The following is a 71552-nucleotide window of genomic DNA, read 5'->3' as shown; positions in this document are numbered from 1 at the left end:
TCCATACAGCTCAACATATACATGGCACCAGGATAGGCTTAACAGAGCCCAAGATCATGCTTTATGCTGCTGATGCTTGTTCTTGTAGGTAAATCTGAAGATTCTGTTCCTAACCAATTAAATCTAATTAATGCATTTGGCCCTCTTGCAGGATACAAAATAAATTGGGAAAAGTCAGTTTTCTTTAAGTAGAGCTGATTGAAACAAAATTTGTCAAAATCGTTTTGTCAGATTTATTTGAAAATCTCAACTTCTTTTTTCAGGAAGGAAAACCTATTTTCGGACAAGCTCTAACTTTAAGACAGGGAAAGGGAGAGAGAATTTTGAGCTGACATACCTCAGGAGTTGAGAGTAAAGAGTTCAGGATGATCAAGGCCAGGAAGATGATAGGGGGAAAATGACCATTTTTATTTCTACCATTCAAGTGCTGCATATTTCAGCTTGATTGGGCCTTTTTGGAAGGCCTCCCAGTCAAGCTGATCACTGAGATCTAACTAGTTTAAAAATCAGCTGCTAGGCAGATAAGGAAATCTGAAAAGCATCATCATCACAGCTCCAGACTCAGCCTTCTCTGACTTGATTCCATTAGGGACCAACTTTAAAAAGGGACTAATAACATTAAAAGCTCTTACACAGCCCGGCCCCCAATTGTTTTATCAAGTTCATCAGCATGTCACTCTCTGCTCACATGCCACAATGAAATGATGTAAACTGGCTCTTTGTTCCAAGATGGAGGAGCCAAGCCTCAGGTGACAGAGTCTTCTTACACTATGCCCTGGGCTACTCTCCTCCTTCCTCTATGTTATGCAGATTCTGTGCAATCATTCAGTTCCAGCCTTATCTATTCCCAATTACATGTGGATTAAATGCTGTGTAGCCGTTTTATTACAAGTGCAAATTCACTGCTGTTTAATCTTGCCAATGCTCTATTTCATTTTGATATATTCTGACTGGCTTGCCTGTTAACAGTAGGCTGAAGAATATTAACCAGCTGCACACTTGGTTACTAACTGAGACTTTTCTATATGTTAGTTATTTATATTACAGAACCATTAGCGGATATATTCACATCTTTATGTTTATTTTTAGGAAATCAGTTCAGGAAAGATGGTACAGGGAAGTGTAAATTCTACTTTGTACGACCAGCAAAAGCACAGATCCTCAAAGGGATAAACACAACAACAGGCTATAGTGGGTAGCAGTGGGGAATGAGACAACATTAAACAAGAGAAAAAATTACACCTGTAAGGGAAGAAATACAGATTGTTTGCTTCATGTATTTCTTGTTACAGTTTGTATTTGGGTATTTTATATTTTTAAATGGGCTAGGGACAGTGGGAGAAGACTAAAGCTGGCTGATAGAAGTAAGCTTCGAACTTTGTTGAACTTACACAGATAGGTCTGAACAACAGTCTTGGTAAATGAAACGTTAACTGAGTTAAGTTTTCCCCAGTTGGAACTTTAGAAAGAACACCCATAAAACTGCACATCAAAACATTCACCACCAAGCTTTGTCTTTGGTCATTTCTTATCTACAAGGTCAAAATCAGTATAGTAGCTCAGGATTTAAATTTCAGTGACAAGGTACAAAGGAGCAGAATGTGCCAATGTTCTCACAGGATTATGCTGAAGGGGTTCATATGGAAATAGGACAATAATGGAGAGTCTTATCATGAGGCTGATTTAATACAATGGCACAGCAACCTTTATGTATGCCAAGAATGAAAGTAAATTATAGTAAATTTCTTCCCTGTTGTTTCTTAAATATCTATTTATCTTATAGTGTAGTGTCACTCTTATCTCCCATAATCATCTGCTTAAATTTACCTAATAATATTTTATACATGGCCCATCTAAGACTCTCAGACCCTTAGTGAGCTAATGGGCCAGATCCTCAGCTGGTGCAAACGAGCATCACTCCATTACCTTCAGTGGAACTATGACAATTTCACCAGCTGTAGACCTGGCCTTTTATTTCTCAGAGCTATTACAAGATAAACATACGTTCTTCCCAACCTGCTCTACAAAAACAATCCACACAGCATGGAGGGTCCAAACCCTCTCCTTTTGTGGGGTTTGATTGTATTAATAAAATAAAGAAAGCAGAAATGTAACAAAGATCAGTTCAAACCTCTCCAGGTTTGACTGCTTATGAATTTCTTCTCTCAGGATGACTCCCCCAAAGAGCTGCTTCCGCCACTCCTATATCCATGTGGGATAATGGATCCCCTTCATCAGTGTGTCAGCAGAATGTATTTAACCCTTTCCCAGCAGAATGAACATCTGCTAACAGGGTAGAGAAACCTGTAACAGTAACTTATATATAATCCCCTCTTTTGTGCCCAATTAATTTTATAATGAAATACTGAACATAACCCCTTGTGTATTTCAGTATGACTACAGAAGAGACTCCCTCTCTGTGAGGTTATGTCTGCGTTTCAGCTGGGAGGTGTGGTTCCCAGCTCACATAGATGTACCTGCATTGGCTCTGTTTGAACTAGAGCAAATAAATAGCAGTATAGCACAAGTGGCAGCTTGGACTAGCCACCCACATAGCTACCCAGAGTGTCTGAGTGGGTACGTACCCCAGCAGGTAGTTCTGCTAACGATAGCAGTATAGCCCAGGTAGCATGGACTGCAGCTCGGGCTAGCTGCCTGAGTACCTACCTGCCCAGAGCGTCTGAATGCATACTTGGGTGGCTTGCCCAAGCTGCCACCTGTGCTACATTGGGCAAGATAAGCGTTCATGCACCTATCTCATGTGCAGGGGCCAATGCAGTAGGTGGTCTCTGAGCATTCAAAATCTGGCTGGAGGAGGAGGGTGGTGCAGGGCTTGACATTTGGTTTGAGTTCAAGAAGAGGGCTCTCACCTACTATTACTTCAAGGGGTTTTCTTTTGGAGAAGGTGGGGGTAGGAATTATTCCAACCAACACAATGCCGAAAAGCAGGAAATCCGTCGGAACAACTGCATTCTCTTTTTCTCAAATTGGGTACTTCAATATCTTATAATAATACTCATCACTTCTATGGTGCTCTATAAGTAAGGCTGTATGTCTGTCACAGAGGTCAGTGGGGGCCTTGGGCAGCTAAGATTTAGTCAGGTATTTATAGTAAAGGTTATGGACAGCTCACAGGCCCGTGATTTTTTTGTTTTTTGCCCATGACCTGTCCATGACTTTTACTAAAAATACCCATGACTAAATCACAGCCTTATCCATAAGCCAGGGGTGGGGAACCTTTTTCCTATCAGCAGCCACTGGACCCCAGAAAAAAATCAGTCGTGGGCCACCCACAGGCTTGGGGCTTCCACCACAGTGGGGCGAGCCAGCGCTTGTGGTTCCAGCCCTGTGGGGTGGGGGAAGGGTGTGGAGGCTTGGGGCTTCCCCTAGGCTCTGGGGTGGGGCTAGGGATGAGGAGTTTGGAGAGGACTCTGGGATGGGGCCAAGGGGTTTGGAGTGAGGGAGGGGGCTCAGGACTGGGGTGCGGGTGGGGATGTGGGGTCTGGGAGGGAGTTAGGGTGTGGCAGGTTCTGACCTGGGGCAGGAGGTTCGGGATGCGGGCTCTGACAAGGTGTCACTTATCTGAGGTGGCTCCCGGTTGGTGGCACAGCAGGGTTAAGGCAGGCGCCCTGCCTGCCCTGGCTCTGCACTGCTCCCAGAAGCGGACGGCACGTCCGGCCCGTAGGTGGAGGGTCGGCCGGGGGGTTCTGCGTGTTGCATGGCATCTGCAGGCGCTGCCCCCACATCTCCCATTGGTTCCCGGCCAATGAGAACGGTGGAGCTGGCGCTGGGGCCGGGAGCAGCACATGGAGCTTCCCTAATCGCCCCTCCTCCTGGGAGCTGTGTGGGGGTGGGGCGGGAGCTGAGGCTCGGGACTTCTGGCCCACGGTGTGGAGACTTGCCACGGGCCAGATTAAATTAAGCAGCAGCCTGGATCTGGCCCATGGGCCAGAGGTCCCCATCCCTGCTATAAGCCAAACGCCACCCCTTACAAATAGTTAGAGTAACTGGAGAAGGATGACTGGCCCATCGGCTGCTCAGGTGGGTGTAACCACCAGGCTACAGAATCATTCTCGCTCATGCTCTTTTTCTACCCCAATGACTCTTGAAATATTTATCCACAGAAGAACAGCTTCAATAGGAGAGATTGAGGGAGCACCACATCAGGTATCAGAGCCATCCCTTGGGTATGGCGAATTGGGGCGACTGCTCTGAGCCCCGCGCTTTGTGGTGCCCTGCAGACTGGTGCAATTGGCCAGCATGGTCAGTCCCAGAAGTGATGGGTTTGTCACTTCTGCCCTGGCCCCCAGGCCCTGCACCCCCCTAGGGACAGCCCTGTACATCCTATAGCTCAGTAGTTAGAGCACTGCCCCTGAGAGGTTGGAGATCTCTGTTCAATTCCTTTCTTCTGCCTGAGGGTGAATCTGAACCTGGGTCTCCTACATTGCAGGTGAATGCTCTAAGCACTGGGTTAAAAATTATAAGGTGCCCAGCACAACCACTCCTCCTTCTCCAGTCAAATTTTGAATGGAACTTGATCCAGTAGACGTGCTCAGAGGCTGCCTACTACATTGGGCCCGGCAGGTGAGATAGGCAGGAAATAGGTGTCTGGACGCCTAGACTGATGCACCAGTATACATGCCCAGAGGCAGAAATATAGGCTCCTAGGGAATTTTTACCCTGAAAACTTAGGCTCTACGTGATTTTAGGCACCTACAGGGTTTGGCAGGAGTTTTGTGAATTGCGATGGAGTCTAAATCTGGACTTAAGCACCTAAGTACCTTTCTGAAGCCTATCCATTGTTGCCAAAGATATCAACTGAAAGACAAAAGAAAAACAGATAACTCTAATGAAGAGGAAGAGCGAGTTGAAGAGTGAATCTACATTCACAACTTTAAGAAACATTTAGGCAAAAAATCAAGTCATTTTAAACAGCTTGAGATTTGCCTTGAAAACATTAAATACTGACTTGGCATGAATTATTTTGATTTAAACAGAGTTGATTTTATTTTATTTCATTTAAAATCATATCAGATGTTACTAAAATATCCAAACAGACTGGCTATATCTTCTCTGTGATACTACGGTACTGTATATTAATAGCATAGTGGGCTGAAATATTAACAATGCCTTTCTCTCAGCATGACTTCATTTAGTTTTGTTCTAAATTGATTTTGATTTGAAACCAAAACCTAAAGGTTTGATTTAACTTAAGTCAAACTTTTTTTATCCTGCTGTTTTTGCCATCTGTTTTTGAAGCAATTTTTTCGCTGTTCTTTATCATTCATTTGGTTGCATCCTCACTCCTCCATAGTACCAATTTTTAGATTTATGTCCCAGCCTGCTAGGACTGACAACAGGTGCTTCGGGATGAAGGCCCTAGAACTATTTCATTATGAAGAAGACTAAGCGAAAGTGATTCTCCTCCATTCCCCTTAGGATTCTAGCAGTGTGCAACCAGCCCCAGTGGCCATATTTGGACAATGGACTTCATAGTACTCTGATATAATAGTTATATCCTAGTTAACAAATTCCAGGGCCTGCTGTCCTCTAATAAACACTTGTCTTCTGTCTTTGAACCAGGATACATTCACAATTTCCATGTTCACAAGCAAACCAAATAAAAATCATTACTATTCATAAACGTGTGTACAGTTGTAGCAACAAAATCTGAAATGTAATTAATTACAACAGCTTTTTAAACTCTTGGGACTATATGCAAAATTGAGGGGAGGAAAACTGGAAGTCAGCCCGGTGATGAGGACAGGAGAAGCAGCTGCTCTACAGTATGGTCCTTTCTCCCCCTAATCCCATGGAAGTGGCTCCAAACACTAGGGGACGCATGCAGAATCACAAAGGCAGGGCTGGGTGATTGCTTCTGTCTGTGGCCTTATTCCCTTTTAAACCTGTGGGGATTTCCCAATAAGGTAATTCTGAGCCACCATCTTTCCTTCATGGGTTTCCTTCCAAACATTGAAATGTTCTGAAGGGAGTTTTAGGGCAATGCTTGGGATGGAGCCAATCAGAGCATGACCTCTGGAGAAGGGGCCATCAGGAGCAGGGAGGAGGAAAAGTCCTCTGCCCTTTATGTGTCTCCCAAGGTCAGTTCAAATCTACTGGTGGTGCCTTCCATGGGGGACAGAATCATACAAATGTAGGGCTGGAAAGCACTTCATGGGGTCATATAGTTCAGCCCTCTGCGTAGAGGCAGGACCAAGTAAACCTAGACCATCTCTGACACATGTTTGTCTCACCTGTTCTTAAAAACCTCCAGTGACAGGGATTCCACACTCTCCCTTGGAAGCCTATTCCAATGCTTAACTATCCATATAGTTAAAGTTTTCCCAATATCTCTGAGTTTAGTATGGCTCACCCCTTCCCCATCCAGATGGAAGGGTGGGGGCAAACTCTGCCTCGCAACAAAATGATGTGAAATAAACTGTTTCCTGGCCCCTGTGAATTCCTTTTCTCAATCTCAACCCTGATATGGTCTTTATCTTTTTATTTTTACCGGATCTATTGCAACACAACATCTGTTTTCTCTACTGAAAAATGACCCTCTCCTCATATGAATTCATTGAATTCAACATTTGGACCACACACGTTTATGATACCAGTGGCATGCAAGTAGCACATCCCATCCTTTGGCTTTAATTCTAGCCTTTGTCCTCCAACCTGACTGGTTGCATCCCTGCTGATCACCACCATCATCAGCTATCTCTGGGATCCTGTCTGCCTTCTGGTTCCTGACCTAATTTATCAGCTTCTGGAAGGACATTCTGACCTCTAAGTGTAAACTCCTTCTACAATAAGCTACCAAGGGCAGTTTATTCAAGTTTTCCTGATGAATGATGAAAGACACACTGCTCTCGGATGCACAAACAGATGTTGGTGAAATATTCGGTGTAGCACAGCCACCTCATCTCTCAACCATCTGTACTTTCCTGGGCAGTCTGGGCAGAAACAGTGGTCAGTGCAGGCTCAGTTGTCCCACCGTCTAATATGACTGTCCAGGAGGACTGCATTGGAAAGATATCTTTTAAGCAAAATACTGCTTTAATGAGCTTTAAGAAGGCAAGACCTTAAGTAGGAAGGCAGTTTCTGTCTTAATTACACCATTATTCTCAAATGGTTTTTAAACTGCAGATTGGAATCAGTGGTGGATTAGCCACTGGGCCAACAGTGCCCATGCCCAGGGGCACCGGCCAATTGGGAGACCTCCGGAAAAATGGGAGCTCCCGCTCGCCGCCCCGCCCTCCTGCCTGGTGTGGGGTGCCAGGGCTTGCCTTGCTCTGCCTGCTCAGCGCTCGTGCTGGGGAGCTGGAGAAGCCCCTGCACCTCAACCCTGTTCCCCAGCAGGAGCGCTGCGGGGGGACTGCAGGCGGACGGGGTGGGGAGGGGCCACACTTGCTCTGGCCCAGGGCCCCACAAACCCCTAATCCACCTTTGAATGGAATGCATATAAAATTTGGCAAGGTTGCCAGGGGCAGCACAGGCTTTGTTCAGTCCATGTGCAACAAAGGCACAGTCCCAACTCCCAATGATTTTAATGGAAATTGGATCATACCCCATTTTCTCTACCCTCCCCTCAAAGAAGAAATCTGTATTTCCACAATAAACTTCAGTTTGCTTCAGAACGGGTTTTGAGAAGCACAGAGAAAATTTGAGCAACTCTTTTTCAGTGGAAAAAAGAAAAAGACATTTAATCTGTGACCTACAGTAAAATGCTGGCTGTAATTCTGACCAAAGGAGATCAGAGAGACTCTGTTTTGCCAAGCTGCAGACTGTTAGAAACCAGCATCTGTGTCAGGTTTATTACTAGAGCTGATCTTATACTAGAAAAAATAATTAATTGAATAATTTATTGAATCAAAAAAGTAGAGTTTGTCAATACATTCATTTAATAATATTCAATCAGAGCCAGTAAACACCAGTGCTTTTGCACTCTGGAAAATGAACAATTCCTTGCCATAATGCTGTCAACAGAAAATATGAATTACATACATTATTCACAGGCAACTTGATTAACCTCATACAGATGAAATGTTTCTGGTATACCTTAGAATTAAAGAACAAAAAATGCCAACAAAACAAAAAAGTAATTTGCACTTAAGTAATCTAAATCAGAAATTACATCCAATATCACCGGTAATATATGTCAGAACTAAATTATGTTGGAAGATATTTATACTAATAACAAATATATATGAAATTGAAAAACACATTATTTTGCATATCCTAATAGTCTCCTTCATCTTGACAATTTGCATGTAAATAAGGGTTCTTTAAGTGTATTTTAATTGCTACACTACCTCCAGAAATACAGAGAGAATTTAAAAGACATATTTATTATTGTGCAGGGAACAAAAAGGTTAATATTCACCAAATAATTACTTAATTTGCATAGTGATTAGACTTATTTGCAATAAAACCATCTTATAAATATATAGAGGGAACACTAAACATTGGGAAGACTGACAAGCAGAATAACAGAAAATGTCATAAAGAAAAGGTGAATTTTCAGGTGAAAGACTTTAAATATGTGCTTTTTAAATATAGCTTTACTGCTAATCTCAGAGTAATAAGCCACATCTTTAAAATATTCAGTGTGTGCTGTGTTTGTTAGGCAAAATGCAAATGCAGATGGTAAAAAACCTCTGAAACACCTGAACATGATGAGCTCCTTGGGGCCTTTAATTTTTGCAATTACACAATTTAAAATAGCCTCTGAAGCCATTTTTTTTAATTTGTCAAAAATAAATATTGCTTTCTCCGTGCGACCTTGTATGTTAAGCTTTAGCCCTGAAGGAGTATTGATAACCTGTGAAGGAACACTCTTGAATCTCACTATTGCACTGCAAGTTCCCTCTTACCATTTTCCAAGAAATAAATACCCAGTGCTCACTGAAATTCTTGTCCTGCAAGTCTGCCAGAACAGTTAGAACCTTTGCAACTTAAAGAGCCTGGGGCAGATTCTCATTTACACTGCTGCTGCTTTACATTGCTGCAGAAGTGCAAAGGGGCCCTAAAAGGGGCATAAATTACATTTACGGCCATTTTCAGGACCCTTTACACAGCCAGAGCAGTGTAGAGCAGAAAATGAGAATGAGAACCCATATCTGAATAAAGAAAAGGAGTACTTGTGGCACCTTAGAGCCTAACCAATTTATTTGAGCATAAGCTTTCGTGAGCTACTGCGCACTTCATCGGATGCATACTGTGGAAACTGCAGAAGACATTGGAACTAAGGGTTAGATTCAGCCTTTAGGCACCACCCTGTGGATGGGGTGATGTCTAGCTGCCTCATGATAGGAGGAACTCTGTGAGCCACACTTCCTCAGCAGCTGCCCTTTATATCAGCCCAGCTGGGGCCATGACTCTGCCTACTCTCTACCCCTCACCACTTTTTTGCACATAGCCCATGCTCTCCTCCACTCCTGTCCATAGAGAGAACCACAATCCAGTGAAGTCCTACCGAGCCACATCACCGGCACAGCCATGTAGGAAAAGGGCGGAGTCTAGCCCTATGTGATTAAACTATGTTTACCTCAAGTAGCAGCAAGGAGCAAATGGGGCAGTTAGAGCAGAAACTGTCTCTCACATTCCTGCATGTACCTTTTCTACAGCTGAACTGGGCTCCCACCTTGACATGTCATTTGAATTAATTTTCCTTACTTAGTCTGAAAGTTTCGGATAGCTGTTTCAGTCAAAAAATTGAAGTAATATTTTGAGCTGTGTGAGCAACACAAATGGGCTACAACACTGCTCCCAAACATGGATATACAACTATCCACTCTGCTGTTACACAAAATGTTAAACTATGGATGCCTTTTACCACATCAGACAACAATGATAGCAAATGGTTATATACACTAGATGTGATCTTAGTTTGCCTCTGTCCTTCTTAATTTCCTCTTAGGAATTATGAAGCAAATTATTGTAAGTGGGCCTGGTTCTTTGCACTTATTCAGGATAATTCCTCCCATGCACTGCTGCATCACTTACAAGTGGTTGAAATGTTCTCATTGCCTGTGCTTTGGATTTAAATTAAGAGACAGGTAAAATGGGGGATGGTTTTGGTTTGGCAAAATCAAACCATAAACAGGATGGTTAGGATTCAGGTCCCATTTTTACTGATCATTTCCAGTTTGGCAGTGCTAGTGATGATGAAGGATACGATAATTTTTGTTGCTGTTCTGGCCAAAGTATCGTTTAGCTTTTGGAGATGAGTGGCAGTACATTATGATTGAAATTCTCGGGTCTGAGCTTCTCTCCCTCTTCTGGTACACACTAGAAGGGTGTGAGAGATGCATATGTGTCATTTTTCTTTTAGTTTTAGCGTCACTAGCTAATAGGATATTTATCATCAATGTATTGAGGTGGTAAAGGCAGGAGGATGTGTCTTTCTTAAACCCATTGGTTGCCAGTGTTGTGTTTTTAATGGTAAGCTTTTGAAAAGTTACGTCATCTGATAAATTGGGTACAGGTCTCGGGCGAGGAATTCCGATGTTCTGCTCTGTGTTGTGCCCCTGAGTCACTGTGGGCAAGTCAACCTACCTGTTTCCTCACTTCCTCATAAGTGGGGGCTGATATAACAGTATTATCTAAAAGGCTTCAGGGGACACCCAAAGCAACAGATTTTGAAGACTGCATTCAGGTTCATAAATACAAATATCTCACATTCTGAATGGCACATTTAAAGCTCAGGACTGACGCAGCAGGACTTGACCAACTTAGAACTGCAGATACTTCTAGTGGTGACAGAACATTTACAAGCAAGCAATAATCATCTACAGTAATCATTTCAAAACCATGATGTATGATTTCTAAGTCATTGGGGGTAGGGGGACAACACCCAACATGACAAGCCCGCTCTTCTTCTTGAAAACACACTACCAGACAGTTTGCTTTTTCTCCCTAATACTTTGCTTTCTATAGTTGATGCTTCATAAGGAGATTTGGTTTTAAACTGTTCCTGTGTCTTTAAAACTCTTACTAAACCAGAAGAATGCAGTGTGTCTATTTGTGTAGAAATGTTCAGTAACTGTGATGGAAAAAAATACCCAACCTCCCCTGTCCCCCCCCAGGAACCAGCTGTAGCCAAGCATATATAGCAACATGTACAATTTTCCATGACTTTAAGCAAGAATTCTATGCATAGAAAAATTCATATGGAGTCAGAGTAACCAGAAAAGCATTAAAAAGTAGATAATTAGAGGCTGATTATGAAGACTTACCAGATGGATATGAAATTAAAGTTTAGAAATGTTTTTGTAGTTTTACAAAAGCAAAATTTAGCTGCAGTCAGCAATTTTGCTGTCTATAACTGTTACTCCGTATGATCAATCACACAGTTACTCAAGTCAGCTGTGGATGCTGGGACTGCAGCAAACTCACTATGTGCCTGATCCAATTTAAAACGTTTCACTGGGCATTGGATCAGGCCCTTTATCCACAAAGCAATCAACGGGATAAAAAGGAATCAGGAAATAAAGTAAACAAGAAACAACATACTTCTAATTTAGAATATGTAAGCAACAAGCACTTTAATAAAAAAGCAATTCCTTTTATAATTAAGAACAATGTTTTCTGGCTTCCTTTCAATACTTTCTTTGAGACAGGAATGTCTATAAGGTATAACAAAAAATTACATTATTGAAGCAGTAATGTTAAGATTTTATTACAAAAATGTCAAGAAATGCAATGTTAAGATTCCCATAGTAATGTTCACTTTGACCTCATTTGTATGCAGTACAAAGGTGTCTTTTGCTACATGAAAGTACTAAGCAACACATCATACTAAGAAAATAATAATTATTGTGAAAGAACTGCACTATGTGACTTTTTATGATTGTATGTCCATTAGATCAGCAAGGAAGAGTAATAACTCACTGAAAAGCTGAGGCTACTTTCAGAGAACATGGGAATTGAGAAACTCTCTCTGTTTCATTGCAACAAGACAGGTGCATTGTTTTTTTACCGTACTTTGCAAAGCACAGAGTGCACTAGAGACAAAAGTTCTCTATTTATTAATGGAACAAATGCTGTATAAACAAGACAATGGCAGTGCTGTTCCCCAGACTGTCTTGCCACTGTGCCTCAAATCAGATCCAACAGGACTACTTCTATGGATGAGATGTCTATTCAGGCCATTGCCTCTGTGTTGAGATTGCCAGTGGGAATAACTATTTGCACTTTAACTGATATGGACATCTCCCCACTAAACAATGAATTCATTTCACATAAGTCACTAAACTGATGGTAACAACTTTTGATCACTACCACTGGATATGAACTAGTACCCTAGATTTGAAATCTCCATATCCCATTTCCTGCAAGTTCCTTTGAAGGTCCATTTCAGATATAAGCATGTCATGCATAAGCTTTTGTGACTGTATTATGGGGCAGTGATCTTGATGTACAGTGCTCATGAACTTCTGCTGCTAAGAAGCCCCTTTCCCCAGTGGGGTGTACAAAGAAATATACTGAACTCATGGAAAAGGTGTTATGAATTTTAATTTTGTATCTTCCAAGAATAATGTCCTTTTTGCTGCCAAATTCTCAGGCTCAGGACTCTTGAGATTCCTCCAGACTTGATTGTCAAGTGCGGCCATGGTGGCCACCAGGGACTTCATGTACAGCCAGAACAATTTTCGGAATAAAAAAAAGTTCATGGATATTTACAACTACTTTGCTACCAAAAAAAGCTATGAAAAAGTATTTTTACAACAAACTTTTAAATCGATATAGTTAGTAATAACTGTGTAACGTTCGTAGTATTAGTACAGTAAATATTCTTTCCACTGAAAAGATTCATTTTATTTACATGACACTTACAAATAACCATGCAACTAGACTGTCACTTGTATAATATTTTAAAGGTCAAAACTGCAGCCACTCTGAATTTGGTGTGGCTGCACATGCGGCCACAACAAACATTTATTTGCGATCCACTGCTCTGCTTAGTCCTCACACTGAATTCCCATCAAGGGACACAGGCAAAGAAGATTTCAGAAGCGAACAAAGAATGCAATATGCTTTTCAATGGCCAGGCTAAACATCTGACAAGGAATAGGGTGGAGAAATATAATATGCCTACCTATTACTGAAGGAAAATCGATTTGGTTATATTACAATGAAGAAACTGATGAAGAACAGTCCATCTGTGTACAAATATGACCCCTGCAATGCCGCCAACATCAGGGTGATCTGCCAAATGAGTACCATCTGCACAAGTGAAAGCTCTTCTATGGGCAGATTTAACTCACAATTTTTATAGGATTTTAAAGGGACACCATTAGCTTGAAATCTGGGCAGTCCTAAATGCAACTGCAGGCAGTGTACCTGCTCCTGAGTCCCTCTGCCAATTTCTCTGGTTTGACAATCACATTTTCCAGTTTTTAAAGTGTTTTTTCTCCCCTGTTGCTTTGTAAAAGACTCACAGAAAAAAAGAAAAAACCAACTGGCTGAATGGGAAAACTGACGACACGAAGTACTGCCAAATGAAAAAAGTAAAATAAAAAATAGAAAAATATATTTCCTCTCTCTACTTTTCTTTCAGTAATAGTAATTTTAGGCGTTACTTGTAACAAAAATGGGTAAAAATTTTCAGACGTAACTGTGATTTATGTCAATGGTGTCCCTTTAAAAGAAAAGATGCAAAGGGAAATTTTTCTCATAACAAAACCTTAACTGCTTTCTATCTCTGATACTTATGTGCTCCCACCCCATTATCCTAGTATCTGTGCACCTGCTGATCGTTCATGTAGTTGTCCTCACAACACCCACTGTGAGGTAGAGAAGTGTTATTATCCCCATTTTACATATAATGAAGCACAGAGAGGCTAAATAACTTGACCAAAGTTACCCAGGAAGCCTGTGGTAGAGCAGGAACTAGAACCTAGATTTCTGAAGTTCTAGGCTAGTGTCCTTCCTTCCTTCCTTTCTCAGGACTCCTGTAGGCCAAAGGAGGTAATTACATTGGCAGCCATATACATGTGAGAGATCAACAAGCTGATAGGAGGAACTAAGCATTCAAAATGGTGGTAGTGGCCTGCCTCTTCTACAACATATTTTGTTCAAAAGAAGTGTGACACTATTCATTTTTTAAAATTATATATAAACTTTAAAAGATAATTGATACATGCTGTCAATAGGGTTGCTAACTTTCTAATTACACAAAACTGAAGACCCTGATCCTGTCCCTTCCCTGAGGCCCTGCTCCTGCTCACTGCATTCCCCCTCCCTCGGTGGCTCGCTCTACCCCACCCTCACTCACTTTCACTTAGCTGGGGCAGGGGGTTGGGGTGTGGGAGGGAGCGAGGGCTCCAGCTGGGGGTGCAGGCTCTGGGGTGGGGCCAGGGATGAGGGGTTTGGGGTGCATGAGGAGGGTTTGGGGGGGCTCAGGGTTGGGGGGCAGGAGGTTGGGATCGGGGTTGCGGTGTGGGCTTACCTTGGGCAGCTCCCAGTCAGTGGCGCAGGGGGGCTAAGGCAGGCTCCCTGCCTGTCCTGGCTCTGAGCTGCACCCCAGAAGCAGCCAGCAGATCCGGCTTCTAGGTAGGGGGTCCAGGAGGCTCCGCATGCTGCTCTGACCCCCCAGGCACCACCCCTCAGCTCCCATTGGCCGCGGTTCCTGGCCAACGGGAGTGAGGAGTCAGAACTCAGGGTGGGGGCAGCGCGCAGAGCCCCGTGGCCCCCTCCCACCCCCCCGTTTAGGAGCCGGACCTGCTGGCCACCTCCAGGGCGCATTGCGGTGCCAGGACAGGTAGGGACTAGCCTGCCTTAGCTCCGCAGCACCGCCGACCAGACTTTTAACAGCTCGGTCGGTGGTGCTGACCGGAGCCACCAGGGTCCCTTTTCGACTGGATGTTCCGGTCAAAAACCGGACACCTGGTCACCCTAGCTGACAATGGACCGGGTTCCAACTTGACAGTGACAGCTCTTCCAATCAGCAACGTTAAAAAAAATCCTCCATTTTGAGGGGAGACATGATGTATCAGTATAGGCAATACAGAGTGCTTTCTGTTCAAGATGATTTTTCCCCTTCCAAGAAATGTTTTAAATGTCGACAACTAGGCTGTATCAGAAAACTAAATACATCAACATCTCAGAGTCTAAAACAGAATGCACACTCCATTTAATTTGAATGAGAGCCACTTACTGACACTTGTCTATTGGAAGAAAAGATGGTCTCATGATTACGGCAGGATATGAACCAAACCACCTGTTCTCACTATACCTCAGTTTCCCCCTCAGTAAAGTGAGCATAGGCTAATTCATTAAAGTACTTTGAGTTCCTCGGATGAAAAGCAGCACAATATTATTATTTAAATGTTGCAACCATCCAAGCTACATAGGGACTAAGTAGGGCAGAATATGGGCGGCTTATGTAGCATAGCACAAATAGTCATCTATCTTTCAAGGGAAATCCATCTCTGAGACAATGGTCCTTTGAAGAAAGCTTCTTCATAACAGCTGCCCCTGTTCTCAAAGACAGAGTTCTTAAAATGCCACACCGAAAGCCTAATCTAGTGATTAGATCATTAGATGAAATGGAAGTCAGGATTCACTTCTATGCTTCAGTTTCTTTCTCTCAAATAGGGATAATTTAACCATCTGTGTAAAGTGCTTTGGATAAAAGATGCTATATAAGTGAAAAATATATTATTAGTATGGATATTTGAAGTTAGTTTATGCTGTCAGAAAACAGTGGCATTATTTACCTTATGTAAAATGCTAATTTGCCAAACTATTGGCCAAATTTTTTTCTGCTAGTACAGCTTTTTAAATTAATACAGCATAAGTTATATTTTCATCATGGAGTACCAGTAACTAGCTGTCACTGTTAATATTTCCATTATAGATATTTACCTCTTGATGTTCCTTATCCCTTTGCTCTGTTATTGTAATGCAGCAGATTCACAGTTGAGTTGTCTATTAGGACAAAAAGTTTCTCTTGGGTTTTCATATTCATAGATAGCCAATGCAAGTGAAGACAGAAGGATGGAAAATGATGTGCTATGTGAAGCAAAAAATAAAAATCTAGGAACTTGCACTTGTCTAGGTTATTTGCACACTGGGGAATATCCCAAGGCCACTCAGGCCTTTTACTGTCAGGCTAGTTTGTGAGCTCTCAGAAGGCAGTGCATTCCAGCTAGGTGAAGGTCCTTCTTGAAGGACAACTAATTAGGTCCACCAGATCAAGATGGCACTCCTGTTTGATCAGGAGTGCTGTTATTCTTTCTGCCAAGTTAATGTTAGCTCCTTACAGCTTCACATCTCTTCTCCTGTTTTAACCAAGGATTCTACACAGCCTCCTTTCTCATAAGATGTGGATCTATATGTATACTTGCAGGCTCAAAATTGTATGAAGGGAAGCAAGCCTCATTCAGGCCTTAGTGTCTTTTGCTCTTTCCACCACCCTACAAGATTAATTTGTTCAGTTTCATAAAACAATAACCAGTTCTAAAATTTTACTACCTGATTGGAATTTAAATGATCACGGGTAACCCTATTTAAAATGTATTGCCTCAAAGCATGAGGCAGAGAGGAAGTCAGGATTGATAGCCAGCTGGCCTCAGGCGTCAGGGTCTACTCCCACTAGGCCCCCTCTCCAGTATTATGTGATTGCATGATAAATTTTAGGCCATTTAATCTTTATGGAAAAAAATCTTACAAATATTGTGAAGAGTACTGTACTAGTGTGGTTACCCTTGCAAAATTAAAAAAGATTAATTGACCTGTGGGAAAGAGATGGATTACCATTGATTACCATGTACATGTATTTGAGATGATAGATGAATGCAGTCACAACATTGATCTTTGCAAATTAGCCTGACTTTAGTCATCTATGATTTGTCTTTAGGCTTTCTACCATTAGTGGTTATCCATAAACAATCCTACATGGTTAACTGAATCCCATGGTTTTATCTAAAGCATAATCGATATAGCGATGGTTCATGCAGAGTTTGAATGCCATTCTGCAGAAACATACCATGTCTTTTCCTGTGGGGTGAAGTTTTCTTAATGTAACATTTTATTTAGAAATTATGAATTTCAATTTAATACATATATAGATTAAAAAGTAACAATACCTTCACCAGAGTTAAAGATTTGCATAATCAGAGACTTGCTCTGGGCCTGATTCTGACCTTGTGACATACTCACAGACTGAAAAAAACTCATGGAATTAAGGTAAACTTTATTGAATTATGGAATTAGGGTTCATACCTTTGGGATCCATTCCATTAAAAATGCAATTGTGTATGTGTTATTATATGTACTTTCTCTGGTAGGACAGGGATACTTCCTCCATTATCAGCCTTTTGAAGTCACCCCGTTGAGAGTCATAGCAGTTACTTGTTCAATAACTGGATTGAAATAGTTCAAACTGGATTTTCTAGGGGCCAACAGACAGAGAAAGGATTTTTGGGTAAATAGAGTGATTTTCAATGGACCCAAAGCCACCACATGGACTGGACTCCTGGCCAAGAGAAGGCCACAATCCTTAGAGTAGGGTTAGAAGGTGCTAGTTCTGAGCTGAGTCCGTGATGAACTTGTAAGTGCAAAAGAAACCCTGTGGGTGGAGTGTTGAAGGACTGCTCCCGTCAGAGCCCATATTAAAGGTGGGGTGATGTCACCTAAAGAATAAAGTAGGCTTGCACAAGAAGTGCTGTATGGTACCTTATGGAAAATTATGATAGTTTAAAATTTGTTTGCATCCTAATTCAAGATGAAAAAGTCAAAATATCAAAATTTTTAATGGAATATAACATTTTAAAAAATGGTCTAGAAATGTCAAAATGTCATTGACATTTAGGGTCAGAGCATAATGTTTTGACATTCCCAAATCAAAATGTTTCTTTTGTTTAACCAAACTCAAGTGTTTATTTTTGGCTTGGTTCATCCTTAATCTGTGTTCCCTTGTGCTGCTGCGGTGCTGCATGGGAGTTGCAGTTTGTATACCTCATGCTCCCATTCTTCTCTATCTGTTGGGATGCCCACCCAGACTACATCTCCCATGATGCTCAGGGTCATGTGACTCCCATAAGGCACCACATCAGTTCAGTTAGAGGAGAGGCTGCAGCGCATCCTGGAAAATTCAAAGGATATTTTCCTATGAAAATTTTTGATTTTGCAGAAACTGCAAAATGGATGGAAAATTCCTGAGCATCCATGCCCATTCTAGATCTTTGTGAAGGAGTTAGACTTAGAGAAATGTCTAATTGGGTGTGAACTTACTAGATATGTCTACACTGAGATAAAAAAAGACCTGGAGCACCAAGTCTCAGAGCCCGGGTCGGCTGACTTGTCTGCAGGGCTAAAAAGTACATTGTGGACATTTAGGCTTGGGCTGCTCCCTGGGCTCTTTGATCCCACAATGGGGGAGGGTCTCAGAGCCCAAGCCCCAGCCTGAGCCCGAATGTCTATTCTGCAGTGTTATATCCCTGCAGTCTGAGCCCTGAGATCCCGAGTCAGCTGCACCAGGCCAGCTGCGGTTATCACGGTGTAGATGGCCCCAGTGTAGATGGACATTCAGCAGTCCATGCAGGATCTGAATTTCTGTTTTAGTCTTTGCTCGAATTGTAGAGTCATTGTTTTGACCAGTTTCTCTGCTCAGAAGGCAATTTTAGTTGTTTGAAACTGACACCTGTCTTCCACTTTAAAGTTGTTTCTTTCTGTTTCCGAAGCCTCCAGAACTGCCCCTGCTGTTCATCAGCAATGCTTCTCCTATCATGGTATCAATAATAATGCTTTTATTCCTGAGAGAACTTCTAACATCTGTAATGTCGTGCAGTGAACTACTTCTGGCACTGAACATATTTTGGAAAGTAATCTTAAGAAGCCGTATCTGCCAAGTGGCTTATTGAAAGTGCAAATCTTGAAGCTTTGTGTCCAGGGAATCTGCCAAAACTCTGCCAGTGCACCCAATTTACCGAAGAATTTGGCTTCTTCCATCTCAGCAAACATTTCATTCCTCATGGGCAAAGTGGAAATGTTCCTTTTTATTGTTCTTGTTCAGCTTCTAGGGATTAATTCAAAGTCTGTGCCCACCCGCTTTCTTCTATACAATTACCATGCAGGGAACCCAGTCTGTTGGCTCTTCTATTCTATGAATGATACCATCTGTTAAGTTTTGCAGCTCTTCCTTCTGGTTTTTGTTTTTATACTCGAGGAAAGTTTTGGGTAGCATGCACAACAGGCACTGTGTTCTTCCATTACTAAATCTTGTATATCACCAGGAGACACTCCTTTTCTGTGAACACATCTTTAAACATTGCAATTAAGCCCATACAAACCTCGTGCAAGATTGATACTAGAGTTGTTATTTTGACTGTCTAAGGCAAACATCCTTCTGACTAGGCCAAGTATCTCACTTGGGCATACACTCACTACTGCTTGCTTTCCACAATGAATTGTCACTAATTCTTGCTTTATGGTATTTGCCTATGTACATCTATTCATTGCAACTGTCCTAACACTAGAGTGCATTCCTCACCACAGGATTTCAGTCTTTAGACTTACACTTTTTCACTTTCTGTTATTACATTCCCTTGTGCCCCTGTGTCCATTTTGCATTTCACACGTAGGCCATTTATGCATATTTTTAGGCAGGCATTCTTTAGAGTTTGCATCTTTTCTTTGCTTTCATAATAATACCTAGCTCTTACATAGCGTTTTTCATCCATAGATCTCAAAGTGCTTAACAAAGGAGGTCTGTATCTTCATCCCTATTTTGCAGATGGAGAACCTGAGGGAAGTGATTTGCCCAAGGTCACCCAGCAAAGCAATGGTAGATCTAGGAATTAAACCCAGGTCTCCTAAGTCCCCACCCAGGATCCTATCCACTAGCCCGTATTATCATTATCAAGAGTGTTTAACCTTCACTTGAGCAATCCTTGGAATTCTGCCTTTTACCCATGCTTTTTTCTGCTTTGTCTGCAGATTTTGTGTGGATCAGTTGGCCCTATTACAGTCACAGTGTGGATTCCTGAATGCTAGACATTTTCTTCACTCATGCCTGGTGCCACATGACTGATATCTTTCCTTATGTGGCATGCTTTTCCCCCACCCCCACCCCCCACCCCCGCCCTCTTTGCTTGTTTATATTCCACACACTGTATCCTCATTCATAAAACTATGGGGTCTATAGGCATGCGCTCTGTGACACATGAATACTGATGCTTCCTACATCAGATACAATGTCCCCAAATAGCATTTCATGTACCTTTTATTATTTTTTTTCACCCAAGATTATATGGGCTTTCATGAAGGGGTCTTAATATTCCATAGAATTAAAGAGCCAGACATATGATTATGTTTGTGGCAAACTCCTCTATTGTTTCTCCTTCCTTTGGGATCCTCATCCCCTACTTTGTTGTCCTTCCACTGCCAGCTCCACTCTCTCGGCAATCCACACTCCCCTCCCTCATTCCCCTCTCCTTTCTCCTGTCCCACTTCTTTCTCCTAATAACTAGGGCTGGTCAAAATGTATCCATCAAAACTATTTAACAGACATTTGGATTTTTGACTAAATTAAGTATTTCTTGAGAAGTGGGGTTTTCAATGGAAATGTATCACTTTTCACGGAAAAAAATGAACAATTTTGATTTGGAAATGCTGCCTCAATACTCTATTCTGCTTTATGGACCAGAGTTTCCAGCTTGACTATATCTCCCATTTTGCACCCTGGCTGGGGACTCCCAGGATGCAATGGCAGCTCAGCAAGAGGATGGACCGTGGTGCATCATGGCAGATATATCTGGCTAGGGAGCCCAGCCCATAGAGGAGAACGGGGACATGAATCACCCAAATGACAACTGCCAGGAGACACTGCAGTGGCATTTCCAAATGGAAGTTTTTAATCATCCACTGAAGATTTTGGGGTTTAATTTTTCACTGAAAATTCAGTTTTGCCCTGAAAAAACCCTAACATTTTCCAAATAGCTCCACTAATAACTCGTCCTCTCATGCCTTTCTCTCACCCAACCTCAGCCCCCACAAACCACTTTGAAAACTCACTCCACAAACAAAGCAACAAAAGGAGAAAACAAATTTAAAAATGGAATTAGCACGCATCACACTGCTTGCATGTTGCAGCCCTTTGTCTCACCCTTTGGTTCTCTTCTCTCTCAGTTGATAAACTCTTTGGGCAGGACAGCAGGTATCTCTTACTGAATGTTCAGAACCCCTGTGCTGGTGAGAACCTCAAGATACTATTGTAATAAAAACAATTCGAAATGATAATGGATGCACCCCTGGAATGGGGCGCACAGACTCTGCTGGGAATTTTATAATGTTGTAATTGTAAATTAGAATAGTTTTAGGGTGATGGGTATGTCAGCATTCATCAGCCTCCCATGATATTATGTAGACATATTGCTGCAGCCAAGAGAAATATGTAAGAATTCATTTACAGACAGCATATTGTGCTTTTAGGGTGATTTAAAACTAGAGTCAGAAGGGCCAGGGAGATGCCAATGGGAGGGTCAGATTCTGTTTTTTGTTTGTTGAGTTATGACTAGTCAGCATGTTAAGTAAGCTTATTAGTCAACCGATATTATTGATTTGTATATGCCAACAACTGTGCTGAGGCATTTGCCTAGGTGTGTAATTATTTAATGTGTAAAATAATATCATGCTGCCTGGAATTTAATTTCCTATGTGTACTCTCAGGTAGGTTTAGCATACCCCACGTAAAGCTGAAAACAGGCACGTCAGTATCACAATTACAAAGTCAGTGCAGATTAAATTACACAGTTTTCAAAGACAATGCACAACAAAAAAAGCTATCCAATATACAAACCTGAACCTGACCATGGCAGCTCTAACTACAAAATCTAAATAGGTCTCAGTAAATTGGTTCCTCTCATCAATGCTGGGAAGCGCAGTATCACTGGTGCCTCCAGGGTACAGGTTTATTTCATTATCTACATGCAGCATACAGTATCTATGTATCTAAGTACTGAGGACTGTGCAGTTATCACACTGGTGCTCAGTTTCTTTTGTTTAGAAGGCATGTGGTACCGTTGGTGAAGACAGATTGGAGGCATATGAATTACTCTTCTGTATTTTGTAGAAATGGAATATATGACTCAGATGACTTTTTGTCAAATGGTTCTTTATCCTTGAATTCTGTATGGTGTTTGCAACGTGAATTTTTGTATGTGTGCTGGATACATGGTGGTTGGTTTTTCAGAGGGAATTTATTGCTTATCTCAGAGATAGGCTTATCACTGAGGGACGGTGTGTGATTTACATGCTTGGGCAGCCAGTGCATGCTTTTTAATATGTCAAAACTACTAGGCCCGCAATTTTGTGCTGTGCCACGTTTTAGTTATTCCTGCTAATCCCATTTCTGTTGCATACAGTGAGTAGGAGTTATCATCCTTACATATAATTTGTAGGGCTGTCAAATGATGAAAAAAATTAATTGCGATTAATCACATTTTAATCGCACTGTTAAACAATAATGGAATTCCATTTATTTAAATATTTTTGGTGTTGGGGGAAGAGTGAGTGAGTGAGTGTGTGTGTTGTTGGAGGGGAAAGTGAGTGTGTGAGTGTGTGTGTGTGTGTTGGGGAAAGAGTGTACGTGTGTGTGTGCTTGTGTTGGGGGAGCACTGTCTCTTTAAGCAGAGCACTGAGGAGCCTGAATGCTTTTTCAGCTAGCAGCAGCAGCTGTCGGCAGCACTCACACCTTAGCCAGCAGCAGACAGGTTCCCCCTGGTTCCCAACCCCAGATCAGTGGTGACCGACATGGGTGGGAGAAGCAGGACACCTTGACATCAGCCCCCCGCGCCTCTACTCTGCATAGCAGACAGGAGTGGCTCCATGAGGGGGGCAGCAGAGGAGGTGGGTGGAGCAGGGCAGTGGGAGGAGGGGCACTCCTGCCCCAGGGGCATGCAGTGGCACCCCCCTGAGCACAGCACCCTAGAGTGTGATTAATGCTCGTTTTAAAAAAACATGTCAATTTGTTTTGAGTTAATCGCGTGCGTTAACTGCGATTAATTGACAGCCCTGATCATTTGTATTGCAGTAGTATCCAAAGGCCCTAATCAGTATTGCAGCTCCAGTGTGCTAGGTGCTGTGCAAACACACAAGAAGACATGGTCCCTGAGTCAAAGATTTTACAATCTAATTTGTGTCTGCCCCGGTAGAATGGAACATCTAATTATGAAGAATGAACTCAAAGTCCACTCTGCTGCCATTCTGCCTGTTGCACATTTGGTTTCTCAGTATTCATGGACAGTACCTTATTCTCAGTAGTTACGTAGATTGTAAACTCTGTGGCAGGGACCATCTTTTAATCACGTGTATATAGTGTTTAGCACAATGGGGCCTCAATCCCGCATAATAACAATAGAGACCCTACTAATATATACTCTGGGTGGCAGAAGTTTGTTTAATGCAAAGTTTGTTCTTTTAAGTGTTACTTATAAAGTTATTTCTTTTGTTTTTAGAGGAACGTGGTGCAGCTTCCAGTAACCTTTTCTCTGTGTTTACAGTCAAGATTTGCTGTGTGATTTTGTTGGAAATGACCACTCCCAGCAGCCCCTAATAGCTGACTTTCTCTTCCTTCTAAATGCTCCAGGCTGAGCATCAGGGAGGCTAATGAGGCCCAGCTGCTTCCAAACTCTGTACGTTAACTTTTACTTCCTCAACCTGGAGCCTCACTCTCACTCGGCCGCACTCAAACTCAAAGACTTTAAGGCTAGAAGGGACCAACATGATCATCTAGTCTGACCTCCTGCGAAATGCAGGCCACAGAACCTCACCCACCCACTCCTTGATCTCTGGCTGAGTTACTAAAGTCCTCACATCATGATTTAAAGATGTCAAGTTACAAACAATCCACCATTAACTTTAGTTTAAACCTGCAAGTGAACTGTGCCCATGCTGCAGCAGAAGGCAAAAAAACCCCAGGGTTTCTGCCAATCTCACCCAGGGGAAAATTCCTTTCAGAATCAAAATATGGTGGTCAGTTGGATCCTGAGCATTTCAGCAAGACCCAACAGCCAGACACCAGGAAAGAATTCTCTGTAGTAACTCATAGCCCTTCCCACCTAGTGTCCCATTACCAGCCATTGGGGATATTTGCTACTAGCAATCACAGAGCATCTATATACCATTGTAGGAAGTCTCATCATACAATCTCCTTCATAAACTTATCAAGCTCAGTCTTGAAGCCAGTTAGGTTTTTTGCCCCCACTGCTCCTCGTGGAAGGCTGTTCCAGAACTTCATTCCTCTGATGGTTAGAAACCTTTATCTAATTTCAAGTCTAAACTTTTTGATGGCCAGTTTATATCCATTTGTTCTTGTGCCCACAAGCTCTCCCTCCCTGGTGTTTCTCCCTCTGATGTGTTTATAGAGAGTAATCATATCTCCCCTCAGCCTTTGTTGGGTTAAGCTAAACAAGCCAAGCTCTTTGAGTCTCCTATCATAAGGTAGGTTTTCCATTCCTTTGATCATCCTAGTAGCCCTTCTCTGCGCCTGTTCCAATATGAATTCATCTTTCTTAAACATGGGAGACCAGACTTCACATAGTATTTCAGAGGAGGTCTCACCAGTGCCTTGTATAAAGGCCCGAAAACATCCCTGTCTTTACTAGAAATACCTCACTTGACTGCAGGACTGCATTAGCCTTTTTCATGGCTGCATCGCATTGGTGGGTCATAGTCATCCTGTGATGAACCAATATACCCAAGTCTTTCTCCTCCTCTGTCACTTCCAACTGATAATTCCCCAGTTCATAGCAAAAAATCTTGTTGCTAATCCCTAAATATATTACCTTGCACTTTGCACCATTAAATTTCATCTAATTTCTATTACTCCAGTTTACAAGGTCATCCAGATCTTCTTGTATGATATTCCAGTCCTCTTCCATACTGGTAATAACTCCCAACTTTGTATCATCCACAAATTTTATTAGCACGCTCCCACTTTTTGTGCCAAGGTCATTAATAAAACTATTAAAATAAGATTAGTCCCGAGACTGATTCCTGAGGAACTCTGCTAGTAACCTCCCTCTAGACTGAGAGTTCACCTTTCAGTATGACCCGTTTTAGTCGCCCCTTTAACCAGTTCCTTATCCACCTTTCAGTTCTCATATTAATCTCCATCTTCTCCAATTTAGCTAATAATTTCCCATTCCAATTGGTGGAATTGTACCAGGTGCCTACTAAAATCCTGATAGATTTCCTTTGTCTAATTTCCTTTGTCTAAAAAATCATTTATTTTATCAAATGGATGGAGATTATCTGGTCTCCTGGATTAGGTCCCATTAAACTGTTTGAGTTTGACTTCCACCTTGGATGTGGTAAATTCTACTTCTGTATCCTCATTTCCATTAGCCACCCTGCCACTACCCCTAAGCTCCTGTTATTATAAAATGAGGCAAAGCATTTGTTTAGGCGTTGGGCCTGGTCTAGATTATCTTTAATCGCCACCTCAATTTCAGTGTTTAGCAGTCCCACTATTTCATTCATTGTTTTCTTTTAATTTATATGGCTATAGAACTTTTTACAATTGCTTTTAATTTCCCTTGCAAGGTCTAACTCTGCTTGCCTTTTGGCAGTTCTCACTTTTTCCCTGCACTTTCTGTCCTCCAGAAGGTAGCTTTCCTTGCTGATCCATCCCATCTTCCATTTCTTATAGGCTTTTTGCTTTCACGTAATTACCTGTTTGAGATGCTTGCTTATCCAGCTTGGTCTGCAACCCCTCCCTACGATTTTTTCCCCCTTCCTTGGGATGCAGGCTTCGGATAGTTTCTGCAACTTTCACTTAAAGTAATTCCAAGCCTCCTCCACATTCAGATCCGTGAGTTCTTCAGTCCAGTCCACTTCCCTAACTAATTCCCTTCATTTTTTAAAGTCTGCCCTTTTAAAATCAAGAACCTTAGTTGCAAACCTATTTTGGTTTGTCCTTCATTGTAGTTTAAACTGAATTAGCTCATGATCACTCGAACCAAGCTTCTCCCATACAACCAGTTCTTCTATGAGGTCCTCACCACTCACCAATACTAAATGTAAAATGGCACCACCTCTTGTTGGTTTATTGACTATTTGGTTAATAAATCTGTCAGCTATCACATCCAGGAAAAATTGAGCCCTACTATTAGTAGTAGCGCTTGTCCTCCAATCTATATCTGAGAAGTAAAAGTCTCTCATAATCACACAATTCCCAGTGGTACTTATTTCATTAAAAATACTAAAGAGGTCTCTGTCCATATCCAAATGGGATCCTGGGGGACAGTAGTACACCCCAAGCACTATCCCACGGGAGTCCATGGTAGCCTTCTTCCCCAAAGTGATTTTGACCCAAACAGACTCTGTTTAGTCCATTCCATCACTTCTAATTTCTTTACAGTCTACCTCATTATTAACATATAATGCTGCTCCACCACCTTTACCTTTATTTCTGTCTTTCCTGAACAGCACACACCTTTCAATACCTGTACTTCAGTCGCAACTACTATTCCACCATGTTTCTGTTTCCCTATAATACCTGGTTTCACTTCTTGCACCAGTATTTCTAGTTCCACCATTTTGTTCCTTGCATTGGTGTACTGATTTCTTAGTTGTTTCTGTTTGACTCCTCCCAGATTCCTCACCTGATTAGGTAGTCATTCTGCTACCAGTACTGCGTACCCAACTGTTAGTACCAACACCAATGAAGCTTTCTCCTTACTGCTTAGCACTGCTGATGAGCAATATGCCCTGTCACAACATCCCATAAAATTACAGAACAGGATTGAAGCACACTGAACTGAGATTTCAGTGTGGTTGCATTTTGAACCTGAACTCTAGCTCTGGTTCTTCCTTGTAATTGAATCCTAATCCTAATTTGGGCCCAGACACTAGTTGGTTAGCCGGTGTCTATTTTTTTTTTTTTGGACGTATAAATATTCTCTTTATTATGCAAGTCTAGCCAGTGATGAGCTGCCAAAATCTTAACAACGGGTTCCCTCCTCACCCCACGTGGGGGTCGTTGCCCACCCCCGCCCCCCGGGACTCCTGCACCATCCAACCCCCTCGCATTCCTTGATGCAGAGCTTTACCATGTGACTGGGTTTGATAACTGAAAACAGAGTTAGTACAATGGAAATGCTCACACGCTTTTGCAACAAATAAACCCTGACCTGAATTTTTGTCTGCCATTCCCTCATTCTTAGTTAGCAGTAATGAAACCATTTCAGGTACATCCTGAATTGCTGTAAGCTCTTGTAACACCTTATAAAAACATACTCCCAAATCTAAGCCTCCACAGAAATCTCACTGTAGTTGTTGCTGGTTTTAACATGTGTATTTGAGAGATTGTTTATTGATCCAAACAGCTACCTTTGGTCCTTTACTTGGTTAAGACACAGTGCAAGCTAGTGTAGCACAAATTCTATACAGTTGTTACAGTACAGTAAGTTACTTAGATTTTGGCACCACGCACTCTACTACCAAAAAACAATGCATTGCCAGAAGGGTAAAATCAAAGCTAAAAGACAGTGAGAGGTCCCAGGTCTTTAGAGATTCTCTGTAGGATACTGACAAGAAGATGGATAATACAACAGTGGTTTTAGACAGCCCCAAAATTAGAGTTATTCCTCACATACAGGAAGAGAGGAACCCAAAATGACTAAGTCTCCAATGTTCTGTCAATGAATGGGTGTGTATATTAGATAAAGCCAGGGACCAGCCAATCTTCCCCCATAGCACAATCCCATTCCCTTCACTGGTCAACTCTGTAGGATATTATTGATCCCATTCTATCTCCTCCTGACCATAGACCTGGGGCAAGGCCTATTTCCTTCCCTTTTTCAATGAGACTCCTTTCCAGCTAAGCTCCTCATACGTTTACATTCCCAAGAATTAGCTACTCTTTCTGTGAGTGAATCCTCAAAAAAAAAAAATACACAACAGCAACAGAACAGATCTCAGTGCCTTTAATTATGTTTTCACTTGCTCTGCAAAATCACCAGGCAAAATAGAGCTCTTCAGACACAAGATTAATGCAATAACTGACAGACCCTGATTTATCGCTAGGGCACAACAAATAAAGTGCAGGGTTATTAGGTACACATCTGTTTACCAAAAAACATAGGCTGATCTGCAGGGAGAAAGTCCAGTACAACCATTGCTCTTTTAAAATATTTATACTTGTCCTATAGTCACTTATGAACCTCTGCTGTGGTTAATTGGAGGCACTTAGTCCTACTGCTGGCCTCTCACTGTGATAAATATTTAATCACAGAGGAAAGTGCTCCTTTGCAAGAGGAGACATCAGTCACTGGCTCTTGAAAATGGAACAAAGGGCGCTGTTACCTAGAAGGAGCCTTGCACTCTATAGTCCAGAAGTCAAGAAAGGTCCACCTAATTACTTCTGCTGTGAAACAGCAGTCTCTGTGACTTTGACATTTATTCCTTCCAGTCTGTGTAAAAATTAATTGAATACAAAGCTATAGCCCGCTCTTGGTAGTTTATCACCCAATTTTGTAGTAGATGCATGGTGCTTCACTAAGAGGCCAGTAACAGTTTAATTGGTTTTTAAGTTTGAACTATATTCAGCCCCTCCATGCTTAGAAGCAAGTATCAGCCACAGCTCACTAACCAACATCCTCCTAAGAAATCTCACTACAGGCCATGCTTATATCTCCATGTAAAGTTGCTTAAGACAGGATAAAGCGTCTCATCATCAGCCAATGTACCTATGGCATGTATGAGTGCTATATTTCCTTATTAAACAAAATGCTTGACTAAACCAAACAGGCAGTGGAGAAGTTGATGACAATGCATTTTTCTAACATAAAGAACATACTTCTAACCAAGTTGCACATAGGTCAAACCAAAGCAGAATGAGCTTTAGAGTACCATAGCGAAGAATAACTCCCGGAACAAATGTGCATTGGGGGACTGTTATCAAGAAAGTAAGGTAGTGATAAATATTTAATCACAGAGGGAAGTGCTCCTTTGAAAGAGCAGACATCAGTCACTGGAACAAATGATGCTGTTACCTAGAAGGAGCCTTTCATTCTATGGTCCAGAAGTCAAGAAAAGTCTAATTACCTCTGCTATAATACTTTATTTATTACCCTGTTCCACTTTTTTAAAATAACATTTATTAATATGCATCTTAATTTGAACTGCAGGTTGACTGCTAATCAAGTTATTTATATAATGTTAATTAACTAAAAATACATACTTTCCTGATCAACTCTTGAAGTGCTTACGCTGGACAACTGGCTCTCATGTCGAGGGTAGTGACCCATTTAAGACAATAAAAGAATATTGATATTTAATCCCTTGCCTGTTTTTATACTGAATAGTACTGTAATTCATTCAGTTTGAAACAAACTTAAAATATATTCCCCTAATTTTAATGTTCAGAGTTTGGTTCCCATTATAATTGATGGGCCAGACTCTGCTGTTAGGTACAATGCTACAGTACGCTACAGTAACATCCTAGCATTTAGTGGAGTAATTCTGGATTTACAACAGCATAACTGGGATCAGAATTTGACTGACCAATTTAAGTTCCCTTTTTTATCTGTTGCAGTGCCCTAATTTTACATGAAGTCTGTTCCAGGAAATCATATTAATGTATTTCCATTGTTTCCTTTTTGCAGCTAAAATGCATCTGCATGTATTACTAATATGTGTGTATGTCTCTATATAAAATAAATAAAATGTGGGCAAGAAAAAATGATGGGGAAAGGATCTTTTATTGCTAAGAGTGTTTCACAAGGAAAACACAATATATATTGCAACGAAAGTGAAGTGAGTATTTCTGAACTACCCCTCATCTGTACCTTCACTCTCAGGAAATACATTTAGATCCTTAATCCAGGACTGATAGATATGCATTATTTAGTGCAGAAGAATTTTGAAAACACTGAGGGGATATAGTAGCAGACATCAATAACAATGTGGTTCTTTGCTCTGCTCCAGTGGGCTACTAGAAAATGCCCAGGAGCTGCAAACTCAGGATAATCCCACAACCCATCCCTCTTTAAGTAGAAAAACTGCCAATGCCACACACATCCTTTTTTCCTCAATTTACATCTATGTTATACAGAAGAACATAAAACCCCACAGATTTTCAACATGAAAACCTCATAAACAAAGGCAGCTTTGTGGCTGGGGGGATGGGGGTGGAGAATGATGAAGAATCCGTAGGCCACACAAAATCACATACACTTCTCATTTTCAGATAGCGGTAAGTTGCAGTTTGTGGTCTTCAGCAACAGAAGATGGAAATTTCACTAAATTGATTTGTGCTTAATGCTCTGGACAGAATGGATTTGGGATACTGCTAGCAAAAGGGCAGAGTTCGCACTGTAATACTATGCACTTAAATCACTGCTGTGATGCAGGCTATCATTTCCATTATTGACTAGTAAAAACTACTCAGTCCTATAGGACAATGATACAGATCCCTAGCTTGTAGTCAAATGTACCGCTCGCTTCTCAGTTTCAAAGATGGAATTTCAAAACTGGGTTCTAGTTGCCCCAGAAAGATATGTGGCAATTCAGAACAAAATTACAAATCATATAGACAGATGAATTAAGTATGTAACTGCCCTGGTAGCAAACTGATGCAGAGATAAGCCAGAGACACAAAGTTCAGATCCAGATATGAACTGACCGAAAAGGTAAAGATATTCAAATCTGGAGTTCCAGTTCAGCAAGTTAGAGAAGGGGTCAGATATGTGAAGTTCACATCTGGGTCTAAACTTAGAGAAAGTTGAAAAGGCTTGGCTATGGGGTTTTGGTTCACGCCTGTCTTGACAGAATTTACACATTTTTATTTCTGAGTAGTATTACTGCAGTAGTGCCTAGGAGCCCCAGTCATGGACCAGGACCACATTGTGCTAGGTGCTGTACAAACACAGAACAAACAAAAATGTTGCGTTACTAAAGGATAATTATTACGCACCATCAATAAATTATTCAGATTTACCTCTGTATTTTGAGTTCATTTAAATCCTTTTTAGCTCAGTGCAATGCCAGCTCCAAAGTAAAAATGGCTCTTCAACTTTTTAAGGTTGAAGGTCACTGCCGTGGATGCTGCTTGAACATGGGCAGAGACCAGCTTGCATACTGGGTGATGCTGTGTTCTACAGAACACTTAACCACAGGCCAACTTCTTTACCAGCGAGGCAACGCCATACCATTCACTGCACTGAACTCATTTTATGGAGGTGTGAGTGCATGCACATACGCACCCGCGTGCGCGCACACACACACACACACGGCTCCTTCTTACCTGCTAGGAAATGCCATGTCCCATGCTGTGTAGAATTAGCAATACTATAGATGTGTGGGAGGACATCTGCACAGACCTTCTTACCTGTTGAGCGATGCTGTGTTCTCCAGAGCAATGATTTCACAGATCTCAACTTTGGCAAATCAGCATCTCAGCATCATTAGCACTGGTATGAAGAACTATCGGGTACTGAAATTTTCAGTGTGACTGGACACATTATCATTCCATTGCAGATGTTCCCTGGGTTAGTGAGAGTTTCATTACCGACACATGTCAATAAAGACCATGTTTTACAGTTAATGGCTACAGACATTTTTTCCTTAATTTTTTTAGGAAATTTAATGGTTAAGAGAGAAATGTTAGTCTGTCAGTCCTAGACATTCACCCATAAAGCAAGTCTCTGTCCATAAAGCAAGTGAAGTGTGGTCAGAAGCAGTTGAAACTTCCCCTTTATGTCCCACGCCAATATGACCACAGATCATCTCAAGATGTCAGAAGGTATTTCATTCAATATTTAATCAATATTATTATTATTATTATTAATGTTACCGTAGTGCCTAGGTACCAGAGTCAGGATCAGGACCCCATTGTGCTAGGTGCAGTACAAACCCGTCGGCTGAAAATGCAAACAAGGGTGCCACTTAGGGCATGTTTCCTTGTAAAACCACTGCTTCTGTCACTGATACTTTCATTTTGCAGATGTACCTGTTAGCATTCAGCTTGGCAGGAGAATTTCTTCGCACAACCACAGATTGCACTAGTGCTCAGCCTGGCTCGTCAGACTGAACATTGGAGTCCATGTTTTGGAACCAGTTGGTGATCTTTGATATTGCGACATACTAAAAATGATGGTATCACCCAACAAGATGCATTATCATGCAGAGTGTACCATTGAGCTAGAAGAGGATATCTGATTGAAACACAAATTTCCAAGTGTAGTGCGGTGTTCACCCACTTCCTGGTCTGGAAAGGGTTACAGCCAGCCCTGGGAGACGGCTGGAGCTGCTCTCTAAAAGTTAGGCTGATTGGGGAAGAAGCCACAGCTGGGCCATGCCCCAATCAGACCTCAGCTGGCCCTGATAAAAGGGCTATGAGCCAGGAGCTAGACAGGACTCTCCCTCTAGCTTCAGAGGGAGAAGGACTAGCTGCCTGGGAGCTGAGGGTGCAGGCAACCAAGCAGGGCTGCGGAAAGGTGAGAGGAACAGGGGAGCTCTGGCCTGGCAACTTCCCAGGCTGCAGGCCTTGTCAAAGGCCAAACCAGGTACTAGGGTTGCAGAGGCTGCGGCCCAGAGGATAGGCAAAGGCAGCAGGTCTAAACCCCCCCACTTTGCCAGTGATGAATGGCTTGTACACTGCAGTCTGCCCCAGTGAGTGGGGGCTAGATGGTGACTAGCAGTAGCCTTAGACTGAGGTGAGGTGTGGTTAGAGGTTTGGGGGTTCCCCTGGGTGGGGAGACTCAGAGAGAGGGTGTATTGCCAGAGGGCAGCACCCAAGATAAAGGAGCACTGGGGTCTGGGAGGGACACGGTGGCCTGAGGCAAGTGGGACAACAGCCTGTAGAGGGCACTCTGGAGGCTGGAGAGCTAATTCCCAGGACAACCAGCGGGAGGTGCTGCACAGGTGAGTCTCACATAGCTACACCAAGTAAATCCCAGGACCACAGACAAGAATCCTGCACGCTCCATACATTAAATAAGTCTGTTTTCACCACCCAGAACAGGTTCCCACACTCTATAAATCTATATCCTAGGTTTGAGACCTCTTTAGGGTAGGTGATTAGTGAATCAAGGAGGGGGAAAATAGTTTCCACAGTAACTGAGGTTCTTCAAGATTGCTTATATGGATCCACACTCTTGGATACACGTACACTTCTGATGCATGATCTCAGTCTTCCAGAAAGCACTGTCCTTTGGAACCTCTCACCTCTCCCCCTTGCATAGGATTTTCAGGACACGAGAAGAGGAGAGGTCTCCACAGCCTTTAAATTCCTTCCACTAATTCAGCAATCATTTAATCCAAGACTCTGAGGAAGCGTGGAAGGTGGGTGGGGAGTTTGGATCTTTATAGGCAAACATCATAGAGGACTGCTGTTCCTGTGGTAGCTATTTTCTTTCGAGAATTGCCTACATGGATTCCTCACTCTTGAGATATTAGCAAGCCATCCAGCAACCTATGAGGTGTGGCTCCGAGGGGTATTAGTTAGAAATTACCACCAGACTGCCAAAATTAGGCATCAGGTCTGAAAGTCAAGGTGAGTGCTCAGTGCTGTATGTGTAATAATGTATAGAAATCAAAAGAGCAACCTTGTGTATTTTATTTATAATGATGCCATACAGCCTGGCCTCTGGGCTACAGAATAGTGAAGAGCCCATGGCTTTCTTCGGGATCACACTCAGCTCTAGATGTATAGATGAAGCAAGATGTCCCAACAATTCCAGGGAGGCTTTCATGCCATCAGAAATATTTGAAGCGGAACAGGAGTCCGCAGACATACCCAGTGAAGACAACAAAGGAAGTGTTTCTAACTCATCAGCCACATCAAACTCAGACTCCCATAATACTTAGCCTTCACACTCGACACCAGCTGTGGAGAAGCCAACCTTGCCACCATAGGATGGGAGTCCAGAAGTACTGCACAGTTTCAGAGGAGTTAAGAGGCAGAATAGATGCTGATCAAGAATATGTGTAGTCTGACCTGTAGAGCCAGGGGTAAAAGGCCTGGCTGAATTTGGGCACTAACAAAACCCCAGCATGAGCCCGAGCTTCATTCTTGATGGCAGTGAGACCATCACTGGGGCCCATGAGGTCTAACATCTCCCAGAAGAAGTTACAATGTCAAAGCCTGGAGAGAAGTAAAAAGGAACACTGCTAGACTGAAAAAGAGACAGAATCAGCCTTGTTTATGTCAATAAGGGTATGATTGGTATTAATTCCCCAGAGGATCAGAGGCATTGTCAGCAGCTGCTGATGCTGAAGCCTTCACAGACCTGGCCACTGAGGTATCTTCCACATTCGCCACCCACAGCTCCTTAAAGATGCTGGAGAAAGATAGCACACAAGTCATAAAGTATCTGGCCAACTGATACCTTCAGAAGCAGATCTGAACAAGCTTTCTGATGCTCTGACACATATATCCCTTGTTATCGATTTCCTTGACAGTGAGTGTGTTCGTGTCAGGTACCTGGCAACTACATCACCTCCTTTTGCTCTGGTGCAGTCTGAAGTGACATCACCTTTGGCCCAGAATCATCTGACACACAGCCCATGGACAAAGGGCACTGACACCTAGTTGGCGGCTCAATATGGATATTACCGGATGTCTGGCACCAGAATCAATCAACCCAGGGGAAACCAGGATGCTGCTGGTCCACTTAACCAATCTGATAAGTAGTTCTTTGGAGTGGTGAAGCCCCTCAGCAGTGATGATGCTGGATGCTCGAAAGCAGACTCACACAACTGGGCCTGAAGAGCATCCCACATCAATAGAAAATTGAGGTGGTCCTCCCACTCTTCATGGGTTTGGGTGGAGGGAGAAAATATATGGCCTAATAAAACTATCATTAGAAAAAAGAGGGGAAGTAGCCTCAGAGGCCTTTTCCTCGGACAATCCCTACAACAGTTTAGACACCAAAGAACAATTCCAGGTTTTAAATTACAAAAACTGACCAACTATCCGATTGATGAACTCTAAACGGAATTAGTCCCCATAGGCTGACAAGAAGAAAAAATTCCCATGGTAGTGTCAAGGACTGAGTGAACTCCAAGCTCACTGCACCTTGGATGGTTAAAAGAACTGAACGGTGGTTAGGGTCACCAACCTTTTGTACCCTCAGAACCTCCCATGAGGGGGATTAGCCCCAACATACACTGCTTTGTACAAATTCAAGCTCACATGCTTATCCTAGGAGGGTGGACTCATAAAGACAACCCTCAAAGGCAATCTTCATTATTCCTGGGTTTGAGAATCCCCAAATTATTATTCAGTGATCCACCACCCGAAATTTTTTTTAAAAAATTGCACACCCAAGTATGAGGTTAAGAAGCCAAAATCAACTAACGAAAACTATCCCTGGGAAGAAAAAAGGCAAAAAGTAGAGAAAATGCAAAACAATTTTTTAAACATGACAGCATAATAGCAACAGACTAATATTTCCACCTCCAAAGGTTGTCCCGCTCAGAGGAAAAAGGTGAATCATTTTGAACATTTTAATAAAAATAATGGAGCTATTAAACAATTTAGCAGCACTCTAAAAAGCAAGTATTTTTTTCTCTTCATAACCACTATGCAACTTCCCCAAGCCTTAGCATCACAACTTCATAGAGTTCTAGCCAAAAGGAAAAAGAAGACAAAGAAATGATGTGTTTCTGGCACCTATGACTCCTTAACACCTATTCAAAGTGGAAGAAAGCAAGCTTTGAAAATGTTTTAGAAATGCACAGATGGAAAACGTTCTTGACAGAAGCCTAGATATAACAGGCAGCTTTACTGCAGGTATTGGAAAGCCTTTATGCACTGTGTGAAAACAGTTTTGTGTTTTGATGCTTTCCCACAAAACCAAAACAGAAATCTTTTTGAAACTTCACCTTCAAAAGTGACTAGATGATGATAAAACCCCATCTCCAGTCTTAACATTAATTGTAAACATGCTAAGTATTACTCGTAATAAACAATTACCAGTGCAGAGCAAAGCCAGTTTACACAAAGCTTTGCAGGGAGTGCCTAGAAGAGATTACAGTCAAAGGCAGATCAGACAAACAAACACCAGACACAGGGTAACAGTTCAAGTGAATGGGAGTGAGAGTCTGTGGAGAAATTACTGGAAGGAGACTAATGTATAGAGGTTTCCTGGAAGGAATAGGTCTTAAGGAGAGATTCAATTTGTAAAGAAAACAATGAATGAAGCGGTGATGGCTATTACCTGGGCTGACACCTGCAAATTCCAGAGCAAAAAGCATGAGTTTATAAACTGAACTAAAGAGACAGGCTCCATAGTTTTATTTATTTTTTTTTCTTGACAGGAGCTTAGGTGGGAAGGCTGTGATGGTACAGAGGCAGAAATGGCAATGACTCAAGGAACAGAAGAAACAATGAAGATAGCTGGATGTGGAAGCTGTGGGGGTGTACATTTTCCTAGAGTGGGTATCCGAAAAGAGCTTCATTTGTACAAAGTGCCAGCTGATAGAGCTGATGGATAAGACAATCCAAGGTTGGGAGATGCAGGTAGAAACTATGGTTGTATTTTGAAGGGGATTTGAGCAGATGATGGAGGGAAGGTGAGGAGGCTGAAGGGAAAACTCAAGACTCAGAGATGCAAGCTGGACTGGAGAACTATGAGGGTAGACTGCTGAGTGAGGAAAGTGGCCTATAGAAACATGTGACTACAAGAACCAGGCAGAGAAAAATACCAGCTAATGAAGGAGAAATAGAGCTCAGGAACATGTTTCCTGAGTAGGAAAACAAAGGGCGCATCTGGCAGTAACAGAGGGTGGGACGGCAAAGAAGACAAGAAGCGAGGCCAGTCCTACAAGAGGAGAGGAAGAGTCAATGGAAGTAGCCAGAGTTCGGAGCACCAGTAGGATAGGGGATGAGTCACAGAAGATTGCAAGTGAGAACAAAAGACAAGAGGACTTGCAGCCAGAAGGAAGGAACAGGAGGCAGGCCGGAGAAAGACACCAACACCAAGAAGAGGCAGAGGTATGTGACTGGGGACTCCCTAATAAGAACAGACAGGCCTGTCACCAGAGCTGATCCAGAGAACAGAAGGATGTGCTGTCTGCTGAGAGGTAAGATACAGGATGTGGAGCCTGAGGCTGAAGAGCATCTGAATGGGAGCATGAAAGAATCCACGGGTTGTTCTTCACATGGGAACAAATGATACTGATATGTTCCAGTGAGAATCTAGCAAAGGAGACTATGCCAGGCTGAGGAAGATGGTTAAAGAAATGGAGGCTCAGATCTTCAGTGGGATTCTACTTGTCCCTAGAGGGGGAAAGTGAAGATGAGACAAGTGGTGCTATAAGGAGGGCTTTGGAATATTCGAACACAGGGAGGCATTCATGGACAGAGGACTGTTCTCATGGGATGGACTCCACCTGAGGAGGGAAGGAAATAGACTCCTGCTATTGTCACAGGAAATTGTCACAATTGCTTACAAGAGTTTTAAACTAAGAATTCAAGGGACACAGTTGGGAGATGTTCATGTAATCTTCACGCTTGATTCTAATATTGAGTGAGAAAAATCAAGAAAGAGGATATAGCAATGGAGAAAGAAACAGCAGAGGTAGGAGAACAGACATCGAGAGCAAAGACAGTGCCAATAACAATGAAGCAAACAGGTAGGCGATACTGGCAGTAGAATGACTGTACCTAATTTGGTGAGGGATCTGGACAAAGTGAAGCAGAAACAACTAAGATGTCTGTACACCAAGGCAAGGAGCCTGGGTAACAAAACAGAAGAACTAGACACATGGTGAAATAGAAGTCATGACTGGAATACAGATACTGAAGAGTATGTGCTATTCAAGAAAGACAGAAATAAAGGTAAAGGTGGTGGAGTCGTATTGTAGATTATGAAGAACTCATAAGTGATGAAATGGATAAAACAGAGTCTGTTTCTGTCAGTCACTTTGGGGAAGAAAGCTACTGGAAGCTCTCCTGGGATAGTGCTTGGGGTGTGCTACTGTCCCCCAGGATCCAATCTGGATATGGACAGAGACCTCTTTCATATTTTTAATGGAAAAAAAACCTACTGGGAATTACATGAAAATGGGAGAATTTAGCGTCTCAGATATAGATTGGAGGACAAGTGCTACTAATGATAGTAGGATCCAGATTTTCCTGGATGTGATAGCTGACAGATTTACTCATCAAATACTTGCCAAACCTACAAGAGGTAAAGCCATTTTAGATTTGGTATTGGTGAGTGGTGAGGACCTCATAGAAGAACTGGTTGTACGGGAGAAGCTTGGCTCAAGCGATCATGAGCTAATTCAGTTTAAACTACAATGAAGGATAAACCAAAATAGGTTTGCAACTAAGGTTCTTGATTTTAAAAGGACAAACTTTAAAAAATGAAGGGAATTTAGTTAGGGAAGTTGACTGGACTGAAGAACTCACGGATCTGAATGTGGATGTTGGAATTACTTTAAGTGAACGTTGCAGAAACTATCCAAAGCCTGCGTCCCAAGGAAGGGGGGAAAAATCGCAGAGAAGGGTTGCAGACCAAGCTAGATAAGCAAGCATCTCAAACAGGTGATTACATGAAAGCAAAAAGCCTACAAGAAATGGAAGATGGGATGGATCAGCAAGGAAAGCTACCTTCTGGATTAGGGGATTGGATTATTAAAAATAATTAGGGGACTGGAACACATGACTTATGAGGAGAGGCTGAGGGAACTGGGGATGTTTAGTCTTCAGAAGAGAAGAATGAGGGGGGATTTGATAGCTGCTTTCAACTACCTGAAAGGGGGTTCCAAAGAGGATGGCTCTAGACTATTCTCAGTGGTAGCAGATGACAGAACAAGGAGTAATGGTCTCAAGTTGCAGTGGGGGAGATTTAGGTTGGATGTTAGCAAAAACTTTTTCACTATGAGGGTAGTGAAACACTGAATGCGTTACCTAGGGAGGTGGTGGAATCTCCTTCCCTAGAAGTTCTTAAGGTCAGGCTTGACAAAGCCCTGGCTGGGATGATTTAGTTGTGGATTGGCCCTGCTTTGAGCAGGGGGTTGGACTAGATGACCTCCTGAGGTCCCTTCCAACCCTGATATTCTATGGAGGACAGAAAGTGCAGGGAAAAAAGTGAGAACTGCCAGAAGGCAAGCAGAGTTAGACCTTGCAAGGGAAATTAAAAGCAATAGTAAAAAGTTCTATAGCCATATAAATTAAAAGAAAACAAGGAATGAAAAAGTGGGACCGCTAAACACTGAAGATAAGGTGGAGATTAAAGATAATCTAGGCTAGGCCCAACACCTAAATGAATACTTTGCCTAAAGTTTTTAATAAGGATAATGAGATGCTTAGGAGTAGTGACAGGATGGGTAATGGAAATGAGGATACAGAAGTAGAAATTACTACATCCAAGGTGGAAATCAAACTCAAACTGCTTATTGGGACCAAATCGGGGTGGGCGAGGGAGGGGAAAGGGGCAGATAATCTCCAGCTAAGAGTATTAATGGAATTGGTGCATGAAATTGCAAGCCCAGTAGCAAGAACTTTTAATGAATCTGTAAACTCAGGGATCATACCCTATGATTGGAGAACTGCCAATATATAACCTTTTTTTTAAAAAGGGGGGAAAAAGTGATCCAGGAAACTACATACCTGTTACTTTGACCTCAACTGTATGCAACATAGGCGCAGACTCCCTGGGTACTCCAGGGCTGGAGCACCCATGGGGAAAAACCAGCAGGTGCTCTGCACCCACCGGCAGCCAAGCTCCCCCCTCCTGGCCTCCTTCCCACCCCCTGCGCACACCACATCGCTGCTCCTCCCCCTCCTTCCTAGCGCTTCCCACCCCCTACCACCTAACAGCTGTTTGGCAGCGCTTAGGACTTTCTGGGAGGGAGGAAGAGGAGTGCAGATGTGGCACACTCAGGGGAGAAGGTGGAGAAGAGGCAGGGTGGGGCGGGGACTTGGGAGAAGGGGGTGGAATGGGGGCAGGGCTTGGGTGAGTTAAGGCGGGGTCAGGCAGGGACTTTGGGGAAGGGGTGGAATAGTGGGTTGGGTGAGGGTGGAGCAGGGGTGGGGCCAGAGGCGGAGTGGGGTCAAGCACCCACCGGGCAGAGGGGAAGTCGGCGCCTATGGTATGCAGTGTCTTGGAACAAATTTTGAAAGAGAAAGTAGTTAAGGACATAGAGGTAAACTACTAACTGGGATAAAATACAACATGGTTTTACAAAAGGGAGATTGTGTAAGACCAACCTGATCTCTTTCTTTGAGAAGACAGCTGATTTTTTAGACAAAGGAAATGCGGTAAATCTAATCTGCCTGGATTTCAGTAAGGCATCTGATAGAATTCCACATGGAAAATATTAGTTAAATTGGAGAAGCTGGGGATTAATATGAGAATTGAAAGGTGGAGAAGAAACTAATTAAAGAGGCAACTACAACAGGTCATATTGAAAGGTGAACTCTCAGCCTGAAGGGAGGTTACTAGTGGAGTTCCTCAGGGATCAGTCTTGGGACCAATCTTATTTGACCTCAAATCTCATTATCATTAATGAGCTTAGTAGAAAAAGTGGTATTACGGTAATAAAATTTGCAGATTATACAAAGTTGGAAGGTATTGCCAATACGAAGGAGGACCAGAATATCATACAAGAATTGGATGACCTTGAAAACTCGAGTAATAGAAATGGGATGAAATGTAATAGCAAAAAGTCATGCACTTAGGGACTAACAACAAGAATTTTTGCTATAAAATGGGGATTTATTAGATGGAAGCAACAGAGGGGGAGAAAGACCTGGTTGTGCTGGTTGATCACAGGATGACTATGAGCTGCCAATGTGATGTGGCCATGAAAAAGGCTAATGCAATCCTAGGATGCATCAGATGAGGTATTTCCAGTAAAGATAGGGAAGTGTTAGTACTATTATACAATGCACTGTTGAGACCTCATCTGGAATATTACATGTGGTTTTGGTCTACCATGTTTATGAAAGATTAATTCAAAGTGGAACAGCTGCAGAGACGGGCTACCAGGATTATCTGAGGAATGGGAAACGTACCTTATGAGAGGAGACTTAAAGAGCTTGGTTTGTTTAACCTAAACAAATAAAGGTTGAGGGGAGATATGATCAGGGAGGAAAAGTAGTTGCTTAAGTTAAGCACCAATGACAAGAATCAATGGCTATAAACTAGCCATCAATAAGTTTAGGCTTCAGATTAGACAAAAGTTTCAAACCATCAGAGGAGTGAAGTGCTGGAACACCTTCGGACAGGAGCAGTTGGGGCAAAAAAACCTAACTGACTTCAAGATTGAGCTTGATAAGTTTATGAAGGGGATGGTATGATGAGACTGCCTACAGTGGCATATGACCCATCTGTAACTGCTAGTAGCAAATATCCCCAAAGGCCAAAGATATGCAACTAAATGGTGAGGGCTCTGAGTTACTACAGATAATTCTTTCTCAGGTGTCTGGCTGGTGGGTCTTGTCAACATGCTTTTGGTTGGGAAGGAATTTTCCTCTGGGTCAGATTGGCAGAGGTGTTAGGATTTTTGAGCCTTCCTCTGCAGCAGGGGTTACAGGACACTTGCAGGTTTAAGAGAGAGTAAATAGTGGATTCTTTGTAACGTCAAGTGTTTAAATCATGATTTGAGGACTTCATTAACTCAGCGGGAGGTTAGGGGTCTATTATAGGAGTGGGTGGACGAGGTTCTGTGGCCTGTAATTTGCAGGAGGTCAGACTACATGATCACAATGGTCTCTTCTGACCTTAAAGTCTATAAGTCTATAATTGTGGGCTTTACAATCCTCTCTGAATCAGGCACAGAGAAGGCATACATATCACCATTATGTTATAAACCATGAAGCTAAGAGTGGGAGAAGGGGACCAAAAGGAGGGGAAATGAGAAATGACAGTGTAGGGAGCATGTAAGAAAGTAGAAGGAAATGAAAGTAAAGAGGTTCATGAGGAGATTGCGAAATGTTTTGACAATGATGATACAGATCTTAATTACAACAAAATAAACCAGACTTTACTTTCTATTATCTTTGTGCCAGATTTTCTATAGTCATCAGTAAGAGCAACTCCAGCTTCAGTTGTGTGCAGAGAGAAGGGGGTGTGGAAAGCCTGAGTTTGAATCAGGGCCGGCTCTACCGTTTTTGCCCCCCCAAGCAATGAAAACTGTCACCGCCGAATTGCCGCCACGGATGGCAAGAGAGAGAGAAGCTGCTGCCGAATTGCCAATGTGGAATGGAGAAGCTGCCACCGAATTGCTGCTGTGGAACGGAGAAGCTGTGGCAGAATTGCCACCGCAGCGGAAACTCTGCCGCCCCTTTCTGACTGCCGCCCCAAGCACCTGCTTGGAACGCTGGTGTCTGGAGCCAGCCCTGGTTTGAATATATAAGCCTGAGTTTGAACTGTGGGCTTATATTGCAGTGTAGACGTACCCTTAGATAGCTGGTAATGGGTTCGATGTTAAAAATCTCATTGTGTAGAATTATTGTATCACTAGATAGAACCGTTGTAGGTAACGTTACCAGTGCTCCTTACTGGCATGTATAGGTAGCTAAATCTTGGAGAAATGATAAATATTGGCGTCTGGAAGAAGCTGGGATCTCTCACCAGGGATCTGTCTAAGGAAGTCAGACTGAGAGAGAAAGACAGAGCCTGAAAATGGAGTTTCCCTACAGCTTGGCTCTGGGCTCTGGACTGACCAGAATAGACTATGCTTCAACCTTCATTCTCTATGCTTCTCTAAGGACTTCCTATGCTGTGTTCCTGTTGACTAATAAACCTGACTGTTTTGACAACGCTGTTTGAGTGTCACTGTAAATACTTGGTGAGGTGCTTGGTAATGCACTTGGTAACCCCTGAACAGTATACAAGTCTCTACCAGGAGTCTATTTCACTTGGACTTGCTGAAGAGAGCTCACGGTGTGAAGAAGGCATGCTTGAACCCAGAGGTACAGTCGCAGCAGGCAGCAAGGCCATGTGGCCTATCCTGAAGAAAGAGTGAGACCCACTGGGGGTCAGGCACATGGAAGGAGTTCCTTCCAAAGCTGGGGGTGTAGCACTGATCCTCTGGATCCATAAGAATGGGGGTGGTAGTGGTGGTTCAATTATTGTTAGAAGCTGTGCATGTCATCAGTAAAATATGATCTTTTCCCAAGTTTGTGACCCAGAATCATTTCTTATATGCACGGGTATTGACTAGAATAAATAAAAACATTATATGGTGCTAAAACATTACTACATATTGTAGGGTTGTTTCCCCTCCATGATCGTAGAAATTATCTGGACCATGTTGGTTCTGAGGAGTCTGGGCTGTAAAGAAGACCTGGTCAGTATTTGGCCCAAGGATTTTTTAAAAGCTTAGATTTGACTAAAGAGTACCCCTTTAAAAGAACACTGTCAAGTTTTATAGGCCCACTTTTTGACCTACTTTTTGTTTTTTTTTAAAACCCCATGTGAATCATGTCAGATGTGATGTCCTAACTTGTGTTATTGTTAAAGACAAATATTTCAATGATCTCAATTCTTTAAAAAATAATAGTAAAACAAATATGCAAACAGCTCAGTAAATCAATTCATATACAATGGAGGGGAGAAAAAAATTCAATGGAGAAACAGGTTTCGGTTTCAGTCTTCTGAAGGTTATTTTTTTTTTTTTTTTAAAATAAACCTTGAGGGATAAAGTGTTTATGAAAAATACCTTGACAAGGTCCTTCTAAATGAGCTCTGCTTATAAAGCTCATGAAAATATTACAAAGGAAATTGAATCTCTATAGCTCGTCCACCTCATCTGGGTATTTGTAACCCACCCGCCTCCCTGCTTTCAAGCACTTAGTAATATCTATAAAAAATTTAAAGTGTCCATTAGAAGCAAAGTTTCTATCTGCTACATTCGGGAGAGAAGCATATTGAACTATCTATGTTTGGGAAATCTGTTTTTGTCTGTAAGCAGAGTCCTCCCTAATAGGAAGATGAACCTACCACTCATTGCCTCATGTGGTTTTGTGTGTCCCAGGAATACTACTACAGTCTACAACGACAAGGCTCCATCTGCCTGCTCAATTAGAGCCCAACGTGACAACTGCTGTTCATGCACAGGCAATTGATTAGATTTTTATGTTCCTCAACAAGCCGAGCTGATTACAATGAGTATAATTTTTCTTTTTTGGTTTATAGCTTGTTTGTTTTGTTGTTTTCCAGTTTTGCCACTGAGGTCTATGGATTATCAAATGCCCTCGCCAGGAGGGAACGCTGCCATTTTGAGATGTCGATGGTTTGTCAAGGGCTGCTGGGGTGGCTCAATAGTTGCACTGCCAAAGAAGAGTCATGTTCTCTGTGTCCAGACAGAATTTTTCAGTAGTTCTGTTATTCTGGTTTCCAGAACAATTAGAAGCTGACTTAAAAATGAACTTTGAGTCATTATCTGTTCACAATTTGGAAGGTAGCCTGCTCTTCCGATTCTTTGGATCTCCACCCTCAGTCTAGGTAAAAATTCCTAGCAGCAAGGCCAGCCTGATCACTATGCACAGCCCTACACAGGTCCTATGTCCGGAGAAGAAGGGTGCTTTCTTTAGGCCAGCTAGGGTTGTGAGCTTCACTGAACTAACACCTCAGGGCCTGATTTTCTTCTCACTGACATTGGGGCAATTCTGTTTAGTATACTGGAGTTATTGTGAGTTACACTGGTATAATGAGAGCAGAATCAGGCCCTTAGGGTTAGATTCTGCCTGGGGCGTATGTAGGGTCCCAGAGAGTTGAAGGAAGTAAGGAGCTTCTTCCTCCAATTTGTGTGTGCCACGTAAGGGCTATACAGAACTGCAGTCACTGTGCTGAGAGAGAAAGGGGACTGTTCTAATTATCCCCATAAGGCCACGCAGTGCGCCAAAGAGGGTATGAAGGTATAGAGAGTAGATAAAGCCATGACACCAATCCCCTCACATGCCCTGGCCAGTACAGCTTGCCAGCTGCTTGCAGAAAGGAGAGGAAGTGCAGTATGCTGCACCTATTGAAGGGAATGTAATTGCTTCTGACTTCCTCTGAACCTCTAGGAGACATTGTACCTTTCTAAGGCAGAATGCCTCTGGTACTCCAAACTGCCCCCACTGCCGGACAAACCCAGCTCAGAAGAAGGTGCAAGAAACCACATAATAGACAATTATGGAAATATTTCTACAGTGAGTTGGTGGATTGATGGAAAAGTTCTTGCTTTGTATGCAATTGACCACAGCTTCAAATCCCACCTGTTTTCTCACAAAAATGGTGGAACTTTTAGATAGGAAGGATGGTCCAGTGATTGGGATGCTAATCTGGCACTTGCTCTGTGTCTAATTTTAATCCCTGCTCTGCCATGGACATTCTGTGTGACTGGGGACAAGTCACTTAACCTCCCCGTGCCTCAGCAACACAGGGACGATAGCACTTCCCTGCCTCATAGGGGTATAGAGAGAATAAAGTGATTGTAATTGTGAGGTGTTCAGATACTATTATAATGATAGTTAGCTAACTACCTTAGAAAGATAGAGGAAGTGTTTTCCTAATGCCCAGTAGCTGATGGATGGTTTATAAACTTAAGTATGAGGATTTTTTCTCCTAATAATATTTTCGTGTCCTAATATAATGGTCTATCAAGATTCTTAGACAGCAGCCATCACTAAGGTATCTGAATATCTGTGGATATTATTATCCATATAAATATTTAATCCCTTTGAATATTGCTAAATTCTTTGTTTGGATTATATTTTTGGCAATGAGTTCTACGGGTTAACACAGAACGAGTCAATTCCTTTACAATAGAAATTAGTACTTCTATGTGGAGGTAGAGATTAGATTATTCAATTCATCCCCCTCCAAATACATTGATCAATCTTAGTAACCCTTCTAGCTATCTCAACTCATATGGATCATGTTTGTGGAAACCACAGCAATGCCTAAAAACCATATCTGCACTTCAACAATTTAATTTTCAAGACAGTGTAATTTCCTAATAATAAAAGGAGTCTAACAAATTCAGTATTAAGGGTTTCAGACTAAATTCATCCTATCAGCCCCAACATTGTATTGGGATAGTCCCTAAACCTGTGAAATAGGGATTTTCTTCTTCATATTACATTTCATGTAGATGTCCCAGGCATCTAGATCCATCTACCATAATCAAGTATAATTCCAGTCTACCCAAAAATATTTTTTAAACAGAATTGTTCTGTTGATGAACATTCTTCACCTAGTTCAGGACTTAACAGAATGGATATTCCTTGATTTGCTATTAGGGTCCCCATCTGAATATACCAACATTTTGGACTGGATCTGAGGATGTAATTTGGCCCATTGCAGAGAAAGAAGACAGCCAAAAAGTTGGGATTCAAACTTCCTCAACATCAGTCAGGGTGGTAGTTGGTTCAATGGGGTGTTGTTTTGGGCCCAATTCTAGTGCAAAGTTGCAAAAGAGAGTTTTAGACGCCCCTGACCCACAACATAAGTCAGCTTGTGAATTTGATTCCTCAATTGTAATAGATAGAATTTCCTACTGCAATGTCGTTAGGCACAAAAATGTTGAGGTCCTCTCTCCATAACTGTAAGACAGGGGGACAAAACTCTTTTTCCCGGAGCTGAATACTGGTTGTGGAACCATTAGGGAAAATCGCTCGAGTCAAGGCATTATGTAGACAGAAGAGCTGTGAGTGGCACATAGCCCACAGCAGCACTAAGAATGCCTTCCAGCACACAGGACTGTATATACAGTCCTTTGAGTGCTTCCCCATGTACTGTATTGTACATACAAAGGACTTTGTCTTTCAGTAATTACAGTAGAGGAAAAACAGGGGGGAGAACAAGCTATCTTGCTCCTTACTATTTCAGTCTTGTTGCTTTGTGGGCTGGCTCTGAACTCCTGCTTTCTTCCCTAATCCCAGACTTTCCCTGTTTTACCGCAAGTGTCTGGCTAATTATTCTTTGCAAAGAGGCAGAGCCAGAAGGTTCCACTTAGTTTAAAGACTCTCTCTGAACATGATCATTACATTTTAGTTCTTGAGACTAAGCTACACAGTTGTCATCCAGAGCACTAGAAAAGCCCAAAAGGAGATTGCATCTTTTGTATTCTAGTTGTGCTTTCTCAAAAAAAAGAGAGACACACTTGCCAAGTCCTGCAGCTTTACAAACTGCATGTGACATACTTTTAGGTCAGCACAGGGCCCTCTTACCAGCTGTAGCTGAAGATCCCTGGCTCCGCTCGAGTCCTTGAGTCACTTTCATAGACGAATCAATAAAATGACTAGAGCATCTGGGGAGATTGAGCACAGTTCACCCAGGCAGCTAGAAGAAAGGCACTTTTGTACTCAAGTATAGTCTTCTTTTTTAATTAGCATTTCCATATAAAAAAGAAGCTTTATTATATGCGCTCTTCCAAGAGAAATCAATTCAAATAGCACTGGAGAAGAACCTTTTCGTTTATTTTTCCAAGGAAAGAGGGTGAGGGCCTGGTGTAGGAGTGAGCTGTAGAATGAGTATGAGAAGAGCCCAAGAATAAACCCATAGAGTGAATTTTGCCAGGGACTAAAGCCCCAATCCTGTGATGAGCTCTGCAGGGCTTCAGGGGTCTACTTGCGCAGACCTTGTTGACTGACTGAGTCCTGAGAGAGAGAATCAGGGCATACGGAAGGTTTATACAGATTAACTAGTCATAAAATTAAATGTACTGTAGTTAAAAACCAAGCAATTTGAAGTTCAGGCTTAAATTGCAATGTTCTATCTAAGAACTGCAGCATCAGTGTACTGTATGACATAACTGTCGCAATTTTCTCAGAGACAAGGTGCGTGAGGTAATATCTTTTATTGGACCAACTTCCATTGGTGAGAGAACCAAGAGAAGAGCTCTGTGGAACTCTGACCAACAGAAGTTGGTCCAATAAAAGATATTATCTCACCCACCTTGTCTTTCTCAAAACCTTGGACCAACACAGCTACAACAACACTACAAACAATATTTTTCTCTGAAATCTGCACTAGGAAAATAGTATAACATAAGGGTGGAGTTAAAAGCCTTAACACATCTGAACTTTTTTATGTTGCAGTGAGACGTTTGTTATTTTAATGCAGTTTTTAAAAAAGTAAATAAATGTCAATAAGTTTTCCCACACAGTGAGGGAAACATTATACAGAATATCCCATGTCATAGACTTGATGCTTCAAAGTGCAGTTGCATTCTAAACCAGTGACCACAAAAGTGGCATCATCTTACTCACAAGATCTGTCCCCTGTGTGTATTTCAAGTCATACTTGCAGATGTTAGTAACACAAACAAATTTTCACTGCTTTTAGCCCTGCAGAACCAACCCTGCTAAGAAAGAGCGAGCTGGATACCATTCCTTCTTGATGCATCAGTTCTGAACACTTAGGTCTGTGCAAATCTACTGAATGTAATGGGGCTGCACAGGTACAGCTGAGAGCCTAATCTGGCCTGCAGAAGCTTTGTTTCTAGTGACAATGCACAAAGGGGAAAGAGCAGAGTCTAAGGCTATGTCTACACTATGCACCTTTTAGCGACACAGCTGTGCCGCTACAGTCGTGCCACTAACAGACACCCAGTGTATCCACTGATTGTTGGCAGGAGAGAGCTCTTCCACCGACAAAAAATTTCCAGCCCCAACGAGCAGCGATAGCGTTGTCGGTAGGAGAGTGCTCCTGCTGACAAAGTGCTGTTCACACCGGCACTTGTCTTCGGTAAAATTTTTGTCTTTCAGGGTGTGTGTTTTTTTCACACCTCTGAAGGACAAAAGATTTGTCATTCAGGTTCCAGTGCAGACAAAGTCTAAGAAATAATGGGAACTTTCCCAGACAAGTTGTTGACAAGTATTATTCTACCTCCATTATAATCATGCCTGTCTGGACATATACTAGGGTAAGTCTTATCCTAGCCTGGCTCAAACAGCTAACATTGTTGCTAGCAATGCCAGGATTTGGAGGTGAATAAAAAGCATTTTTTTTGGCCAGTAGCAATGTGTTCTTTATGCACTGTCCAAAAAAACCAAAACAACAAAAAACCACAAAACAACATTCTCCCCTCCCCTCTACACATACACAGAGGCACACACACAGATGTGCACAAGGAGTAAAATCCTTACTCTAGTGAAGTCAGTGAGCATCTGGCCATTGACTTCACTAGGGCAAGGATTTCACACACAGGGGCTAATGCTAGGTACATGCTACTACTCCTTTTAAATGAATAAATAACACCACAATGAGAATGGTTCAGACCTCTCATATTCATCGAATTTGATATTGGGTCATCATTAGCGTTGAAGGGCTTAGCCTGTGAATAGCAGTGCGAGAGACTAGCAGTAGCTATCATTTGCCATCACAATACTATATGTGAAATAATGATCAATAGCGGTTTTAAGCTTTAATTATACATTTAAGGCACCAGATCTACAATACCTACAAATACAACAGTTACAGTAGCAGTCCTTTGCAAATAGCAACACCCTTTGATACAAAGTGCTTGGCTGCAGTGTACATTTGAAATTTAATTTCTTTCCCATATGAAAAATTGAAATACTTAACTAATAACATCCAGCAACATCATCTGCCATCTGATAGCGTACAGAAACTGGGCAATTATGTTTCGCCTTGGGTGGCTAATAGCCCCATTTCAAATTTCAGGCATTATCAGATAATAATACTGCCTGCATCTGACTATGTTGTTATAATTATTAACCATTAAAACTGGAGGGGTTGAGAGAGAGAAGGATTGTTTTTAATTGTTTAATATTGCAGTGCCATATAGCTAAACTCGTTGTTTCCCATGAGCTAACATTCAAGAATTGCGTGTTCACATTTCTGCAGATCCCAGACTCAGTTCAAACCAACCTGTTTTCAGATTCATGAAATCTTAACACTACTATTTAGCAGGACCAGGTTTCTGTGCTGCGAGACATGCCTATGAACATTGAACTGAAATGAAAATGGCGCTTGGTACAGAAACACAGAGGAACCTAGCATTAGCATACAGCTTGTCTGTCATGCTGTCATCAGAGGTTGTTTCTGTGTTTTCATTTTAAATCCATATGGCCAGATTTAATAATTTGGTCAAACCAGCTTCTTGTCATGATTAGAGAGGTCAGATTTTCAGAGGTGGAATTGAACAGATATTCTGAAAAAAATGATCATGCACTAATATAAAAAATATCTACCTGAATATGCAGAAACAGAGATGTATAAGAGAAAACTGGGAAATTCTGTAGCTAAGCATCCAAAATTATCTGAAATAAGTAAAAGTAGGGTATGGTAGGCACAAATGTGTCGGGGCTATTCAAAGTGGCACTGGGGGGCAGGCAATCCTCAAGCATGGCCCAGTTAGAAAGGCACAAAGATGCCTTAAAGCCAATTTTGACCCACTCCCCTTACTCCATTCATATACCAAGTGCAAGAGTGTAGGAACACAGCATCTGCTCTTCAAGGCTTACACGATAGATATGCACATAAAGGTAAAAGGGATATTTAGGCTTTGAAACCCTAAAAGGACTTTTGAGTAGAGCTGGGCAGAAAAATTTGAACAAAAACACTTTTTTCATCAAAACTTGCTGATTAGTTGAAACTGAAATGCTTCCTGGAGATGAGGGTGTGATGCAAACCTTTATAGTTTCCTGCCAGCTCACCTGCCTGGCTTCTCAGCAGCCTGTGTAGTGGGCTGATAGTAAGCCCAGAGCCTGGAAGTCCAGATCGCAGGCTTCTGGCTCCTCAGCAGCCTAGACTTCCTGCAGACTCTGCAGACTTCCCCAGAGCCAGAAACCCTGGCCCAAGGCCTCTAGGGTGCACAGAGAATTTCAAAATTTGGGGATTTTGTTTGAAATTGGAACAAAACAAAATTTGGAAATAACAAAATCCTCCAGGAAGCAGAATTCGCTTTTTCTGTCCAGCTCTATTTTTGAGTTTAAGAGGAGCATCTTGTTCTTTCTAGAGAAGAGTAAATTCATGAGACAGAACACGGCCTAAAATTAAGGTAGCATTAAGTCACCCAGAGAAAAGTGTGTACAAATTGGTGACATTTATCCGCGTCAGGACCAGCTCTAGGCACCAGCACGTGCTTGGGGCCGCACATTTCCAGGGACGGCATTCCAGCCATCCTTTTTTTTCCCCCGGCCCCGCTCAGTCAACCAATGAGCCTCTGTGTGGGGTGGGGCAGCAGACTCAGCGTGGGTGTCCCTGCCCTGGGCCCCTGCCACCGGGAGAGCAGGGCGATGCGGCTCCTCCCCCCCGCCCACCCCTGCCGCACGTGTCACAAGCAGCGGAGGAGCTGGAGCTGAGCAGAGCGGAGCCCGGGATCGGGGCAGGACCTGCGGCAGGTAAGGGACCCACTGCCCCGGGCGGCTTGGTGCTGGGCAGGCGCCCCTAGTCCGCCCCCGTCCCTGCAGCTGACCCTAGGCTGGGGGCCCACAGGCAGGGTGTACAGCCCCGAGCACCTCACTCCAAACACTGCTATAGCATTACGCATTCTTTTAACATTACCAGTATCAGCGGCTTCTGGTGAGTGCAGTTTCTCAAAACTGAAATTACTAAAAAATTATTTGAGGTCCACCATGTCTCAAAATCGTTTGTCAGGACTCGCATTAATTTCAATTGACAGTACCACTGCAAAAAATGTAGATTTCACTGAATTATTAAAAGACTACGCAAATATAAAAACCAGAACAATTCAGTTCATATAAATTCTTTTAATTTATGAGAAACTGGGCACACCGGAAAACACTAACATTTTTCATTATAGTGTATAGTTGAACCCAAATTGTTTGTAATTTTGATTTTGTTAAAATTAAATGAGTACACTAGTAGGAAATTGTTTTATTTCACTAACTACAAATTCTCTGTTTTCATTTTTTTTTTATTTTAAACAGTCAAAACAAAACACAACAACAACAAAAAAACACTGCAAAGTACAAACGTGTAAAAGCCAAAAAAAGGGGGGAAGGGGTACGAAAATTTTCTTTGCTTGAGGTGGCAAAAAACCTAGAGCTGGCCCTGATCAGTGTTGCCATCTCTTGCGATTTCATCACAAGTCTGCAATATTTGGTATTTTTTCCCTTAAAGCCCCAGCTCCTGGAATCAAGAGATTGCATGATAATTTCAATTTTCATTTAAAAGAAAGATACATTTCTAGCCATCCCAGTCATAGAGAGAAGCTTGAAAACATGAAGGGAGTATACTTCGAAGGCTAAGAAACCAGAAAGAAATTAAAAAGATCGCTGAATGTATTAATTTTGTAAGCCACTCGCAATTTTTGGAGCCTGACTCATAAACTCACAAAATTGGTGATATTGTTATGTAATCTTGCTGTTTCCAAAAAAAAAAAAAAAAGAGTTTCTTTATGCAACAGTATGCTACTAGTTCCTCTGAGCGTATTACCTGTAGTTTCTAGTTCCCTGTCATGAAGGCCCAGACAGGAGGTAAACCCTTCTCTCCATGAGAGAGGAGTGTGAACTTTGACCTGAGGCCTTTTGGGAAATGTAGGACAGTTTAGTAAGTGAGTGGCCATTTTGTTGCCAACATGGTTGTGACAGGTTAAATGAACAAATGTAGTTGTATTGATTGAACGCTTCTTTTAAAAGAGAACGATGAGTTACCTTAGCTGGTCTATTTGCTGTATATCTGAAATAATTTGGTGGGTTTTTTTGACTGAAGGGGAAGATTTAAATCCTTTGAGTAGACGGATTATGGGTAATTGCACCTATAAATGACATGGAACTTCATATATAGGAAGGGCCTTTTCTAGCAAGGTTTAAGTTCCACTAGAGTTAGTGTTGGAGCAGACAGAAGCCTGTGCCTACTAATAAACTCTAATGTGAAGGCTTCTAATGCTTGTGCTAGAAGTTTGGCAGATAATGCCTCAAAGCGGGTGGCAGTTGTTTATTTTTATATTTTGGCTGTTTATTTTGCTTTTAAAAGACAGAGAAGCATTTATATAATCTGATTACATCACCTTGCCTGACCCATTTGATCCTTCCAATGGTTTCTCCTTTTCAAATGCCTTACAAGGCTTTACATAAAACTTTCCCAAGCCTACATCTCAGCCCTTGTTTCTTATAACACCCCACATCAGCTGTGCTCTGCTATTGGTGCCAACCCTCGATAAGATGCTCATCCCCTACTCCCACAATCATAGCCATGCCGACTCTAGGCATAGAACACCCTCTGTGTTCTGTTCTACCAGGCACTATCATCTCATCAGTCAAATCCTCCTTTAAGGTTATTAATGCACAAAAATATTACACTGTGTATGAGTGAGGTTGCTTTACACATAACGTACCTAACGCAAAACGCAGGAAATAGAAATTTAAGGTATGCAACACTTCATAAACTCTTTGCTATCACTCACAGAGAGACACTTCACCATTAGAACAACCAACACAACGCCACCTTAACTCTGCTCCACTATGGATGCCAACCTTTCTATGCATCCCCAAACTCCACCTCACCACTACCACCACAAACAGACCAAATGACCCCCCCTACTATCTTTTCTGGAAAAATCATATGCACTCGTTTTGGGGAAAGGGGAATGATGGAAAAATAAGATCTTCATAAAATTATTCAACCAGTTCAGGAGCTCCACTTTCACGGAGATCCTTTTCTTTGTGAACGTAGCTGCTGATTTGTTGAAGGTCTTCTTCCATAACACAATACAGATGTTGCTGGACTAGAAAGACCTACCCCTCCATTATGGAAAGCCCCATTTTTGGGTGCTGGGCACACTACTGGCAGCATATGACAATAGACTGTATTGTACCGCTCTCTTGATGTGTTCAGAGGTAGAGCTGTTTAACTTTCAAGAAAACTTTTTAAATATCACTTTCCCCATTTTTCACTAAATAGCCATTGCACCTAAGGATTCCGTTATGATACATGATAATAGATTAAGAAGAGGTCTTTGACACAGCAATGGCTACGTTAACGAAAAACAGGATCCACTTCGGAGCCAGCTAGGCACTTTCACAAAGATCCAGAAATTCATTAAAGTAGCTGTTGCTTTGTCACAGATTTTGTTCTTTTTGAAACTGTTCAGCTGTCTCTAGAGCTCTATTCCTGAACTTGCCGATTTAGCTAGGCTAACTCTTGCAACCAAAGCCAATCAGAACAGAAGAACTTTATCAAGGAAGAGGAGTCTCACAAACATCAAATCATCTTTTTGAAGGTCTACCTTGCAGTAACTAAGGTTATGCTTATTTTTTTAAAATACAGTATTCTAAGGGCTTGTTTGCACAGGGAAGTTAGTGTACCATAAACTCAGGTGTGAATTGAAAGTGCACTAGCTACTCTGCACTAATTCCCCATGTGAATGCTCTTACTGCACACTAAGGGCTTGAATCCACTTACCGTGGATTGACACTGTGGCAATCAATCCACTAGGGGTCAATTTAGTGAGTCTAGTGAAGATCCACTAAATCAACTGCCGATCACTCTCCTATCAACTCTGGTCTCCGCCAGAACAAGAAGCATAAGGGAAGTCAATGGGAGAAACTCTCCAGTCGACCCAGTGTGGTGTAGACACTGCAATAAGTCGACCTAAGATACGTCGACTCCAGCTATGTTATTCACAAAGCTGGAGTTGTGTAACTTAGATCAACTTAACCCAGTGTAGACCTGCCCTAAGAGAGCCCTCTGGCAGTTTAGTTTCATTCACTTTCAAGTGCAGTAAGCTACTATGCCCTATGGCTTGGTCTACACTGAAAAGATATATTGTCATAGCTATTTTGGTCGGAATGTGAAAAAAACCACACCCCTGACTGACATAGCAATGTCTGAGCAGTATGGAGGTGCTTTTCCTGCACCACAGAAAACTTCTTCTGTCAGTGTAGGCTGTACTTACACGCAGAGGCTATGCCGACATAGGTAAGCTACTATAGTCTCCATAGTGCAGACACAGCCTAAGGCCTGGTCTACACCTAAAACTTAGGTTGGCCCAGCTACATCGCTCCGGAGTGTGAACAATTCACTCCCCTGAGAGACATAGTTAAGATGACCTAATCCCCGGAGTAGACGGAAGAATTCTGCAATCAACCTAGCTACTGCATCTCGGGAGATGGATTTACTACAATGACAGAAGAACCCCTTCCGTCACCGTAATAAGTGTCTACACTGTAGCGTTACAATGTTTCTAGTGTAGACTTATCCTAAAGCACTCTTTGGCTATGTCCACACTATGCAATTAGGGTGTGATTTCCCTGTTCGTGTACCATGAGTACAAATAGCAGTGAGCCATGGTAGCAGTGCCTCTGCTGCTGCTACCTTGGCTACTGCGGCTACACTGCAATTTATAACTGCGCTAGCTCAGTGAGAGCTAGTGCGAGTACATGGACAGGAGCAGAGGGCCCACACCGGTAGTTCACAATGTAAACATAGCCTTAGTGTGCAGTAAGAACGGCCACACGGGGAGTTAATGCGGAGTAGCTAGTGCATGCTAACAGGGTACACTAGCTACTTCAGGCTTTTCCCCAATAAATAAGCAGTAAGTCGTGACCCCTCAAACTCATTAATTTTAGAATAACAATCTTATAGTAGTGTTTTGAAGGACTGCTTTGAATGCTAGAATTTTTATAAAAGTATGTTGAAAAGAATAAAGACAAGGAAACTCACATTTCAGTGAGAAATATATTTTTTATTTATTAAAATGTGTTTAACATAAAAGCTCTGGGTGCATGTATGATAATCATACACATCTCCAAACATATTGAATTAATTATAGTCTCCAAATATAAAAATACTGCCCTTCCCCAATCCAACAAAGTACGGCCCAAGACTGTAAGCTCTTTAGGACAGGGTTCGTCTATTTGTCCTATGCTGAACAGCACCTAGCACAATGGGTTCCTGGTCTCTAACTGGGGCTTCTAGGGGCTTCTGCAATACAAATAAATAATAAGTAGTGCACATTCCACTTTAAGCATGAGTAGCCTCATTGAAGTAAATGGAGCTACTGGCATGCTTAAAATTAAGAACATACTTAACAGCTGTGCTAGATTGGAACTAAGGAGCAAACTGAGTGTATCAATGACATTTTTGTTATTAGATGTTGTCTATATGATTAGCTTCATGAACTGTGAATTTCTTCAAGTGTGCTGAAGAAATGTGCTGAATGTTGATTAATATGTAAAAAGAAAAGGAGTACTTGTGGCACCTTAGAGACTAACAAATTTATTTGAGCATAAGCTTTCGTGAGCTACAGCTCACTTCATCGGATGCATCACGAAAGCCTATGCTCAAATACATTTGTTAGTCTCTAAGGTGCCACAAGTACTCCTTTTCTTTTTGTGAATACAGACTAACACAGCTGCTACTCTGAAACCTGTCATTATGCAAGGCGATTAATATGTAGTTATTGGGTGTGAGATGCCTGTTTGCTGTAGACTGCATCCTTTGGGTGTGACCCAAGATACAAATGAAAGGGCTGTACAAATAGAAGTAATTCTCCATTGTAATGGAGCACTGCACTTCTGGAAACACTTGTTAAAAAGTATGCAGCTACCCTGGGAATATTTATCAAATTCGGCACGGGGAAGGGAGTTGGGGGAGATTAACTGCTAGCTTCCAAGTGATATGGATATTAAGATAATCAACCTAATTTGCATGGAAAGAGAATTAAATAACATGGCAAAGCTTAAACACTATGTATTTTAGTGAAATGAATCTTGTAAGAATGTAGAAAACTCTTTTCCTGATACTTTCAGGTGGCACAGACCCAACATACAGTAATCCTGTTGGTCCGATGACCAAAAACACTCTCATGCCTGAAGGATCAACTCTAGCTTGCAGTGCAGCCTGAATTAATTCCTAAAACCGAAACCTGAGCACCCTCTCAAGGTTACTGTACCTAGGGTGTCTGAAATTTCATTATCTCCCTTTGTGAGTGGTGAATCTCAAGAGGAGGAATTACTTTTTCTCTGGTCTGTTTTCAATGGCAGCATGTCAGGTTTTAATTGCCTAAAAAGGTTTTGAATTTAAAATGCATTTTCCAGGTTCTTGGGTAATTTAAATCTTAAACTAGTTCATTAAAAGGCCATTTATTATGAGGCAAGCTGGCACATTTCTCACTTACACTCAGCTTGAACTATGAACAAAACTTAATAAACAGCATTACTGCTATCCCCTCAGAGATGCAGTGAGAATGCAAGGCTCTAAGCTCCCCTGATGGTATGTGGGGGTGGGGCACGGTGCAGAGAGGGGTGTAGTTAAAGAACTTATTCCTTCTTGAGTGAACTGAAAGAGTGATATCCTGGCTCCACTAAAGTCAATATCAAAAATTCCACTGCCTTCTGTGAGACCAGGATTTCACCCACAGTATCTTGATTAGTTCCAAAGTGTTGCTGCACTAATGAGCCATTGAGGGGGCAGTGTAAATAAATAGGGGCTCTACAAGGGCCCAGTATAAAGCTCAATAGAGAAACAAAGTCTGGCAGACTAATGTTTTTGGCTAGATGCCTCTCTTGGCTTGTTGTATTTCACCCGTGTTTTCTGTTTGTGCAGACATATTATTTCAGAAAGATTAGATACAATAGTGAAAACTTGGTTTGTGCCCATTCAGTTCATTGATTAACATAAATGGCCTTCTAGTAAATGTGGAACAGAATTGTCCTCAAAACATTTGAGGGGAGTTTCTTTAAGAATACACTCTTGTGTGGGTTTCGCTATCTGTGTAGGTTTCACTTAAATCACCTTAACATTTTTATTTAAGCAAAGATTTGGAAAAATTAGTTAGGGATGGATTTTTAAAAGAGTTCAGTTCACATTTAGGGATTGTTCTCTCTCTGTGTGTAGATACATAGATAGATAAATAGATAGATAGAAATAGTCCATTCATGAATATAAACAAACATACACCATTAATTAGACATATGATACACACATTCTGTTAATACATAAATACATGTGCACACATTTATATGTTATGGACTAAGAACACAGAAATTATAATCAGAAATGATTGTCTGCCGAATTCCATTTCTTAATTTCAGCCATTTACTAATAATATAATACTTGGCACATACCTAATTTATTATAGGCTAACTCATGGGTTTTCCCTTATAGAAAGCCATATATTTATAGTATCAGAGTTTCTTACCAAAGACTTGGCAATTCACAGCTATGAAAACTTTTGGCCTGGAGTTCAACCTACATTAGTGCTATATGAGCAATAGACTCCGCTGATAACACTAATGAATTTTTCAGGTAGTTAACTTTTGGCTCTTATGCAATTGGAAAGTGAAATCACAATTTACTGGGAAGGTACTGTGTAGAACTACTGCTCAGTTCCAATCAGTGGTGCAAGTATGGCGGTCTGGTGCAGTACGCGGTATCAGTAAGATATTTATAGCCGGTACGCTGTACTGGAAAGACACAGGCTCCTCTGCCGTGGCTGTACCCACCTTGCTTTCCACGCAGCTGCATCTCCTGTCTGGGGTCTGTACAGCAGCCCCACCAGAGGATAGGGCTGGGAGCAGGGCTGGGCTGGGGGCGGTACAGCTGTGCCCGAGGAGCTACTCTCATGGGGCCGCCTGGCGGCGCCACGTTCTACTCCTTTGCAGTTCCGGAGAGCCCTGCAGTTCAGAAGTCTCCAGCGCAGTGGGAGGAGGATAGAGCCCCCTCCCTCCACAGGTAACGTGGGATGGATCATGGGGAGGGAACAGGGAGAGTGCGGATCCCTGGGCTGGGAGGAGTCAAATGGGGAGGTAACATGCTCCCCCACCCCCACCCCCCTTGTGTCCCTCCTACGAGTGCAGCGTACTGGTAAGAAATGAATTCTACTTCCACCACTGGTTCTAACGGTCAAGGTATCTATACTTTTTTGATTAATTTGATCAACCATAAAATAAATCTAATTAAAGTAGTCTGTTTAGGTTTTATCCACACACTTCCCAAGCAGACCCACAGAGCCAGCAAGTCCTTTTTTTTCTTTTTTCTTTTTTTTTAGAACTTCAGTCCAATAATATTTCCCTTTTGCCCCTCAAAAATTCCCACCCCTGGGAAAAAAAACTTCAAACAAAAGGAGTCTCGTTTTGCTTTCTTTTTTCATTAACAATTTCAGTTTATTTTTCTGTTACGTTATTGATATGCTATGCAATGAAATACTGAGAAAAAAAATCTCTTTCTGTTAAGCTGGCCTGGTACTAAACGTAATGCCTATTTGAACTGGTGCTACTTTTTCCTGAAGGCTCATGTTTGCCTTTAATTAAAGAGAAAGGATGTGTGTGATGCATTCCCAGCTCTATCTGATCTTTGCTGTTTGATCCCATCCATTCAGGTATAAATGGTTTTTCCAGCCCATTCAGACACTAAATCAATGGGACAAATCTGAAGGACTTCTGCAAAGCTTGCTTGCTGCCCCCACACTTTCTTAAAGGAATATGTTGAAGGATGCATTTAAATGGTCTCATCAGGCTTTTAATATTTGAACTACATGTCATGAGAAGGATCGGTTCTATTCCAGGTAAATCAAAATGCTTTATGCTTCCATACAAACATTTACATTAGGAGAACATTATACCTGAATAATTAAACACTGAGGCTATATCTACACTATTGCTGTCTCTCCACTAGGAGTGCTTTGCCTGTGTAGTATACTATACACTAGTAAAGCACTCCTAGCAGAGACATGGCCTCAGAGCGGGAATTTTTTAGGTTAGCCTCATTTTCTCCACTGAGGACAATACTAACATTCCTACTGACTTCAGTGGGAAGATATTTATGGAAATATTAAGCACTTAAAAAAAAAAACCCAGGAAACTCTGAAGGACATAAGAATGGCCATACTGGGTCAGACCAAAGGTCCATCCAACCCAGTATCCTGTCTGCCGACAGTGGCCAATGCCAGGTGCTTCACAGGGAATGAACAGAACAGGTAATGATCAAGTGATCTCTCTCCTGCCATCCATCTCCACACTCTGACAAACAGAGGCTAGGGACACCATTCCTTACCCAACCTGGCTAATAGCCATTAATGGACTTAACCTCCATGAATTTATCTAGTTCTCTTTTAAACCCTGTTATAAACCCTTCACAGCCTCCTCAGCCAAGGAGTTCCACAGGTTGACTGTGCACTGAGTGAAGAAGAACTTCCTTTTATTTGTTTTAAACCTGCTGCCCATTAATTTCATTTGGTGGCCCCTAGTTCTTATATTATGGGAACAAGTAAATAACTTTTCCTTATTCACTTTCTCCACACCACTCATGATTTTATATACCTCTATCATATCCCCCCTTAGTCTCCTCTTTTCCAAGCTGAAAAGTCCTGGCCTCTTTAATCTCGCCTCATATGGGACCCGTTCCAACCCCCTAATCATTTTAGTTGCCCTTCTCTGAACCTTTTCTAATGCCAATATATCTTTTTTGAGATGATGCTTAGGATGGAACATGCAGTCTCAAATCTGTCTTTTTCTGCATGTGCTTTACAATGTAGTCTGTATTTTACATGGCCAGCAAGGCAAGCTGGCTATCATGACAAACAAAAGTCATCATTATAGTTAAAATAAGGAAAATAATCAAACACATCATTTTAATATTTAAGTTAATATTTATATTCTATTAATGGCAAGTATATGAATGAAAAATAAAGTGTATATTATGTCTTTAAGGTCATCATGAGCTGGGAGTGGTATAGATTCATAAATTCCAAGGCCAGAAGGGACCACTGTGCTCATCTACTCTGACCTTCTGTATAACACAGACTATAGAACTTTTGCAAACCAATTCCTAGAGCAGATCTTTTAGAAAAACATCCAATCTTGATTTAAAAATTGTCAGTGATGGAGAATCCACCACAACCCATGGTAAATTGTTCCAAATGTTAATTACACTCTCAGTTAAAAATGTATGCCTTATTTCCAGTCTGAATTTGTCTAGCTTCAACTTCCAGCTATTGGATTGTGTTATATCTTTTTCTGCTAAATTGAAGAGCCCATTACTGAATATTTGTTCCCCATGGAGATATTTATAGACTATATTCAAATAATCCCTTAACCTTCTCTTTGTTACACTAAACAGAGTGAGCTCTTTGAGTCTATCTCTATAAAGCAAGTTTTCTAACCCTTTACTCATTCTCGTGGCTCTTCTCTGAACCCTCTCCAATTTATCAACATTCTTCTTGAATTGTGGGCACCAGAACTGGACAGAGTATTCCAGCAATGGTTGCACCCAATGCCAAATACAGAGGTAAAATAACCTCTCTACTTCTATTTGAGATTCCCCTGTTTATGCATCAAAGGATCGCATATCACTGCACGATCCCAGGGGAGCCTGAAGAAGGAATTGTGTTTCAGGAATACCCCTTCTGAGTCACAATTTCTCCAGCGTTCCCTATTCTGCTGTGAGGAAGGGTTGATATGTCCTTTATAAGATTCAAGATACTCCCTGCCCAATTTTGGCCACAGCACACAAGTAGGATAGAAGGAGCAAGCCACATGATTTACATTCCTGAATTTCATGGTTCAAAATCATTAACAACTCCAAGATATTCTCCCATACTCCACTACAAGGGAGATACATGAAACCATTTTTAAAAAAGTGAATAGTGTCTTGCTCAGTGAGAAGCCAGATGAGCTTTTGTAAAGAAAACCTAACAGTAACAGTTTTTATCCTCTAGTTAACACGCATAGCCTTAAAGATCACATACTATTTATCACATAATGCAAACATATCATTAAAAATTCTATATCCTTAGATACAGTTGAAAAATTAAGAACCTAAAAATCAGGCAAATAATAATCCCTTAACTCGGCATTTCTAGGAATTGGAATTCAAAAGGAATTGCAGATGGTTCTGAAAAATGGGGCAACTCATTTACAAGCACCTAACATGTATTGCATTGTCTACCTTTAATCACCCAAGTTTGAAAATGCTGAGGAACACTACCTGCTACAGTATGAAAGTGCATTTATTTTATATGTATTGAATACTGATGGTTGAACACTAAACTTACACACACACATGTACATAGATATAAAATTTGTCAGTACTTGGACTGGAAACTTCCAACATTGGTGGCACTCTCCTCTGAGTCATCACAGAACAGATATCCCAACTTGTATTCGTGAAGGTGTTGTCGTCTGCATCTAATGGAGAACTGAAATCCTGACCGCTTTTGCTTATAAGAGATTCCAAGACAATTTTTCCATTAGTAGAAATATTAGGCACAGTGTCTTGGCTAATGGAAGTAGCCAATACACTAGGCACACGTGCTCACACAGAAAATGGTGGTTATCTGGTGACTTTGCACTCTACTTAATTTTAGATCTGATAAGGAGACAGCCCAAGGTTCTATGGCGGCAAGTGGTTATTATAAAGAACATGTAAGAAAACCATACATACAAGCAGCGCTCTTAAATTATCAGCCTGGGCAAAAGTCTGCCTTCTCAAATTCTTCGTGTTCTGCCAGGTGCTCATTTGAATAAATTCAGGAAAAAACAAATGAATTAATATGACGTGTTTATTTCATTTAACAGATCTAATAATTGCAGCTGTGAACACTTAGAAAAATCAGTCTGGCGCAGTCTTTTTTCTTCTTTTAGAGCTCTCCTAACTTCTGAGTGAGTTATTGCTAGTGATGGCACTGAGCCACAAAGTTCATATCGAGAGCTGGCTGCTGACTTTCCCAAAGCTCATAGATATCTAGATCCCAGGTTTGGGTGTAAGTCTATCTTGAGATGAAGCTACTAAGTGTTACTTTAGACAGGCCTACAATATTGGGCCAGATTCCTCCATGAGATTTTTTTTTAAAAAAATGTAACAAATAAAAAGAGCACTCCTGTTTGTAAACAATTTTGAAAGAAGTGAGAGTTACCTAATTGCTACCTTTACAAGCAAATAGGTCCCATGTCTAAGTGAGAGGGAAATCAGTTAGCTCTTCTTTGCAACCCTCTGTGAGCACAAACGTCACCACCTGACACATGTAAGACCTGGTCTATACTTGAAAGTTATACGGGTACATCTATGTCAGTTAGGGGTGCACCTTTTTTACTGATATAGTTACACCTGCACAACCCCTAGTGTAGATTCAGTTATACTCAGAGTAAAGTACCTTATACTGGTATAGTTATTGCTAAGGCTAAGTTTTTGTCAAGGATATTTTTAGTTAAAGTCAGGAACCGGTCACGGGCAATAAACAAAAATTCACAGAAGCCCGTGACCTGTCCCTGACTTGTGCTAAAAATATCCCTGACAAAATGGGGAGGGGGAGGAGGATCCAGCACCCACAGCTGCTGGGGCTCTTGGGACCCCACCACGGCTGGCGGCAGCTGGGAGCTGTGGGGTCCCCTCGCTGCCAGTGGCAGCTGGGAGCTCTGGGGGAACCCCTGCCACCCATGGCAGCTTGGGAGATGCAGGGTCCCCCAGTGGCTGGACAGCTGCAAGTGGGTCCCCCCACCATGGCAGTGGGTGGCAGCTGCAAGGGGGTCCCTCCCTGCCCCAGGGCTGAAGTGCAAAATGTCACGGGGGTCTCTGGAAGTTACAGATTCTGTGACTTCTGTGACCTCCATGACATAATCGTAGCCTTCATTATTGCCCTTCCCGTACGGGAATTACTACACCAATACAACACACATTTTTACCATTATAACAGCATTCATAGTAGAGGGGTTGTACCACTTTAACTATACTTATATATTTGAAGTGGTTCAACTTTCTAGACATGACTTCTATTCTTTTCACGGGAGCACCCTTTTATTAAAGACCAATGTAAAGTGGGTTCAGTACTCCGAATCTGTGGTGACTCAATACAGGTTAAATGCATCCATGTGTAATCAGTTTAGCTTTACTGCTATACTTCATCCCATATTCCTTTTCAGTCACATGTGCGATAGCACTGTCTCTTCAGATGACAATGGGATGGAAACCTCTTTCCCCCTCAAATAATTGTAACCATATCAGAGATAATCTCTCAGAGATAATCACAAATGAACAACCATATTCCCAGATGCTGTGCTCAGTGCTGCAGTCCTGGCTCAGGCAAAATTGCCATTGTTCTCAACGGGAATTTAACCTGAGGAAGGAGTAAAGGTTAGAGTCCATCATCAGGTACAAGGCAGTGTGGAGGCTGTGGTCTAGTGGCTAGGTCACTGGGCCAGGACTTGGGAGACCTAGAGATTGTGTGCCTGGTTCTGCTACTGATGTCACTTCCTCTCTCACCCTTTGTGTGTTTCGACCGGAAGCTATTTAGTGCAGGATTGTGCCTCTAAATTTTGCTGTGCTAAAATTTTCCAGTTATTCTTCTAATTTTCACCTTGTATTACATTTCCAATTCCTTCACCTGCTGGCTGTCATATCTTTCCTTCTCTACAGCCTTGTTTGGTTAGCTCACAGCATTTCTTTTTAAGCAAGCTCTTGATAATCCTCTCCATTCAACCCTGTCATGTTAAGTCCCTGAGGGTGAAACCTGCATGAATATGGAACAGGAAGAATGTGATATGTATGGAACAGAAGATATTTTATGCATTTGCTTTGTTTCTCTTTTAAAAATATTTTCTTCAACAAATTGCTTAATGCCTTCTCCCTGCTGCAAGTATATTTTGTGTTGGAGCCATTTAAGAAATCCCTACTGAAGAATTTTATCCTGAAAATTAGCCATTTGGGGATTAGAATAGTTAGGAAATAATATCATAACAATGGAGTAATGCATTAATAGTGTCATTATTGCTGTGTAATTCTTTCTGTTCTCATATCCCTGCCCTGTTATATCCTGACTTTTCATTGCACTAAATGTATTGCTATAGCAACATACCTTCAAACACGTGTGATTAATATTTTACATGGTCATGACTGACTAGATATAGCATAGTGAATAACAAGATGGAATACCTCTCATGAAACCAGAGAAAAGAAACTGATTTATACTGCAAGTTGAATAAGTTGTAAATTATATGAGAACAAGGGAAAATAAACTTTCATACACCCAGAATTCCTGGAGGTTCATATGATCTACTCAAAAGGAATTTCCTCTCATTGGTCACCAGTAAAGCAAAGGGAACTTGCAGTGTATGGGGGAAGTGTGGGTTAGAGGCAGCAGAAGTTGTAGAGGTCTGAACTCAATATTTTGTTAGGACCATTCTGGATAAGGCCAATATTTCCACAAAACATTTTACTACTATTTCAGATAATGTCATAGTATTTTCATAAGAAATTAAAACTGCTTCATTTCTTTTCTCCCCTGCTAAGCATCTTAGGGGACTGGACTAGCTGACCTCCTGAGGTCCCTTCCAGTCCTACGATTCTAAGGCCTTCATCCTCTAATCAGATCAGATAGGCACAGCCTTGCACCTGCATGGACCCCTATGGAATTAAGATGTCTCAAGTTGGACACCCAAAAGCTGAGTCAATTTTGCACATTTAAGCTTTAACACTTCATTGGGCGTACTCCCAAGAGGCCATGAGTACTTGTGACTCACCTGGATATTGGAGCTGCTCAGCATCTAGAAGTCAAAACAACTTGCACGTGTTTTACCAAATACGTTCAAAGTTATCATACACTGATTAAACGTCTTGTTAGCAGACAGCTGGAGTGTATGTGGATTTAATGATGAAATTCCTTTATCTTTTTTCTGTAAGAAACACCAAGACCTGGCCCTCTTACAGCTGTGAATTTCCCTCTGAGTGAATAAATTGTGAATGAGGCACATTTGCGTAGTGAATGAGGCCGTTGTCCAGAGGATCTTGTAGGTGAAATTCACCTTTGTTCAGAGGTTCAGAGCAAGTTCTCTGTACCACCTAAATTCCACTTAAACCTGTAAAATAGGATTCAAGTAGTAAATAGGTCTTGTCTTAGACTTCTCTCCAGGGTGAATTTCACTCTCACAAGTTGGACAGTGCGGTATGCAGTGACCATGGCAGGGTTGAAGAGTAAATGAGAGTCAGGAGTCCAAAGAACTTTTGCCTCCTTCAGCTCCTGATTCAGCAAAGCTCCTGATTCAGCAAAGTTCCTGAGCAAGCTCAAAGTGCTTTGCCAAATCAGGGCCTAATGCAGAAGTCGATTGGTTTGCAGTGTGAGGCATGGAACCACCCATTAAAGAATGACAATAAAAACAAATGTAGAACAGCAGTCTCCTTCACAGAGTAACATCCAACCTGCACACTGGATGGGACCAGGGTCCTATAGACAAATACTGAAGTCATGTAAATGAAGCCTGTGTTGTAACACACTCATAACGGGGAACATTGTTAAGGTAGCACGGTCAATCTTAAATCTGCTGTTTCCAGTCTTGTGAGGATTTACTTTGCAACCTTAACAGTCTCCTAATCATGATTTTTTTTGTGGAATATATACATTGTATTTGTAATATGCATATATCCCCCTTTCTCCTCGAGTACCTGAGTGTATTTTACAGGTATTTGCAAACTGAAATGTTGCTTAATAAGCCTTTTGGCTACTTTAAAACAGCAATACTTTAAATGATCAGTCTCTCTTAGATGACACTTGTAACAGTCATTTGTCTCTACAAGTTTCCTTCAGCATCCTTTTCTTTGAAGAGCTCTGTATTGTACTGTTCCCCTAATTTTGGCCAGTCAACCCTCCACTGTAGTTCTGAAGTGTTATTTTTATCAGAAAGTATCAAGTAAAGTTTGCCTACCAGTATTTAGAACACATACTGGTTCAATCTATAAAGATAAGAATCCCTAGTATTCTATCTTGCTGTTTAATTAAATATGAAGGTGATCGCTTTGTTGATTTTGCTAGATTACAGCACACAAACGGCAAGTCATCCTTTTGTCTTTGCATTATTCTGCATACCTGAGTGCCTAGATAATTCTAAATTGGGTCAAAATTCTTCTCACTTGTGGGTTTTGCACATTGCCAGCTCTAAGTATGTTTCTAACTGATACACTAGCAGGCAAGGTGACTGTAAGAAGTTTCTAAACCTGCTCTTTTCAAGCAAAAAGTGCCACTCCACCATTTGTGCCAGTACTGAGATTAAAATTTCCATTCAGTACTACAGTATCCTTTCACTTCTGACTCCATTTGGCGAAAGTATATCTCTAGTGCTGCTGACTGCTACTTTCCAGCCAACTAGCCAAACCTTTTTTCTGTTTTCCACCCAATCTTTTCACAGAGTTGACTCAAAGTCAACCACTCACCATCCATTCATGGGCTCTCTCTCTCTCTCACTCTTTTCAGAAAGAGAAGAAGAAGAATGGAGGAAGAAAATGCCCTATACACTTAATCAGGCAAGACTAGGCTATTTGCTAACTGTCACTTGAAATGGATGTGGTGTCACCCCTTGAGTGAATGGATGAAAGCCTAGGTCTAAACAGATGATAAACAGGAACCATCGCCCACTGAGTGCATTGGGAGACAAAAAATATAAAAGAACAAAAGGGCTGGGGGAAGGGGTTGATAACAGAAAACAATAAATCTCATTGAGCTATTGATGCAGGATTTATCTGGAGGACAAGAAGCTTTATTTGAGTGCTCCCTTGACCGTATTATCTGTACCTGAATATCGACCGTCAGTTGTTTTCTGACTTGGCGGACCAAGAATGCAACAGCAAAGGAGCAGGGCATTTAAGGTGGAGACAAGCTCACCATCCCATATGTGACTTGCTTCACAAGAGTCCCCCATTTACTCTGGAATCTGAGAGTCTGATGGCCTGGGAAATGAATTTCTATTCTTACTCCTGGGTTGCATGTTTTTGAATGTAGTTTTGACAACACTAAAGAGGTCTCCCTTTTTTCGCCCCTGAATTACAGGAGAGCGATGAAGAAGTCAGAGCTACAATGAACTGTTCATCAGATATTCGAACCCTGAAGAATTTGAGCTCTCTCCAGTCTTTCCCCTTTGGTTCTATTTTACCTTCGTTTTCTTTCAGAACTTTCCTGTTCTGGTCCTTCCAGCCCAGGTTCCCACTCAAATGCAACCTTATTTTTTCTGAGAGTCATCTTTAGGACTTGGGGCTTATCTACTCAAGGAAACTGATCTGCAGAACTATGGTGGTATAATTATATCGCTATGGTTATGCTGGTATAATTCCCCATATGGACACTGTTCTGGAATAAACGTGACTTTTTTCAGTATTACTTATGTCACTATGGAAGCATATGGCTGTCTTAAGGTTATTCAGCTTTTTCTCTGTCTCTCTCACCACCACCCCCTGCTCACTCACTCCCCCAAGCAGAGTTACAGTTGTTTGAGTGACCTTGAACAGGCATTTCCATACTTTCAGAAGGATAGGCTTCCTTAACCTTACCTCAGAATTTCCTGGCTTTGTAATGCCTATTGTTTAATATAAAACTACAGAGTTCTTGTAAGGACTTTAATTCTCAGGCTTCTGATACTTTCAGATTTAACCCTATCTTGAGAAGAGATGGACTTGATGGGTGATACATCTCTTTTATTAGAAAAAAATGAATTGGATTCACAGAATCAGGTTCAAATCCTCAAAATAATGGTTTAATTTAGCACACTAGTATATTTTCAATTCATAGATGCAGAGTTATAGGGTTATATCCTTAACTGGCTGAGCAACATTGACTTCAGCAGCACATCTTGCCCTATGACGCTGCACCTATCAATTTAAAATATGCTCGTTCCAATAACAAGCAGTGAGAGATCTGTAGGCTCTTGAAAGTAGCCTCTAAGTAGGAGTAAGGAACACAAAAGAATAATTTTCCAGTTTAAAATAAATAAGATAAAGCCTCTCTTCTTTTGGTGAACTTATTATTTTGAGGACTGTACCTAATATTGATGAATTTTGCAGAATGTGCCTTCTAGTCTTTATGAACGAATTCTCTCAAGTCCCGAAACATGCTCTGAGGAGAGCAGAAGCTTCTAGAGAAACCATGGATGCAGAAGCAAAGCATATGGTGGATAAAGCATTGAAGTGGGAGTAGGCAGATTTTAAATTAACAACAAATAACATTACATAAGCTGTCCAAGAGCTCTCAAATGTGAAGCGGGTTTTTCTAAGAATAATCTTCTCCAGAAAGAACCCCAGCGGGATGGTATATCTTGACATCAAAGGAAAGGATTTTTTAGTTCTTGTATCTCCCAGCAGTTTGCATTTAATATTAAATCTCTTGACATTTACTTCAGAGGGTCTGAGATTGAATATATTTTGGACAATGTAGGGTGCTGCTGTTTGATATAATATTCCCCTGTACAGATGGTTTGTGTAAATGCAAACATATTATTTCTTCACGGTCTGGGGAATGCTGCCTAACTGAATTCTGAAACCCTATACATCCATGAGGTAATGGATGTTGCAGCTTGTACCATATGCCAGAGAACTGGTGTATACCATGTATGCCATTTCTACATACCATGGAGAATGTGGTTCTTGCATTATTTATCTAGATGAGTTTCAGGACCATTCTGGATATGTACAATGATGAATGTGCAGATGACTCCAGTGCAAAGAGCCGATTTGTACCTTTTAGTTGGCTACTTCCTTAAAAATGAACTATTAACCCCAACTAAACAGTACCAAAGTAAAGTACAAAATCACAGCTATGTACCCACTTGGGCAATCACATTTACTGTCATTTTTATTGGGTTTATTTTATTTGGATAACTATTTTAAGTTGGATATATTTCTAAAAATAATTGAGGAGCATCAATCATGAGAGAGCCAAGACTGCAAACCAAATGACGTATCTTTCCCTCCAGTATTTTCCGCATGGAAAATAAAAGGGGTGGCAAAGCTAATCTTTTGGATCAGCATCTGTTGGGGATGAGGGAACATATATAGACTTTAAATTTGGAAAAGTTTGAGAAATACTGTTAGCACAAATAGTGTGGTAGAAGCAAGTCTATACCTGAGCAGGAAATAATTAGTTCTTATATCCTACAACTAAAAACCAATGATGTAAGATGTACTGGGAACAGATGTGAGACCAAACCAGATACCACAAGAAAATATTATAAATAAGGAGTCTTTCCAGCAGTACTGGGTAGGTGATAAGTTAGACAAGTGAGAGAGCTCCACTGGGCAAAGGAAAGGAGACCCAGACCACCACATCCTAGGGACAATTCTGCCTGACACAAAGAATGGTGGATATGCATGGACAATCCAGTGGTATAATGAAATTGAGTACAGAAAAGGACACCAAAAGAACTCAATTACTTTAAGCGTAGCTTCTTCAACTCATCCTTGTCAGGGATTTATGATTCAGAGAGAAATCCAATTTGTCACTTCTGGCACAGGTAGAAATATTCTGACGCAGAGGGGAAATTAGACAAGGTAATTCCCGGGACATGTACTGAAAGGTAAATACTCAAGGCTTGTTCGTGGCAGTTTCACCACAGCCCCATCAGGGATAATGTGGAGCCCTAGAGAAATTGCATTAAAGGGTGCCTGTCTGTGCAATAATCTCTCACAGTACAGACCCTGCCAGATGGGGTTGAGCAATCTGCTGTATCCAATAGGTGCACCAGCCTTGTTCTGCAGGCTGTGGTGGAAAAGGAAGGGAGCAGGGGAATGATGCCTCTCCTTTTCTGGCACTCTGGGCCCAGATCCACAAACGTATTTAGGCTCCTAACTCCCATGGAGGATGTGGCCCTACTCTGTAGAGCTGGGCAGTAGCAGGAGTAAGCACTCCCTGTGCTCCCCAGCCCGCAGAGACTGTTTTTGTGAGCAGCCCTTTTATATCTGCACAAGGGAGGAGGGACTTCGTGTATGAGCCTTCTATTAGGCCTGATCCAAAGCCCACTGAAGTCAATGGGAGGTTTTCCATTGACTTTACTGAGTTTTGCACTGGCCCCCTATGGAGAAGCCATGCAAATGTCCTTATGAAGTGACCCTCAGTGTTTAAATCCTTGTATTTGAGCAAGACTTTGCACTGAAAGGTCAAAAGAAATGTTTTTATACCCTTTGCCTGGAAGGAAATTTCCTTTATATTGACTTAAATGACTACACAATAGTTTGATAAGGTGAGAAAAGGTAGAGAGAGAAGTTTTGTGCTTATCAACAAGATGCATTATACATTTATGTTTACTGGGAAGGGAGTTCCATCGTGTTAAGTGTGTTGGGCTCTTATGAACACATGCTTAGAGAAAGGAGATCTTCTTGCTGTGAATAGAAGCTAGCCTGAACCATAACTTCACATCTGAATGGCTCCCACTCTTGAAATTTGGGATTAGGGGGAGGGTTCAAGCTTTGAATCCTCTGATCTGAAATCCTCTGGTTTGGGGTAGGATTCAACACCAGAAGAGGCTTATTTTTCAAATGCCATTTGGATGTAGTTCAAGATGGTACAAATCTCACAAGAACAGCTAGGCAAAGTTTTGCTTTTAGAAAGAGTATTCAATTATTGCTTCCATATGTTATTTTCAATTACTTGAGAAAATGCAAAATGATAAATTAATCTTTCTGGAACAGCATCCATCCTGACATTAAAAATATGTGGCTTCTTGTCTGGAGGGAAAGGAGGGGTAGCCATGATAAAGCCATTGCATCACAAATCTATCCTACATTTATTTAATGTTATGTAATTCTGGAACATTGTTAAACAATAACCTTTTATTCAATAATGATAATTTATACCGTTGCACCTTAGTCCCCGTGATTTATTCATTTTAAAGAGGACAGGAAAACCAAAGTTTCTGAAACTATGGCTTGAGGTAAAATTGAATTGTAATATGGTTAGTAAATAACACCACCAAT

At 41.7% G+C, this 71552-nt stretch overlaps 1 long non-coding RNA gene across 1 annotated transcript; it reads left to right on the top strand.

Moving 5' to 3' along the window:
* Positions 1-32363: 32363 nt before the first annotated feature.
* Positions 32364-43397, top strand: LOC122464269. Its single transcript, XR_006288215.1, has 3 exons — positions 32364-32447; positions 36274-36390; positions 41978-43397. It is a non-coding gene; the product is annotated as an uncharacterized LOC122464269 (long non-coding RNA).
* The last annotated feature ends 28155 nt before the right edge of the window (positions 43398-71552 follow it).

Source organism: Chelonia mydas, chromosome 2, assembly GCF_015237465.2.
Source record: "Chelonia mydas isolate rCheMyd1 chromosome 2, rCheMyd1.pri.v2, whole genome shotgun sequence".
Classification (NCBI taxonomy): Eukaryota; Metazoa; Chordata; order Testudines; family Cheloniidae; genus Chelonia; species Chelonia mydas.
The sequence above is the reverse complement of the archived record's forward strand: the minus strand, read 5'-3'. Positions and strand labels throughout refer to the sequence as shown.